Here is a 72,089-nt window from a genome sequence, read left to right on the forward strand (position 1 = left end):
ACATTACTGGAGTTGCGTCACTTTTGTGACGCACTCCAGCAATGCGTTACTTGGAATGTCATAAGGAGTGCGCACAGAAAAGTGACGCATCGCACCAGTACTGTAAAAAAATGTGCCTCGTTGCGTTATATTTAAAAAGTGAGGTATCTAGGTAGATGGGTCACTTTTTAAAATCAAGCGCCACATTATATCTGCGTGAGGTATAATGCATGCAGAGGGGGTGTTCCCCCACTAAAAGCTTTGTAATAGCGATGCAGTGAAATGTTTGAGATTTCACTGCGTCACTTTTAGGATGCTGTTGCATCCTTTAAATATAGTGCAACGAGGCACATTTTATTACACTGCTGGTGTGATGCGTCACTTTTCTGTCCACAGTCCTTATGACATTCCAGATGTGTCATATTTAATGTATGACGAATCATGTTGCAAGGAGTTACAGATACGTCAGTATTTCTGACATATCTGTAAACATAAAAGTGATGCGAGGCCGGCGCAAGATTTTGACGCAACAGCATCCTAAAAGTGACGCAGAGAAATCTCATAGATTTCAGTACGTCGTTATTACCAAGCTTTTTGCGAGGGATTGCCCCCTCTGCATACATTATACCTGATGCAGATACAATATGGCGCAGAGTTTTAAAAAGTGACCCATGTACCTAGATGCGTCACTTTTTAAAAAATAGTGTCAGGTATAATGCATGCAGAGGGGGTGTTCCTTGCAAAAAGCTTGGTAATAATGACGCAGTGCGTCACTTTTAGGATGCAGTTGCGCCAAAATCTTGCGCCTGCTTCACAGCAAACCTTTCACATGGTGCTTTTTCCATGTGAAAGGACACATTACTGGAGTTGCGTCACTTTTGTGACGCACTCCTGCAATGCGTTACTTTTGTGTTTACAGATATGTCAGAAATACTGACATATCTGTAACTCCTTGCGAATTGATTAGTCATATATTAAATATGACATATCTGGAATGTCATAAGGAGTGCGTCCAGAAAAGTGACGCATCGCTGTTTTCACGTAGCGATGCGTCACTTTTCAGAAATGAGGCCTCCAGTTTATTCACTGTGTCATAACTTTCTTTTCTAACACTCACCTTCTTTCATTCCTCCTACTTCACTTCCTTTCACCTCTCATACCTTTCTGTTCTTTCTTACTCATTCTCCTTTCAATTATCAATGCACTATATTTCACTTACTCTTCATTTTTTAAGATTATAGCTCTTTGATGAGAATTGGAGGTAGTTCTGAAAAGAACTTTTGGTTTTCTTCTTTTAACTGAACAGGAACAAAAACAGGGAATAGAAACTGCTCAACAGGAGCAAAAAGAAAAGAAAAAAATTAGGGGTGGGAAGGGCAGTGATGGTTCTCCAATGCCCGAACCATGAGCAGGACACTTTGCTCCCCATAGGTGAGGAGTTGATTGCAGTATCTGCATCTGACGACCCCATGGTTAAATGCAGGTTGAATGTTTGCTACCTGCCCCTGTGATTGTTCTCTTCCAGAAGAAGTTGCTCCTCCTGTTGATGTAGAGGCCCCATCTCTGGGAACCTCTTGTGCCAGAGCCCTGACACTTTCCCGGGCAAAATTCTGGGGGTGCCTCCTCTCCACATGGCGAATCATGGTGAAGTTGCCAAAAGAGTATTTTTTTGGGGGGTTACCCCGTGACAGGACCTGTTTGCAGATCCTGCACTCTACTTTTGGTGCATTCACCTTCTTCTGGTCTGCTGGAAACTTAAAAAATTTCCAGATGAAATGTTCTTTGACCTTCGGCTGAGGAGGCTCTTCATCAATGAAATCATTGGAGTCATCTTCACTGCTGGATGGTCTGGCAGCCATGATGAATCCAGGAATATGGAGCAGCAAAAAAGGCAGGTCTTTCAGTCACAAAAGTGAAAGAAGAAGTGAAGGAAATGGGTGGGGATTTCATTCATTGTAAAAAAAAACTGTTAGCAACCAATGAAAAGTGTTATTTTAGGGTCACATGACCCGACGCGTTTACGCTGCGCGCTCCGGAGCACTTCCGGTGCGTTTACGCAGCGCGATCGTAGGCGCTTCCGGGGCTCAAACGTGGCGCGATCGTAGGCGCTTTTGCGTGCGTTTAGGCGCCGCGCACGTAGGCGCTTCCGAGGGCACTTACGTTGCGCGCCGAAGTGACGTCATCAATCTTTTATAGAAATGCATAATCATTTTCCATATTAAAAAAAACAAATTTTATTCGTATGGTACGAAATGTTTTGCATTATTATTAACTTTTCATTCATATTTTTTTTTCACGAACGACAGTTGCGGTCTGGGTGCGCTTTCAGATGAGCTCTCGGAGAAGCTTACAGGAGAGCTTAGCTGAAAGCTTCCCGGAGCGCGCACCCAGAGCGCAAAAGAAAAAAATTATATAAAAAAAATGAATACTTAAAAAAAAACAGCAAATTGTAAAAAAAAAAAAAGGTTAGAAACTCGATATACAAAGGAATTAGCATTTAAAAAACCTATGAAATTCACTGAAAAAAACATAGGTTTCACACCAGTTATAGTTAGGAATTAGCATTTAAAAAACCTATGAAATTCACTGAAAAAACCATAGGTTTCACACCAGTTATAGTTAGGAATTAGCATTTAAAAAACCTATTAAATTCACTGAAAAAACCATAGGTTTCACACCAGTTATAGTTAGCTGGAAATTTTACTGATATAAAACCATTGAAATTCCCACGTTATAGTTAGATGGACTCACTATAACTTGCGCGTGCAATGCACTGCTGATGATGTCTTATTAAGCCAGTTAACCAATCAATTTTTAAAAACCATCCATTTAGACACTTATTTAAACATTTATTCTTCCATCAACTTTTACATATACATATATAAAATATATTTATTTTTCAGAAAGACACACATTCACTGGATGGTGTCATCAGTGATGTCATGAGTGATGTCACTCACCATGTCATGAGTGATGTAATATGTGATGTCATCAGCAGTGCATTGCACGCGCAAGTTATAGTGAGTCCATCTAACTATAACGTGGGAATTTCAATGGTTTTATATCAGTAAAATTTCCAGCTAATTATAACTGGTGTGAAACCTATGGTTTTTTCAGTGAATTTAATAGGTTTTTTAAATGCTAATTCCTAACTATAACTGGTGTGAAACCTATGGTTTTTTCAGTGAATATATATATATATATATATATATATATATATATATATATATATATATATATATATATATATATATATATATATATATATATATATATATATATATATATATATGCAAAAAAGAAGGAGAGAACTCTGGGTAGTTCTCAAGTTTAGGTGGAAAGCAGCCCCTGTTAGAGCACTCTCAACACCAGTGACACTCTAGATCTGCTCACCTCAAATGTCTGTTTTTCTATCAAAGTTTTTAAGCATAGGATTAGCACAGTGCTAACCACGCCGAGATAGAAAATGACAAAGTCTTTTGCAATTTATACAGCAAAGTCTTTAAGCATAGGACTATTACAGTGCGGTCCTTGCCGAGCTGCAAAATTACAAAAGCCATTTATCACTCCAGGCACAATATTTCAGCTTTCAATTAGTGAAATACCAACTCAAGCCAACCTGAAATGAGTAAAAGCAACCCCTGACACAGTGTTTCGCTCTAATTAGAGCTCTTCAGAGAGGTATAGCTTTCATCATTTGGAAAAAAAACCTGTTCTGAACCAATGAAAAGTGTTATTTTCAGGTCACATGACCCGGCGCGCTTACGTAGCGCGATCGTATGCGCTCGGGTGCTTCCGGGTGCGCCTACGACGTGCGTATCACGCGGACCCGGCTACGCGATACGTCACAATGATGTTTTCGTTCGCGGCAATAGCGCAAACGGGACGCTCACCGGTACGCGCACCGGGGCGTGCCGCAAGACTGCGCTTTTTGGTGCGCACACCGGTACGCGCACTGGGAGCTCTCCAGGGCAAAAAAAAAATGAATATACATAAAAAAATAGTATTACATAAATATACAATATAGGATTCATTATAAAAAATATTATATTTGATAGCAATAGAAATTTGCTATTAAAAAACCATTGAAATTCACTGCAAAAAAAACATAGGTTTGAGGCCCTATATATAGTTAGGAATTAGCATTTACAAAACCTATGGAATTCACAGAAAAAAAACAGTTATAGTTAGGAATCAGCATTTAAAAAACCTATTAAATTCACTGAAAAAACCATAGGTTTGACACCAGTTATTGTTAGCTGGAAATTTTACTGACATAAAACCATTGAAATTCCCACGTTATACCTAGAGTTCTCTCCTTCTTTTTTGCATAATCATTTTACAGTGTTTTTAATAAAACTTATCGTGACTGTATGAATTCTCCTCTTTAAATATTCGTGCTATCCCCTGCTCCTGCACTTTTAATAGGAGCGCTCAGGCTCACCTTTATTTACTTTTTCTCCACACTGCACCAGGGTCACGGGGGACAGGCACCGGCCGATTGGGAGCTGGTGGCACTGCGGGGCTCGGTGGGACTGACTTTGGTGGCCATCTTTGGAGGAGCAGGTTGCTGCTCTAGTGGCTGCAGGCAGCATCGGACACGACACGCGAAAGCGATTAAAAAGAGACTGTCCTTCTACGCGTACGCGGTAGCAGACGTGCCTTTCCGCTCCAAAGGAGCGCCTAAGGAAAGCCCGTCTGTGCCCGTCCATGCCAGGCTGGGCTAGGACAGGGCTGGGGGGCTTTAGCGATGGGATCAGCGTTTAAGGATCAGATAAGCTACAGCAGGAAACGGTTGTGGGAGCTTAGAGGAAGCACTCTCATTGGCTGCCCTACTACGAGGCTGTTAGAGGAGGTAAGGATTCCTTGCTCTATCTGTAAAGATATAGGGCCAGGTCCTAGTAAAATAAAATTGTACTCTTTTTTCCTGTTAAACTGCCGCTCTCTGCCTAGGCACGGGGCTGAAATCCGCCTCCTTTTGGAGGAGCAACATCAATATGTTCTATTCCTGACTGAGACTTGGCTCACAGAGACATCTGGGCCTGATATTGTTCAGGCTCTTCCGCTTAGCTACTCCATCTGCAGGCAGGACCGACAAATAGGAGGAGTGGCTATTATTTTCAAAAACTCCTTTGTCTGTCGTACATCTGAGAGCACTCTCGTAGATTGCGAGAGTTTAGGCTTCTCCATTTCCTTCCCTCCTACCTGTACCTTCTCTGGTATTCTTGTCTATAGGCCTCCGGGCGACCATTACGGTTTCTGTAATAACCTTTTGGATAAGATCACTCTCTCCATTAGTAGTGCCTCCAACTTTTCCATCTTAGGCGACCTCAATATTCACCTTGATGAAGTCGAGGCACCTGCAACTCAGTGCCTGCTAGATACCTTGGGGGTAGTACAACTTCAGCAAATTGTTTCTGGCTCGACACATATAGGAGGTCATTTATTAGATCATTTTTTTACTAATCTTGATAGTATCATCTGCAACGCGCCCACTTTTGTCCCTTGGTCTGACCATGCACTGCTCTCATTTGTCTGGTCACCACTGGATGATACTCACACAGTGAGCCTCTCAAAAAAACGTACTCGAACCTGGTCTAAGCTATCAGTGGAGGAGTGGGAGGTGGCCTTGAGGAGGTCTTTCCCACCTCTTCTGGATGATCCCATCCTTGCTAATGAGGCGTTAAATAATTGGTTGGAGTCTACATTAGACTGTATCTTTCCCAAGAAAGAGGTCCGTCATCGGACGGGCCCTAATAAAAAACCTTGGTATTCATGGGAAATTAAGCAAGTGAAACAACAATGTAAACAGGCAGAGAGGAAATGGAGGAAAGACTTTTCTCCCCTCGCCAAAGAGGAATATAAATGCGTGCTCAGACGGTATAAAAACCAATTGAAAAACGCTCAATCTGCATACTTCCAAGATAAAATCTCGGAAGCATCCAATAGGCCTAGGGAAATTTTTAAAATATTTCAAGAATTGACTACCCCTCCCCAGGTTATTGTGACTGGACCTGATCCCCTGAAACGTTGAGAAGACCTGGCAGACTTTTTTGCCGCTAAGGTAACTAACATCTATGCTGGCTTTGCACCATCTGTTCAGCTCCCCAGTAGCAAGGAGGACGAGCTGACGTCCGAGGAGCCTACTCCTGGGGCTGCAGGCTGTCTTGATGCGTTCCCGCTGCTGGACCTGGCTACTGCTGAACGACTCCTTAGCAATTTAAAATCAGGATCCCCTTTGGATATTGCGCCGCCTTCTGCCCTCAAACAGGTGTCTGGGATGGTCTGTCCTGCCATAATGCATGTCATCAATGCATCTTTGGAGTCGGGAGTAGTGCCCCCCACCTGGAAGTTGGCGAAAGTTAAGGCCCTTTTGAAAAAATCTAATTTGGACCCTGAAGACCTGGCCAACTACAGGCCGATTTCACTGCTACCTGGAATCAGTAAAATTGCTGAAAAGCATGTTAATCATGTACTCTCCTCGTTTATAGAAACTACAGGAGCCCTTCATCCATCCCAGGCGGGATTTAGAGCCAATCAGGGGACCGAGACTGCATTGGTGGCAGTGGTGGAGGCGACCAGGAGTATTGTGGATGCCGGAGGCTGCGCGGCGGTCGTCCTTTTGGACCTCAGCGCAGCCTTCGACACGGTTAATCATCCCCTCCTGCTCCATCATCTCCGCCTTGCTGGAGTTTCTGGAAGGGCCCTTAAATGGATCCAGTCTTTCTTGTCAGAGAGATTTTACTCCGTTTTTGAGGAGGAGGCGTCATCTAGCCAGCTCCAACTGTATCCCGGCATTCCCCAGGGATCCTCTCTCAGTCCTACCATGTTTAACATCTACATGAGACCACTGCCTGAGGTGGTACTTCCCTGGGGAATTCAGCTTGTCACTTACGCTGATGATACTCAGTTGGTCGTGTCCCTAGTAAGGGACGACGCCATAGGCTGAGAGATCAGCTATCTGACCCCTTGCCTTACTAAAGTGCTGGAGTGGATGACCTCCTCCTTCTTAAAATTAAATGGGTCCAAAACATACATTATGCTTCTGGGTTATAAAGCTCCCATTAACATAGACCCTTGGTGGCCGAACTGTCTGGGTCCTCCACCCCCCCCTCCCCCCCCCAAGAACCAGATAAAGAGTCTGGAGGTATGGCTTGACTCCTCCTTGGGATTTGAAGTACAAGCAAAGAAGGTGGCGGCAACCTGTTACGGATTGATTAGGGTCCTCAGGAAGGTCCTTATTCTTCTTCCATTTGAGGCCAGACGTATGCTAGTTCAGTCGCTGATTCTCTCGCGGCTGGACTATGCAAATGCTGTCTATTTTGGGGCCCCAGTAGCATCCATTCATACATTGCAAGTGGTGCAGAACTGTGCAGCTCGGCTGCTTATGAATGTACCCAGACGCAGCTCGGCGAGGGATGCATTGCGACAATTGCATTGGCTGCCGATTCATGAAAGAATCACGTTTAAAATCCTGGGCATGGCACTCAAGACAATCTGGAACGACGGCCCCAAGATTCTTCTTCCCCTGTTCCGTTCACATCGATCTCTCAGATCCCTTAGGTCCAATCAGCGTAATCTGCTGGTTGTACCTAGGGTGAAGTGAGCCCGAATGGGTGGTCGCCAGCTCTCTTTCTTGGCAGCCAAATGCTGGAACAACCTCCCTGACAACATCAGGCTTGAAAGTAACCATCTCACCTTCAGGAAGCGATTAAAGACACTTCTGTTTCAGTGAATGTCTTGTTCAGTCTTGTGGTCTAACAGCGCTGGGATGCCCTAGGGTAGCCATGCGCTATAGAAATGAGTATTCACTCATTCATTCATTCATAATTTATGCGTCACTCTATGCCTGAAAGGGTTTTGTTTTGACTTAATACTGGGTGATCCCTTATGTCTGGACAAAACTATACCTCTCTGAAGAGCTCTAATTAGAGCAAAACACTGTGTCAGGGGTTGCTTTTACTCATTTCAGGTTGGCTTGAGTTGGTATTTCTCTAATTCAAAGCTGTAATATTGTGCCTGTAGTGATAAATGGCTTTTGTAATTTTGCAGCTCGGCAAGGACAGCACTGTACTAGTCCTATGCTTTAAGACTTTGCTGTATAAATTGCAAAAGACTTTGGGCCAGATGTAGGAGCCCTAATACCAGTCGGTAACGGGCGAATTCAGCCGTTACCTACCGGTATTAGGGTTTCCAGATGTAGGGGGCCTATATTTTACCGATTCTGTAAAGTTACCGAATCGGTAAATTTACAGAATCGGTAAAATACCGAATCGGTATATTTACCGAATCGGAAAAACCACATGTAGGTGGCAATCCTAAGAGTGCCACAGGCCCTTAAAAATCGGTATTTTACCACCCAATCCTATTGGGTGGTAAAATACCGAATTCAGGTGTGCATGCACATATGTGCATGCACACCTGTGCAATGTGACACACAGACATGCCCCTAGTGCATGTCTGTGTTGCCACATTGCACACAAGTCCAGAATTGGGGTGCTAGAGGGTGTCAAAGTGACACCCCCTGCACCCTTGCAGGATTCGGTATTTACCGATTCTGTAAATACCGAATCTGTATTTCACATTGATTCCTATGGGCTTCAAGGCCCATAGGAATCAATGGGAAATACAGATTCGGTATTTACAGAATCGGTAAATACCGACTCTTACAGATTCTGTAACTTTTTTACCTCCATCTGCCTCCTTCCAATTTACCGACTTTTAAATACCGAATCGGTATGACTCGGTATTTAAAAGTCGGTAAATCGGATTTACCTACATCTGGCCCTTTGTCATTTTCTATCTCGGCGTAGATAGCACTGTGCTAATCCTATGCTTAAAAACTTTGATAGAAAAGCAGACATTTGAGGTGAGCAGATCTCGAGTGTCGCTGGTGTTGAGAGTGCTCTAACAGGGGCTGCTTTCCACCTAAACTTGAGAACTACCCGGAGTTCTCTCCTTCTTTTTTGCATAATGTATGCGTCACTCTATGCCTGAAAGGGTTTTGTTTTGACTTAATACTGGGTGCTCCCTTATGTCTGGACATAGCTATACCTCTCTGAAGAGCTCTAATTTTATAGCAAAACACTGTGTCAGGGGTTGCTCTTACTCATTTCAGGTTGGCTTGAGTTGGTATTTCACTAATTCAAAGCTGTAATATTGTGCCTGGAGTGATAAATGGCTTTTGTAATTTTGCAGCTCGGCAAGGACAGCACTGTACTAGTCCTATGCTTAAAGACTTTGCTGTATAAATTGCAAAAGACTTTGTCATTTTCTATCTCTGCGTGGATAGCACTGTGTTTAATCCTATGCTTAAAAACTTAGATAGAAAAACAGACATTTGAGGTGAGCAGATCTAGAGTGTCGCTGGTGTTGAGAGTGCTCTTACAGGGGTGGCTTTCCACCTAAACTTGAGAACTACCCAGAGTTCTCTCCTTCTTTTTTGCATAATTTATGCGTCACTCTATGCCTGAAAGGGTTTTGTTTTGACTTAATACTGGGTGCTCCCTTATGTCTGGACAAAGCTATACCTCTCTGAAGAGCTCTAATTAGAGCGAAACACTGTGTCAGGGGTTGCTTTTACTCATTTCAGGTTGGCTTGAGTTGGTATTTCACTAATTCAAAGCTGTAATATTGTGCCTGGAGTGATAAATGGCTTTTGTAATTTTGCAGCTCGGCAAGGACAGCACTGTACTAGTCCTATGCTTAAAGACTTTGCTGTTTAAATTGCAAAAGACTTTGTCATTTTCTATCTCGGCGTGGATAGCATTGTGCTAATCCTATACTTAAAAACTTTGATAGAAAAACAGACATTTGAGGTGAGCAGATCTAGAGTGCCGCTGGTGTTGAGAGTGCTCTAACAGGGGCTGCTTTCCACCTAAACTTGAGAACTACCCAGAGTTCTCTCCTTCTTTTTTGCATAATGTATGCGTCACTCTATGCCTGAAAGGGTTTTGTTTTGACTTAATACTGGGTGCTCCCTTATGTCTGGACAAAGCTATACCTCTCTGAAGAGCTCTAATTACAGCAAAACACTGTGTTAGGGGTTGATTTTACTCATTTCAGGTAGGCTTGAGTTGGTATTTCACTAATTCAAAGCTGTAATATTGTGCCTGGAGTGATAAATGGCTTTTGTAATTTTGCAGCTTGGCAAGGACAGCACTGTACTAGTCCTATGCTTAAAGACTTTGCTGTATAAATTGCAAAAGACTTTGTCATTTTCTATCTCGGCGTGGATAGGACTGTGTTTAATCCTATGCTTAAAAACTTTGATAGAAAAACAGACATTTGAGGTGAGCAGATCTAGAGTGTTGCTGGTGTTGAGAGTGCTCTTACAGTGGCTGCTTTCCACCTAAACTTGAGAACTACCCAGAGTTCTCTCCTTCTTTTTTGCATAATTTATGCGTCACTCTATGCCTGAAAGGGTTTTGTTTTGACTTAATACTGGGTGCTCCCTTATGTCTGGACAAAGCTATACCTCTCTGAAGAGATCTAATTAGAGCGAAACACTGTGTCAGGGGTTGCTTTTACTCATTTCAGGTTGGCTTGAGTTGGTATTTCACTAATTCAAAGCTGTAATATTGTGCCTGGAGTGATAAATGGCTTTTGTAATTTTGCAGCTCGGCAAGGACAGCACTGTACTAGTCCTATGCTTAAAGACTTTGCTGTATAAATTGCAAAAGACTTTGTCATTTTCTATCTCGGCGTGGATAGCACTGTGCTAATCCTATGCTTAAAAACTTTGATAGAAAAACACACATTTGAGGTGAGCAGATCTAGAGTGTAGCTGGTGTTGAGAGTGCTCTAACAGGGGCTGCTTTCCACCTAAACTTGAGAACTACCCAGAGTTATCTCCTTCTTTTTTGCATAATTTATGCGTCACTATATGCCTGAAAGGGTTTTGTTTTGACTTAATACTGGGTGCTCCCTTATGTCTGGACAAAGCTATACCTCTCTGAAGAGCTCTAATTAGAGCGAAACACTGTGTCAGGGGTTGCTTTTACTCATTTCAGGTTGGCTTGAGTTGGTATTTCACTAATTCAAAGCTGTAATATTGTGCCTGGAGTGATAAATGGCTATTGTAATTTTGCAGCTCGGCAAGGACAGCACTGTAGTCCTATGCTTAAAGACTTTGCTGTATAAATTGCAAAAGACTTTGTCATTTTCTATCTCTGCGTGGATAGCACTGTGCTAATCCTATGCTTAAAAACTTTCATAGAAAAACAGACATTTGAGGTGAGCAGATCTAGAGTGTCACTGGTGTTGAGAGTGCTCTAACAGGGTCTGTTTTCCACCTAAACTTGAGAACTACCCAGAGTTCTCTCCTTTTTTTCCATAATTTATGCGTCACTCTATGTCTGAAAGTTTTTTTTTGTTGAGATTTTATATATATATATATATATATATATATTCACAGAAAAAACCATAGGTTATAGTGGATATATAGTTAGGAATTTGCATTTACAAAACCTTGAAAATTCAATGAAAAAACCATAGGTTATAGGCCATATATAGTTAGGAATTAGCATTTACAAAACCTTATTTTACTCGCATAAAACCATTGAAATTCCATATATAGTTAGCTAACTATAAGCGCTAACTATATATCGCGCACCCGCAATCCACTGCTGATGATGTCACATATTACATCATTCATGACATGGTCAGTGACATCACTGATGACATCACTGATCACAACATCCAATGATTGTATGTGTCTGTAAAGTTTAAATATGTTTCACATATTGAAGAATGAGTGGATGTATAAGTGTCTGGATGAAGAATTTAGTAGGTGCATGACTGACTGTATGAGTGAGTGATTAAATGTGTCTCACTGAGTACATGGGTTAGTGACTAAACTGTCTTAATTCGTGCATCAGTATGTTTGATGTTGTGTAAGCTGCTGCATGTGTTGATCAGTAGCTATAAGAGTGGCCATATGGGTTATTGATTGGTTGCCCAAATATTTGAATGGGAGGCTGAGTGTGTGTGTGGGTGGCTGGGAGGTGCGTGACTCTGTGCATAGATGTATAAGCAGTTGATTCACTAGGAGTATGAGTTCAAGAGTGCATGTGGAAACAGCTATATGGGCGGTTGACTGTGCATGGGTGTGTTGGTGAGTGAATGGATTTCTCATTGCTACATGTGCAAGTAAGTACGTATGTAAAACACAATACATGTGAGAGTTGAGATATATAAATAACTGAACATAAGAGCCAGTGAATGTGTGAGTGGCTGTATCGATCACTGTGAGCTTGTATCAGGGATTATATAAGAGAGTAAATATGTGTTATTATATGTTTGAATAAGTAAGATGTGTATAACTGTATAGTTGAGGAAATGGAGGTGTGATTGATTCTTTGCATGACTGACTAGGTGTGTGAGTAACTCCATGGATGAGTGACAGTCTGTGAGTGTCTGTTTATACTGAGTGTATGTAAGGTTATATTAGAGTCTGAAGAGGTTCATTGTATTATCACATGAGTGATGTGATCAGTGATGACAAATGAGATGTCATCAGTGATGTCATTTGAGTTGTCATCAGTGATGTCATTTGAGATGTCATCATTGATATCATTTGAGTTGTCATCAGTGATGTCATTTGAGATGTCATCAGTGATGTCATCAGTGATGTCACTGACCATGTCATGAATGATGTAATATGTGACATCATCAGCAGTGGATTGCGGGTGCGCGATATATAGTTAGCGCTTATAGTTAGCTAACTATATATGGAATTTCAATGCTTTTATGCGAGTAAAATAAGGTTTTGTAAATGCTAATTCCTAACTATATATGGCCTATAACCTATGGTTTTTTCATTGAATTTTCAAGGTTTTGTAAATGCAAATTCCTAACTATATATCCACTATAACCTATGGTTTTTTCTGTGAATTTCATTGGTTTTTTAATAGCAAATATGAAAAGCTTTAAAATGTCAAGTACGTGATAGATAAAAACATTTTCGTATTTATGCACGCTGATGTGCTTTGAACGCTGCCCCCCCCCTCCCCTCCGTTGTAATCCGTCGTACCTCCTTGTCTCTCCATTTGATTGATTGTTGTCCAAGCATTTACTGTTTTAGAATTGGTTCTCTTTGGATCATTCTCTATTTACAAACAAGCACAAAGTCGCAATACTCTGTTTAGTCTTTGCAGATAGTGAAAAATCGTGTAAAAAAAATAAAAGTAATCGAGCAAAATCAGTAGGCCACTAATTGGATCTCTTTTTGACCTCGCTAAAATAGAAATATTAGGAACAACCCTTCTTGAGAAATACGAAAATAGTGACATGAACTGAGCTCCACACCATGAGGGCTGCAAGACAGCTCGGCTCCATCACCCATCCCGCACAAAATAATGACAAACCCTATGCAAATATTAAAAATATAGACAACACACCAGCAAAGAAACAGGGTAAAACATTTTATTAAAAAACTATTTACATAACGTTGATTTATAAGATGATGTCAGTAGTGGACCGATGTGTGAATAGATCGAAAACAGCACAAGGCTCCAAGATCCGGATAGCAAGCTCCTGGATGTTGGGTGCCATAGTTTAGAGTTCTGAATTTCAGCCTTTTTCAATGCCTGTGCTTTGTTGAATCAAAATGGCGGCTTGACACAAAGCTGACTCAAGCGTTGCTACTGATGCTATGCAGACCAAAACTGGTTTTCAGTTTGTACATTTTTCTAGATTTTTCAATCCAAGTTTGGTTGACTTTGTAGAACGATGGCTTCAGATTTTCAACATACGGTGTGGTGGCGCTGACTGGGAGGGGGCGCTTCGCTCCTGCCCCCTCCCCAAGTAAGATTTTCATACGTGAAAGTACGTTAATGGTTTTGGTCCCTGAGATGCTTCGATGTCACTACCATTCTCAAATAGCATAAGTTCTAGATGTTGGGTGCCATAGTTAAGAGTTCTGAGCAGCGCTTGTAACACTGTCTGAAGCTTATTTCCACCTACTGCAGCTTCACTATTCTCAAAGTAAGTGAGTGTCGTTTGTGGACCTGACTGCATTAGAAAACAATGTGATATAGTACCTCCCTAAACAGCTTGACGGAGGCCCCTGAGGGACGCTGTGATGGCCATGGACTCGGAGAAGACGCTTGGCTCCGACACCCTCCCCAAGTCTTATAGCACTGGTGTAGCCTGAGATCGCCCCCGACATAGGCGGCCGGCTCCCGGCGGTACTTTTTGCCTTTTGATGACTCTTCAATTCTGGACCTTGTCCCACAATCCGTTTGACCTGAAGACAAGCTGTAGTGGGGCGCCCCTTTATCGTTTTAGTTGCCATTCCGCCCGCTTTTGCTACACTGTGCCTCTTCCGCCATTCAGCTGTTTTCCGCCCGCTCTTGCGACTACAGCGTCTCGCTCACCATGTAGTTGAGATGCGCCCGCTCTTGCGGTGCAGCGATAGGCGGCTGCCACAGGACTCTCAAAATGGCGGCCGGCTCTTCGGTTTTGGGCCTGGTCCACTAAAATGGCCCTGGGACACCTTGGAACTCGGACGCTTGTCTGCTAGGGCTTGGGTCCCATTCTCGAAAAGCGTCCCCTCAGCCGTGAAGATTCTACAAAAGTCTTGGGGGCCTCCGACTCCCGCAGGCTTCTGGTGGGGAGCGGCTGCCATGATTGCTCGTGGAATGGCCACGACGGAGCTACGAGATGGTAGTGGTCTCATGCTGACGCCAGCTTTAGTGTGAAACATCCAGAAACACTGTAGACTACCAATTCGATCAGTTCCGGTAGCGCCCCAACATGACCCGGAAGAGAAGAACTTGCCCTCCCCTCTTTGACTGATGGTTCTTGTTGCCTGTCCCCTCTGTTGTCATTTAACAGAACTTTTTGGACTGCTGAAAGGGGTTGTGTTCTGAACGCTGGTTGGTGGAGACATTTAGACTATATTCTTGACCTACGTTGTCGCGTAATGCGTTTTATGACACGCCGCGTTAGCGCACCCGGAAGTGATCCGAGGCGCGGCGCGCAGCGCGTAACGTAAGCATAACAGGTCATGTGACTTGTTAATAAAACTTTTCATTGGTTCATTTTACTTTTGTTAATTTAATGATGAAAAGCTTGGTCTTATGACCTAAAAATTACGCTTTTTATTATTTTCGAACAATATTTTTTTTTCAAACATATGTTATAATATTCCAGGCTAATGTACTTTCCCGGAAAATTTACAACTGTCTTGCAAGTAAAATATATTCCTTTTTCGAGAAAAAGGGCGTTTCTTCCTTCCATGACGGAGCCGTTGAGTAAAAGAGATTCGGCCTGCTGTCTTAGTCGCCGATACGCCTGATTATCAGATTCTTATCGATCACTTTATGTTGCAGACATGAAAAACACAACTGCCCTTGACCATTTATCTTTACTGCGTTCCTACATATTATACCTTTTATCCGTCATGTAATTGGACTGCTTTATTTCACTTGCCTTTTACTGATTCGAAAACAGTCACTAAAAGTAAAAACTTTACAAATGAAAATACTACTACCGTGTTTTGTTTTAAAAACCTTTATTGTGAAAATGTCAGTATACAAATACGGGCCTATAACCACGTGGGCCGGCCACGGAGCAAACTCAAATCGTATATGATGAGGAGACATTTACACTGTAGAAGAACGTAACGAGCGGGCCATTAGGTGACAAGAACAAAGGTGTCTAACAGTTGCGGAATCGGTGGACGTACATTTTGTAATTAAAATACGACAGGGCCACTTACAATAACATTTTCTAGATATACATTTGCGGGCAAAGAGTTACGAGTCCCATTTATACCGGCGCCATTTTGGGCGAGGCCGGGCAGGTCCAAGATATAGTCAAAATGTCTCCACCAACCATCGGCCAGACCAGAACCCCTTTCGGCCCTTTATGTTACAAGATGGTGTCTTCTATTCAGAAAATATTGGTGGCAGCATTTTGAAAGGAAACAGAAACAGCCGTTCTCCTAGTGAGTTTCACATTGTTACATTTAGGAAGAATGTTGAAGAGTAGTATGTGGAAAATCTGAAGCCATTTTTCTACAAACTCTCAATCAGACTTAGATGGAAAAAAAAACCTGAAGAATGTACAAACTGAAAACCAATTTTTGTCTGTATAGCACCAACAGTAACGCTTGAGTCAGCTTTGTGTCAAGCCGCCATTTTCATTCAATCAATAGCGTCCCCCTGCACACATTCAGGGACCTGGTCGTGTCTTTAGATGAAACGCATTGTAGGAAAAGAAGCAGAAAGGAAAAGGAAAAAATTTCCGCCGGACCTAGTGAAGCTGCAGCAGGTGCAAATAAGCTTCAGACAGTCTTACAAGCACTGCTCAGAACTCTCAACTGAGGCACTCAACATCCAGGACTTGCCATTCGGATCTTAGCGCCTTGTATTTTTGTTTTGTTCTTGATGGAGGGGAAACAACAAAAAACAGGCATTGAAAACGGCTCAACTGGAGCAAAAAAAAAATTACTTCTTGGGTGCATTAGGGCATTTATGATTTTCGAATGCCGTATTCATCAGGTTGATGCTCATGTTGCCATAGGACAGCATAGCACCACAGTGTATACAAGTTAACTTCATATGTTCAGATGAGGCAGGTGGCATATTTAGCATTCACCTTCTTTGATCCAGGAGGGATGGAGAAAAACTGCCAGATGAAACTTGAAACTTGGCCATCCAGATCTCGGCGCGTTCGACTCACTGTACCGCAACAGTGACCGCAACTCTGCTGGACACGCCGTCTTTCGGCGCAGCATTGTAGGATGGCCACACCAGTGCGGCAATTTGCTAGACACCACCTCGGTGCCATCCGGATCTCGGCGCGTTCGAGTCACTGTACCGCAACAGTGACCGCAATTCAGCTGGACACGCCGTCTTTCGGCGCAGCATTGTAGGATGGCCACACCAGTGCGGCAATTTGCTGGACACCACCTCGGTGCCATCCAGATCTCGGCGCGTTCATTCATTCAATAGCGTCCCCCTGCACACATTCAGGGACCTGGTCGTGTCTTCAGAAGAAACGCATTGTAGGAAAAGAAGCACAAAGGAAAAGGCAACAAGTTCCGCCGGACCTAGTGAAGCTGCAGCAGGTGCAAATAAGCTTCAGACAGTTCTACAAGCACTTCTCAGAAATCTCAACTGAGGCACTCAACATCCAGGACTTGCCATTCGGATCTTGGCGCCTTGTGCTGGTTCCGACCTATTGACACATCAGTCCACTACTGACATCACCTCATAAGCCAACGGGGCACCCCACGCCGACTTCCGGCGCAGCATTGTAGGATGGCCACACCAGTGCAGCCACTTGCTGGACACCACCTCGGTGCCATCCGGATCTCAGCGCGTTCGAGTCACTGTGCCAGAAGAGTAACCGGAACTCAGCTGAACACGCCGTCTTTCGGCGCAGCATTGTAGGATGGCCACACCAGTACGGCAATTTGCTGGACACCACCTCGGCGCCATCCGGATCTCGGCGCGTTCGAGTCACTGTACCGCAACAGTGACCGCAATTCAGCTGGACACGCCGTCTTTCGGCGCAGCATTGTAGGATGGCCACACCAGTGCGGCAATTTGCTGGACACCACCTCGGTGCCATCCGGATCTCGGCGCGTTGTGCTGCCTTCGGCCTATTCGCACATCGGTCCGCTACTGACGCCGCCTCACGTGCCAACGGATTTTCTACGCTTTTTGTAGCCCTATGTCGCATAACAGGTCATGTGACTTGTTTATAAAACTTTTCATTGGTTCATTTTACTTTTGGTTTCCTAAAGATGGAAGGCTTGGTCATATGACCTAAAAATAACACTTTTCATTGGTTTAGAACATTTTTTTTTCCCAAACGATGAAAGCCCCACCTTGTTTCTGGATCATTCAGACTGAAGCTGGCGTCAGCATGAGAGCACCACCATCTCGTGGCTCCGTCGTGGTCATTCCGCGAGCAATCATGGCAGCCGCTCCCCACCGGAAGCCTGCGGGAGTCGGGGGCCCCCAAGACTTTTATACAATCTTCACGGCTGAGGGGACGCTTTTCGAGAATGGAGCCCAAGCCCTAGCAGGCAAGCGTCCGACTTCCAAGGTGTCCCAGGGCCATTTCAGTGGACCAGGCCCAAAACCGAAGAGCCGTCCGCCATTTTGACAGCCATGTGGCAGCCGCCTATCGCTGCACTGCAAGAGTGGGAGCAACTCCACAACATGGTGAGCGAGACGCTGTGGCCGCAAGAGCGAGCGCAACTCAGCTAGATGGCCGCCACCTGGGGAGACCCGTTCACGCCGCCTCCCCCCCCCCCCCCCCCGGGCCGCCGCACGCCAATTTTCGGAGCAGCATTGTAGGATACCAAAACCAGTGCGGCAGTTTACTGGACATCACCTGGGTGCCTGTCGTACATGTTGTGTCAGCCATGTGACACTGGACACAGACCGCTACTGACGAGGCCTCCCCCCGCACCACCCGGGACGCCCCACGCTGTTTTTCTGTGCTGCATTGTAGGATCCCTAAACCAGTGCGGCACCCAGGCGACATCACCTGGGTGCCGTCCAGAACTCTGCACGTTGTGCTGCCTTGGGACTATTCGCACAACAGACCGCTACTGACGAGGCCTCCCCCCGCCCCACCCGGGACGCCCCACGCCAATTTTCGGAGCAGCATTGTAGGATCCCTAAACCAGTGCGGCACCCAGGCGACATCACCTGGGTGCCGTCCAGAACTCTGCACGTTGTGCTGCCTTGGGACTATTCGCACAAAAGACAGCTTCTAACCATTGTTGCTTTTTGTGTTAATAAATGTTTAAATGTTTTTAGTTTTTGTTCTGTTCATTATCGTTAAAAGTTAATAAAGTTTTATAACCTTAATTTGTTGGAGTGTTATCTATTTTTTGAAAAACGGGTGAATGGGGCCTTGAATCGGGTTATTGTCATGTGTGGGCTTTGGAAGTGTGCTGCTGCAGGATCGGACATTTCAAACTCAAATGCACGTTCTTTTTCTTACCTTTCCGAAGCATGGAGCGCAATAGCAAGCAGAGAAAGGGTGATGCACGTGTTGAACACTACCTGACCTGGCAAGTTGCTGGCAGTGCCCCCCCGCCCGCTCCTGAAAGAGGGCACACACACACCGCCGCCCCGAGTACTTCAGAAATCTTTAAAAGACCATGCGCTTGTTCATGAGGCTTAAATGGTTTATCACCTCTTCTAGAACCCCTACATCGACCCTCTGACGTTTCATGGAAAAATTACCATGTAACACAATACCAAGCCCTATCAGCTGAAACCCCCAAGGAATCGTGGGGCATATTAGCAAGGGGGTTTATCTCCCCTTTTTTGGCTTTAAAAACCATGAAAGCGGAGATAAAATTATTTCCCTATTATCAAGCTGTCGCTAACACCAGTTAGTGACACCTAAAAGGAGATAGCGACCATCTTGGGCCCGGCTTTGCATGTCAGTGATACTTATCACTAATGACATGCAAAGTGGCGTGCCAAGATGTTAGCGACTGGAAACAGTCCCTAACATCGCTACCTTCTATTACCAACTTTTGGAGATATTCGCACTAAGCGCGAATATCTCCAAAAGCTAACACCTGCCCTGAGCAGGTTTTAGCCATGTTATCCAATGGGAGGTGGATAACATGGCTAAGAGCATTAGGTCGATAATACATGAATATCGCTGACTTTTCTGCGATAATAGCAAGGTTTATCTGCGATAAAAATCGCCGATGTGCGGCGATAATTTTTGTCTCTAAACAAGTTATAGACAAAAATTATCGCTAGTTGTTAGTAATATGCCCCCGGGTTTTTGCTTGCAGAAATCGGGAGGCGGGAGACTAGCACTGAAATCAGTACTCACACGCCTGAATCAGGAGGATTGGCATGTCTGAATTCTCTACAGCTGGGGCCATAAACTACATCCGCAGGGGTAGGTGATAGCCTGGGACCAGCCTGGCATCTAAAATGGCTGCCGTGCACGACAAAATTGTGGCATTCGAAAAAAGGCAAGATGGCGCAGCCGCTGGAAGAGATGTATCAACATATATCAGCCTCCTCAGCCACCCTCAGGAAACATAGGGGATTAGGATACGTCTCCCGCACCCCCTTATACCTAGTAATTTAATTTACGAAGCACAAAATGGCGAATTCCCGTTTCGCTACCAGTTTGCGGCCCAGTTCGCGGCCCGTGAAGCGCTTCTACCGTGAAAAATCATTTTTTTTTTATTTTCCCCACGGGACCCTTTAATAACCCCAACAACATTCCTAGGGGGTCAAGAGGGGGATACCTTGCCCCCTTTCATTAAATTCCCCCTTAGTTTTTCACCTTTTCTTCTCTCTCGATCCTACCGAGAGACAAGATGGCGGCCGCTCCGGACTGTCACGCAGCAAAAAAAAAAAAAAAGCTCACGCACAGCCGCTGGAAGAGATGTATCAACATATATCAGCCTCCTCACCCACCCTCAGGAAACATAGGGGATTAGGATACGTCTCCCGTACCCACTTATAACTAGTAATTTAATTTACGAAGCACAAAATGGCGAATTCCCGTTTCGCTACCAGTTTGCGGCCCAGTTCGCGGCCCGTGAAGCGCTTCTACCGTGAAAAATCATTTTTTTTTTCTTTTCCCCACGGGTCCCTTTAATAACCCCAACAACATTCCTAGGGGGTCAAGAGGGGGATACCTTGCCCCCTTTCATTAAATTCACCCTTCGTTTTTCACCTCTTCTTCTCTCTCGATCCTACCGAGAGACAAGATGGCGGCCGCTCCGGACTGTCACGCAGCAAAAAAAAAAAAAAAGCTCACGCACAGCCGCTGGAAGAGATGTATCAACATATATCAGCCTCCTCACCCACCCTCAGGAAACATAGGGGATTAGGATACGTCTCCCGTACCCACTTATAACTAGTAATTTAATTTACGAAGCACAAAATGGCGAATTCCCGTTTCGCTACCAGTTTGCGGCCCAGTTCGCGGCCCGTGAAGCGCTTCTACCGTGAAAAATCATTTTTTTTATCTTTTCCCCACGGGTCCCTTTAATAACCCCAACAGCATTCCTAGGGGGTCAAAAGGGGGATACCTTGCCCCCTTTCATTAAATTCACCCTTCGTTTTTCACCTCTTCTTCTCTCTCGATCCTACCGAGAGACAAGATGGCGGCCGCTCCGGACTGTTTAGAATGTTGACAGACACCGGAGAGCCAATCAGCTTTCTGCGCGCAAAGTTCCGATAAGCGAAAAGTAAGCGGACCGGATCGCTGCCCAGAGCGCTGTTACAGATATATATCTTGATTTAAACGTTAATTTCTCAAAAACTACTGGAGCACATATATTGAGACCTAGCAAAGGCACATCGGGCTAACAGTCCCTACAATTTTGCCAAGTTTCGTGCAAATCCATTCAGCCGTTCGAGCTAAAAGTGAGTCCAACCGCCCTATGGAAATTAACATGGGAAAAACGCGTTTTGGGACCCCCTTTTTTCTCAGCCCCCCCTTGACGAAACCCCACCAAATTTTCAGGAGCTGCTCAGAAACAAAATGTGCCATTTTCCTGAAAATTTCAGCCGATTCCATCCACAAACGCCAAAGTTATTAGACATAGAATTTTCAAAAGTCCCATAGGGAATTAATCCTAACTATATATACCTACTGGCGATAGCCAGTAGGTAATATATATATATATATATATATATATATATATATATATATATATATATATATATATATATATATATATATATATATATTCACTGAAAAAACCATAGGTTATAGACCATATATAGTTAGGAATTTGCATTTACAAAACCTTGAAAATTCACTGAAAAAACCATAGGTTATAGACCATATATAGTTAGGAATTAGCATTTACAAAACCTTATTTTACTCACACAAAACCATTGAAATTTCATATATAGTTAGTTGCACTAACTATATATCGCGCACCCGCAATCCACTGCTGATCATGTCACATATTACATCATTCATGACATGGTCAGTGACATCACTGATGACATCACTGATGACAACATCCAGTGACTGTATGTTTCTGTAAAATTAAAATATGTCTTACATATTGAAGAATGAGTGGATGTATAAGTCTCTGGATGAAGGATTTAGTTGGTGCATGACTGACTGTATGAGTGAGTGATTAAATGTGTCTCACTGAGTGCATCGGTTAGTGACTAAACTGTCTTAATTTGTGCATCATTATATCTGTTGTTCTGTAAACTGCTGCATATGTTGATCAGTAGCTTTATGATTAAGTATATTGGTTAATGATAGGTTGTCCAAGTATTTGTATGAGAGAGTGAGTGTGTGTGTGGGTGGCTGTGAGGTGTGTGACTATGTGCATAGATGTGTGAGCAGTTGATTCACTAGATGGATGGGTTCAAAAGTGCATGTGGAAACATCTGTATGGGCAGTTGACTGTGTGCATGAGTGTATTGGTGAGTGAATGGATATCTCAGTGCTACATGTTAAAGTAAGTACATATGTAAAAGACAGTACATGTGAGAGTTGACATATATAAATAACTGTGCATAAGAGCCAGTGAATGTGTGAGTGGCTGTATGGATCATTGAGAACTTGTATCAGGGATTGTATAAGAGAGTAAATATGTGTTAGTATATGTTTGAATTAGTAAGGTGTGTATAACTGTATAGTTGAGGGAATGGAGGTGTAATTGATTCTTTGCATGACTGACTAGGTGTGTGAGTAACTCCATGGATGAGTGACAGTCTGTGAGCGTCTATTTACTCTGAGTGTATCTAAGATTATATTAGAGTCTGAAGAGGTTCACCGTATTATCACATGAATGATTTCATCAGTGATGTGATCAGTAATGGCAAATGAGATGTCATTAGTGATGTCATCAGTGATGTCATTTGAGATGTCATCAGTGATGTCATCAGTGATGTCACTGACCATGTCATGAATGATGTAATATGTGACATGATCAGCAGTGGATTGCGGGTGTGCAACTAACTATATATGAAATTTCAATGGTTTTGTGTGAGTAAAATAAGGTTTTGTAAATGCTAATTCCTAACTATATATGGTCTATAAACTATGGTTTTTTCAGTGAATTTTCAAGGTTTTGTAAATGCAAATTCCTAACTATATATGGTCTATAACCTATGGTTTTTTCAGTGAATTTCATTAGGTTTTTAAAAGCTAATATCTGTAGCTGTAAAATGTATTTTTCTTTAAATCCCAAAATATATTTTATATGTTTATGATTAATTTTTTTTTTATATATTTTTTTTTTCGCTCCCGGTTCGCGAACCGGGAAGCTTTCCGTTAGCTCAATTTGATGCCGCGACCCGGTCCGCTAACCGGTAAACATTCCGTTTGGGCAACTGCCGTGTTAGAAATCCACATCGTGACGCGTCGGGAAGCTTGACATATCACGTTGCCGTATAATGCGTCTTATGACGCGCCGCGTTAGCGCACCAGGAAGTGCTCCGGACCACGAACAGAGGCGCGAAACGCAGCTTCCCGGAAGCGATCCGGAGCGCGGCGCGCAGCGCGTAACGTAAGCGGAACAGGTCATGTGACTTGTTAATAAAACTTTTCATTGGTTCATTTCACTTTTGGTTTCCTAATGATGTAAGACTAGGTCAGGTGACCTTACAATAACACTTTTCATTGGTTTAGAACTATTTTTTTTCCCAAATGATGAAAGCCCCCACCTTTTTTCTCACTCTGACTTTCAACTTTGTGAAAGGAAGACCTATTTTGCACAGTGGAAAATGGCTTCACTAGTAGCTTCAGCTGGTGGACCCCCACCACCACCACCACCACCTCCTCATAGGAAGAGAGGACCACCTCCACAGTTCCTTGCAAACCCAGAGGAGGAAGAGGATCAAGAAGAGGAAGAGGAAGAACAGGCACCACAATTTTTAGAAGAGTTGCCCCGGGTATCTCATTATAAAAATAGTTTTATTTGGCAGTTTTTTTCATTTCCTGCAGGAGAAAAAAAAGTTAATGCTCGCTATGTGACGTGCCTAATATGCAAGCAGAACTTATCTAGAGGCACGGATAAAAAGTATAGTTATGGCAACTATACTATGCACCGTCACATGCAGAGGTGGCATCCTCTAAATTATAGCCGGGCAGAGATGCGTGACCTGCAAGACAGCCCTCCAACTTCTGTGGCCAGGACATCAGCAGAGATATCTCTGTCAGGGCCAGAGGCACGGGAAACAGTGCCAAACATCCAGGAAAACTTTGTGCACATGAAGATTGTTTGTTTATATTGTGGTACCTTACTTTCATGTGCCAATATGAGCATTAACTTAGTAAATAGAGCATTTGAAAGTCACAAGTGCTCTAAACGCCCCAAAAAATATTTTTTTTTGCTCCTGTTGAGCCCTTTTCAATGCCTGTTCTTTGTTCTTTTCCTTCCAAAAAAACAAAAAAAACATAAAATTGTTCAAAAAATACAAAAAAAACAAATAATGTTCAGAAAAGTAAAAAAATATATAAAACAACAAAAACATTAAAAAAAGAGTTCTTTTCAGAACTACCTCCCCTTTATACAAAAATGTGCTAGAATGTTTAGCACTCTGGCAAGCTCTATTTCTTTTAGTTCGCTTTCCGGTTCGCTCGCCGGTACGCGAACCGGGAGCTAACCCCCAAATTTTTTTTTAAAAAAAAGGAGTAAGTACAAGGGAAGTAAACAGAGAGTAATGTTAAAAGAAAAGACAGCTATAGGGACTAAACCATAGATGCTGTTTAATAGATTTATTTACCGAAGAAAAGATGGAAGAAGATATAATTGTGAAAAACAAAATAGATAAGGAAGTGAAAGAATCAAGCATTGAAAATGCAATAGGTCTCGCAATAGAAGAGTTTGACCTTTTGGTTTTGCAAATGGATGAGTGGCGTTGCGTGGATGAGTGGCGTTGCGTGGATGAGTGGCGTTGCGTGGATGAGTTGCGTGTGTGAATGGCGTTGTGTGTGTGAGTGGCGTTGTGTGTGTGAGTGGCGTTGCGTGTGTGAGTGGCGTTGCGTGTGTGAGTGGCGTTGCTGTGGGGAGGGGGGGGTGGGAGGAGAAATGCACACGGCGGGCAGGGGAGGGGACGGAGCGGGGAGAGTGGAATGAGGGTGTGAAGCAGCCGGGGCCTTTGAAGTGAAGCTAAGCTTCACTTCAAAGGTGTGGGAGGAGTGCGGCTGAGGGAACAGACGGCGATTTGGTAATGTGCACACGCATTTAATGTGCACAGCTCCAAATTGCCCCATTTAGTTAAACTTTGTTTAAAGCCCTATAGTCTGAAGCCCTATGGAAGCTGTGGAACTAATAGTAGGTGAATGTGATAGAAATGTAACGAAAAGAGTACAAAAAATTTACCTTATAATTCTCGTTAACTTATTCACTTTTTATTTTCATAGTTTCAATCTGTGAAAGAGAGAGCAAACATTTGAAAAATATTAAAACATGTATTTAAAAATTAGAAAAGACACGGGAAAAGGTTGAAGGACAAACTGTTTTTCAACAACTTTGACACTTACAGAAGCCTCTGCTTCTCCAGGCCCCCTACACAGTCCTAAAGATATATATTTTAAACTAACAGTATCTTGATGCAGATGAAGTGAGGCCTATTTTGGAACATGGTGCATCTTTTGCACTGCTGCTGTCTCACAACAGTGATGCAATGGCAGCGCAAAAGAGGTGTAAAGCCATCATAAAATTGTCCCTAATATTTTAAATGATTGTTTCAGGATGCAAATAAGATGTGTCCTATCCAGAGGTTTGTTTGAGGTGAGGCCTATTCAGGTTTCCAAATAAAACAGTACCCAGAATGCAGCACTGTATGCAACAACTTTGACACTTACAGAAGCCTCAGCTTCTCCATGTCTACTACACATTTCTAAATGTATATCATAAGTACAAAAAGTAGAGAATTAATTATACATGTTAAATGGTTTATTTTTGCTGTTCTCAGAATGTATCAAATTTCCCTAAAATCAGTGACTTGAAGGTATTCATCATGTAACAGCGGGGAAAAAAACACAATCAAAATGATTGTGTTTAAAAAACCCATACAACATAAGAAATCAGAATTCAAAACTCCTTAAAATTAACTTACTTTCCATGACGTCGAAGGATGTCCTATGAACAGCTTACACTCTGTTGTGCTGTTAATATTTTCAGTCCGCCACTTTCTGAAAGAAAACCTCCATCGTTTTGAAAAATATGTTACATACGATAAAAGACTTCTCGCTTTCTACCACATGTTTCCACAAGGCCAAATCATGTAAGAGCCATTTACAACTCTTGGAATTCTTGTAAGCAAATCCCGTCATTTTCTATTTTCGCAACTTTCAGAAAGAAAACGTTTAAGATTACTTTCACAATCCTGGACTACTAATATCTTACCCTTGTTGCTCACTCATGTTCTACATTTCCTATGACACTGATACTGCTTACTATGAAGCAGACTTACTTGCATCAGGTTTATATTTTTGAATTTTTAAAATGACATTATAATCAAAAGTTTGGACAAATAATCTAGACAGCATTGCAGACTTACATTCCCTCTACTCCATGAACCTCTTGAAATTCCTCAGAACAAATTCCGAGATTCTTTCCCTAAAATTTTGGTTTTAAAAACACCAGGTAAGAATTTTTAAGGTCAAAAGGCAATTTCTTTTTGAAAGTTAAAACAGAATCGTTGCAGAATGACCAGCCGTTTCTGGACTTTAAATAAGTTGTGTAATGTCCTGATGTTGTTGTAGGACCGTCATGATATATAATTGCTGCAGTTACAAAAGTCCTTCCAGATATTGACAACTGCGAAGCAACAAAATTTTTAATTAAAGTTGTCAATTTTGTTCCATCAAACCTACATCGTTGGAACATTAAAATGACATACAGGCCATATCTTCGTATAAATAATGTTGACATCATTTCAGATTTACATTGGCTACACTCCATGTTGTGATCAGCTGCTTTTACTAGCTTATTAAAGGACACTGATTTACTGTCTGGCAAAGTTAAATATATAAATCTTTCTGAGTCTACACTAGTAGTACTTGATACCCTACAATTCTCGCAGTCATGCTGCCATTGATAAGAAAGCCCAAACAGGTGATCTACATCTACACCTTCAGCATGCAATACATCAAGCATATACATTAAAAACTCCTCACAATCTTGCTGAATATTTTGAGAGAATTGTGTTTGACCTGAACATCTGTCTAACAGATTTCGAATTTCAGACACACTTTGTATTTTTGTTCTATCAGTGCTACATTTCTCTAACACAGAGTTTAACAAACTGCAAAATCTTTGATCCGAATTGACCACAATCTCTTCTTTTACATTTACTAGAGATAACAAAACATTAACCACTACATTAGCATAGCAGTTGACACCAGAACTGTTTTCAAATTTAAAACCAACAACATCTTCAACAGAATCCATTTTCTTTCTGCTTATAATTTCAGGTTCATCGACTTTTCGTTTTTTTGCTATAACCTCCCTACTATTGGTCACATTTCTTCGTTTCGGGCCTACCACACGTTTCTCAAACAAAGGATATTGAGGCAAATGTGGCGCATACTCTCTTCTTAACCTATTGTATTCCTTAACACAATCTAGATCCGCACAAATGTTTGTGACATCGCACTCAATCAAGTACAAACCCGATAAAGTTCTAACTCGTGACAATGCCACATATGCCATACCCTCCTTGAACACAGAACTGCCAATATTCACCAAAGAACTGTCTACACTTAAACCTTGCGATTTATGGATTGTCACCGCATATGCCAAGCAAACAGGAAACTGCTTACGGCGCACATATAAGTCTTTTACAAGCAAAAATCTTGCAGAACAACGACCAATTAGCTGTAGTTCCTCAATGCCATCAAATTAAATTTTTCAAAAATTCATTTCCATCTCTATTTCTGTATTTCAGAAAATCAACAACATTACCCATTGATCCATTTACCAGACCTCTTTCAACATGTAAATTCCTTCTTAAAATTATACGGCAATTTAAGCACACATTCAGAGTCTTTTCAAAATCTGCAGTTTTAGATATAGTCTTCTCTAATGAATCCAATTTTGATTTCAAATTCTCAGACAAAATAATTGTGGATCCCATATGCTCTACTCTGTCAATAGCTTCTAGTTTCACAATCTCTTGGTTTTCTAAATGCAACATTTTGTTGTTGAAGATGGCACATTCTGCAAGAGTTGGCATCAAACATATTCCAGATTTCTTCTCAGTAATTTTCTTAAAAATATTCTCAGGCACAACGTCTTGTTCTGGATATAAATTTGACAGTAATCGTGCATGTAAAGCTTCTTTCGCATGCTCGGTCACTTTTCCAATTCTAACATCTTGTAGAATATTCTTGTAATCTTCATCCTTCGCCTGACGCATATTTTCATGCAGTTCAGCATAATTGAAGTTTAACCATATATTTATGTTGCCAATGCTCCCTAGGCACTTCCTGGTATCTTCATGCGTGAGTATTTTGAACACAGGTTGTCCTTTCACTGGTGTCAGCTGCAGAAGATCTCCGAAAACAATGATGTGTTTGCCACCAAATATCACATCATACTCTGTTTTAAGAACTTCTTGCATTCTCAAATGCACAAAGGCAAGCATGAGATTGGAAACCATGCTTACTTCGTCAATGATAAGAAGTTTCATTTTCCTCAAGACTCTTGAAACTTCACAACAAGCATCTCCAGATAACTTATGGTATTGTAATTTGTTGTCATGCTCCACTGGCAGCATCAGTAGACAATGCAAAGTAATTCCTTTAATGTTATGTGCTGCCAGTCCAGTTGGAGCGGTGACAACACAAGACAGCGATGACTCAGTCCTTTCCTGCAAATAACATGAAATTGCTTTAATGAGGAAACTTTTTCCAGTTCCCGCTTCTCCACTCACGTACAATCGGACAGGCTTCAACGACGTACATGAGCACTCTTTCTTCTCATGACTTAATCCATGCTCAATTTGCTTGGTAACTTCGTCATATATTTTCCTCTGCTCAACGTTGAGTTGTCTTTCCAAGTCTTCCAAGTTAACCGCATCCTCCTGAGCATGTGCCATGGCTCTTTCTACTTCATTCATAGCAGTGGCAGCTTCATTTTCGATAACTGGTCCTCCTAGTGGATCCTGACTCAATGAAACAGAACTCTGACTGTCCTGAGAACTGTCTCTAGCAATCTCGGCTGCAATCGTTGCTTCCTGCTCAATTTCCAAAGTCAACATTTCTAGATATTTGGGAAAAGCAGAACATTCTATGGTCTCCTTGGCGGCATTGAAAGAGTCTTCGTAACAGAGAAAATCTCCAAGCAGTTCCTCTTCTGCACGCCAAGGCTTAAAAAGTTGCAAGAGTGCTAAATAGAAAATCTCCTTTTTTTCTGGAGATTCGCCACTCAATTTTCGATGGTTTACCAAGTGGCATTTTCTTTGCTTGACCAGACATCCCTCACTTCCAATTACAGCATACACTCCTTTCTCAATATCTTCTTTGATGTTCCTCTTGAATATGTAATTTTGTAGAACCTCATATAGACAAACATTCTCGAAGTGACTGCTTCGATTTGGATAATATGTATCCAACATGTTGGTCTTCAAAATGTCGGTACTGTTTGGCTCCTTTTCCGCCAAATACTCAATTTCCCGGACAGGTTTTAGAACTCGATTTCGCGTTGCAGCAAGACCAAGACTCGCCCAAACGATACTCCTGGATTTGGCATAGAGACTTGCTGAAGACAACCGGTCAGAACATTCGTAAGCTCCGATTTCTCGATGCGACAACATCTTCAAACTGAAACTGTACAACTTCTTGCTGAGGCTTTTTTCATGGGAAATATCCTCCCACATATCCTTCAATTCTGTCTTTTCTTTTTTGGTGATGTAAGATGTCACATACCGAGCCAGAGCCATACAGTTGTCAGCCACAAACTGTATATCCATGTTAGCATTCCACATGGACAAAATCACTGGGTTGTAGTCGTTGATGTACTTGGACTCTTTGTTTCTTTTCAAATTGTATGTGTTTTTGGGTGATTTCCTCATCACATTATGTCGCAGCGAAGACTTAAAACTGTTTACTCTTCCTTTAGAAATCACCGGTCGTGGAAAGTTAAAACGACATTTGGTGTAGAACTTGTCCTTGTTTCTGAATTTACGACGACAGTACTTTCCACAACGATGGCTTTGGAAACGTAGAACTTGCTCTCTTAGGCTTTTCTTCTCCTTTGCGTTTGGAACAGCACACGTAGAATACTGTTCTATGAAACTCATCACTAAGTCATCCGGATCTGTTCCAAATTTGGGTGCATCCTGATCCACAGCAGCATATGTATATGAGGAGCACCTCTTGCTTGGTACTCCTTTCTCCAGAAGAAATCCAACACCTCTCCAAGAGGTGGATTATTCTTATTCATGATGAAAGACATCATAGCTTCAAATCTATGATGGAAGTACCTGCATACATTCACTGAATCCAAAGAGCACAGTTCTCCGGGTGTCTTGAATTCAATATTTTCAATGTTTCCATTTGCCTCTCGTAGAAATTCAAGTAAGTCTTCCCAGCTATACCCGGCACACCTCAGAGTGAGGAACCATGTCGGAGTTCCAAAGTTCCTCAGCATACATTTTAAATCGCCATGACGACGGTACCAGTACTCATTAGTACCACGCTGACACGCCATGAGATTAATTAGGTGAGATTCCAAAATAGTGTCTTGGACATTGACTTTATCCATAAAGTCCCTTGCCGAGATGTTTCGCATCTGTATACCACTTTTCAAGATGTGGTTCACTGCATATGACAGTCCTGACAGATCGCTTTCAAACAGGAGATGAAACAAATAGGGAATGCATTGTCGAAACCTAGCATCTTCTGCATACAATCGTAAAGTCCGGTATTCAGAAGCAGGAATTTGATGATGTCACTCATCATATCTTCCTCCTTGACCTATTGGAAATAGCTGTGGGAAACACCGAGCTTCCAAACTTTCCTCCCAAAAACTTATGGGACCTCCTTTGGCTTGTTTCATTTGAAACAACTCAATAGCATTCCCCATGACTTCCTTGGAATGCAAAGGATGAACACTATAATGTTCATATATTTCTTCATTTTTAGAGGCTTCTACTTTCTCAATTTGGCCAGCACACAAATCGCTATCCTCTTCCTCACTTACTTCCTCTTCTGCAACATATACATTCTTATAGTACTTATTATTTTTTTTCAAATACAATGTTGCCTTTTTGACTTTCCTAACATCCACTAAATCTTGCCATATTTTCTTATTCTTTGTCGGAACCCCATTAACTAAGATAACCAGAGGTTCCTCTTCCACTTTTTCTACTCCAATTGTGTTAATGTTTTTGTTCAAATCTAGAGGCAAATAAACAACTCTTCCCTTTAATCCTCTCTGTAAATCTGATGGAGGCAATTTCCCTGTCTTTGGCTCCATTCTTACAATAGCCTGAAAGGGATGGATACTTTGAATCAAAATAGATTCATAAGTATTTAAATCCTTCAATTCAGAAGGAATCTCAACCAATTCCAGATTATTATGAACCGCTCTAGCAGGCATCTGGTTTTGGTTTAATTTGTTACAACAATAAGTACACACACGTTGATCCGATCCCACATCAAAACAATTTTCTACCATCAAGTATGTTGCGAAATCCTTCCATTCACTATTATTTTCCCTTTCACTTTTTGCATATAAATCCACTAACTTAGTCTGATTCTTATAATAAGTGCGTCGACAACACACACAAGTGAAATTTGGCCTCTCACTTGATTTTACCTGAAACGTGGCAATTTCCTTCTGAAAATTATCTGTACTGGAAACCTGTACATTATCTTCCACATTACCATCTTTTTCTGGGTCAATTTCAACATTCTCCTCTTTACTTCCAAAGTAACAAAACTCAATTTCTTCACAAATATTCTTCACATCTATTTCAGAACCATGGAAAAGAGCAGCACATAATTGTTTAAGCATAATTGCTGGACTCTTAGCATAATACAACATTCTAACTAATTTCCTCACTTTATTATGATGCACTGCTAGCATCCTGAAATGATGAAAAACACTCTGGCATACTCTCCTGGAAAGACAAGCCAGTGAATGACCATGCAAACCTGTCACTTCTCTCACTCTGCAAGGATCTAATTCTTGCAACAACTTCATTTTCTGCTTCAAACTTTTCTTATTAAATGTCCGTACAAAATCACAAAGCAAATCGATTGAATCCTGTCGCACACTGCAAATACTACTACACTTCCAGGTGTACACAGGACCCTTAGGATGGCTTCCTAAAACCTCATTACCTAACACCTCTTCTGTCTCTGTTGTTACAAGTTTTTCTCTTTCAACTGGACATCCATCTTTCACTTCATAAGCTCGACCACTGGTGTCAACTGCATGCACCAAATCATTATCCTGGAAATAACTCTCCTCATTAAAAAATGCCTCAGAACTTGAACTATGCATCCAGTCTCCTGAGAAAACATCACAAAAATTACTACGATTAATTATTCTCTTCCATCTACTATTTGTTTTGAAATCATAAATTACCGTGTTTACCTTCCTAATTCTGTTGATTATCAAAATAAATAACTTTTGTTTAATTTCAAATGCCTGATCAATAACTTTCTCAACTTTTTTTTTCTCTTATAAAAAACAACTTTCTGTTGACCTTTCTTAATATTTTTTAACAAATTGCCAATTATCCTGTTGCGGAACATTCGTTTACGAATGTCCCTAAACTGTTCTTTCCTTCTGCTATCATGCACAGAGTTATCTCTTGCTCTAGCAGTAACATTTTTGATTGGCCTTTCCTTTCCGTTTAAATTGCTTCTCTTTTTCTGGACTGAAACATTTTCTGTAGTAATACTTTTTTTACTACAAATTTTTCTTATGATTGATTTTGTGGTCTTACCCGGTGCTTTCTTGGTGACTTGACAAGTTTTTTTTGTAGAGGACTGCTGCAGTAATTAATGGACCTGCTGTCTTTGACGTCTTGTAGCCTTTCTAATTCGATTATTAGTTGGCATTTTCAAATTGTGAAATAATCTGCAGTTGAATCTGTGCTAAAATATAATAAAAAATGTTATTAACCACTATTACAAAAAAGTAAATCAATAACAGTCATCAAAAACTTACACCCTACTTGTTATTTTAACATAGAATAATTTTTAGTGCATTGGCAAATTTAGAAATCACAAATAGTAGCAAAGAAATTAAATGCTTCTACATATTACCTGTGTTGTTTTATATGTGAATCTGAACTAATTTTACGAGCATATTTGATTATTTTAATAAAGACACTACACACAAACTATTTTTGAACTTTTGTTTAATTTTAAATGAAACGGTTTACATTTTTACTACATAGGCTCAAGCAGATCAGCTTCCCACCCTAAGTCATACAAGTCTGACAAATCGGCATTCTCATCATATTCTTCATCATCCTCAAGATTTAAATGATCTAAGGGATCTACTTCCACTGACGTTTCAATGACAAGTTCAACGATAAGATCGAGATCAACCGATTGCTCATCATCACTCATGCTTGATGTTGTCGTTATCTTTAAAAAAAGAGAACAACAATGAGATGTTGCAGACTAAGACACAAATCTCAGAGACTATAATAGTAAAATTGTTTAACAAGAGTATCATTTTGCAGCTATTATTTAGCCATGTCCAGCGATGCTGAAGAGGTGAGGCCTATGTCTAAGTCTTCAGTAAACAGGACTCATCTCTTCTTAACCTAGGATAAGCCTCACCGACTCTGTGTCCCCTGGACATACTTAAATGTATAGGGACAGATTTATGTTAACTGGCACATCCCCAGGGATGCACCAGTTAACGTGCACCATTGCTCTGCTACCCATGGTGTGCCACATTTACAATGTGGAGCACCATTGAATAAAAACAGCACAGATGCGTCACGCATCGGTACCGCAACAGCAACACATTGCACAAGTCACGTCGTAAACACAACATGTCTACTGCAATGCACAGGAGGAAGCCACACATTGCATGGTGCTTCACTCCTTATGCCTGTTTCAAACAGCCATAAGGATTTGATTCAGGAATGCTATAAAGCTGACTCAGTGAAATCTTCTAAATTTCACTGTGTTAGTTTTACAGGGCTTTCATGCAAATGAATGCCCACCCTGCAACAAAACACCTATATGAAACCTGACGCAGGTTTCATGTGGCACGGGACTTTACAGCATGACACATCTGTCTAGATGCATCAAGTTGTAAATATTTCGCCACATAGCAAATCTTTTGCACCGCCGCTGCAGAGTACAGAGGAGATAATACATGTGAAGGCCTACCAATGAAGTAAGTCATGTCCACTTCACTCTTGAACAAAGGCCAGACCTCTTTTGTGTCCGCGGACAGACCTAAACTTCATCTGCACAATGTTATTCATAAACTTAGGAAACACAGGTGATGTAATTGAAAAATGTGGCGTTTCTTTTCCTCATTGCACAATCACATCACCTGTGTTTCCTCAGTGACTTAAAATGCCCTAAGACACATGAAAGTGTTTTTTTAAAGCCTTTGCACCATTTTTGGATCACTTTTAACATGGCTATGTAAGTCAAATAATCAAAATCTAAATTTGCCAAGCACAGATGGAAGCATATTTACAAGGAACGTGCACCACGGGGAAAGGTCTTAAATTAAAATGGGAAAAATAACATCAGAGACACTTAAATGCCTTATAAATATGCCCCAAACAACCTATGAAGCTCTAGCTGTACAAATCCAGAAATGTAATTGATTTGAAAAAAACGTTTTTAAACACAACATATAAATCAATTGTATACCTACATTCAAGAGGAAATGACTTAAAATGTCCTTAAGACACATGAAAGGGGTTTTTGATTGCCCTTGCACCATTTTTTGGGTCACTTTTAACATGGCTATGTAACTCAAAGAATCAAAATCTAAATTTGCCAAGCACAGGTGGGAGCATATTTACAAGGAACAAGCCCCACGGCGAAAGCTCTTAAATTAAAATGGGAAAAATAACATCAGAGATACTCAAATGCCTTATAAAGAAACAGACACCATTATTTCTTTGTGATAACTTTTAAAAGCATTCCTTTTCCTCAAAAACGATTTTCAAGTAATAATTTGAAAACACTGCACAGCTCCTATGTACAAAAACACCCTGTCAGTACTAATACTTCACATTATCTCCAATTACAATTTCTCAAAGAAACAAAATCTATTTGTAAAACACTTTAGACAAAGCAACATTTTAAAAACACAGCTTTCTTCATAATTTTCTCCTTAAAGCATACTATTGTCTATCTAAATTAAATAAATCTTTTCTCACCTTAGCAAATACTTTATGAGTTTCAAAACAGTCTCAGAAATACACCAAATTGTCTTCAGCAGAACAAAGAGTATGCACTCCAGAGGCTGCAGCTATAGAAAGCACAGGAATGCTGACATTCATCACACATATCTCTCATGTTAGCCAATCAAAACTCTTCCCTCACTTTTTTCAAATCAAAACCCTTCCCCCCTCTGCCCTCTCTGCCTTTTTTGCATAGCAACCACCTCCTGAAAGACCTCTGATGTTTGCAAGTTCACACAACAATGTTTCAATTGAACTCTGAACTCTCAGTGCACCTGCGTATCCAGTGCAATCTTTCATTAAATGATTTTTTCTTGACCATTCAAATTACATCTTTCAAAGAACACATCCATGCACCCTAACTTTCTGTTTTCAGAAATGGAAATCCACCAATCACTGCTAGTGAATCATTAGCACTGAAACTCCACAGTTTGTTTTCTTTACAAACTCCTACTGTTTCATCTGCCATTTCATTACCACACTTCATCTGACTGCAGCAGAAACTTCTCTCACCATGTTTACTGTCTGGATTGTTGGACATAGTTACATCTACTGGGCTCAAAGGTATGCTGAGAACAGAAATTTACATAACCTCAATTTAAAAGATGTGGAAATTAAGTGGTTTGGCCACAGAGGATTAAAATGTCACCAATTGATACCATTGGTGAAAACCTTTATGCATTTGCCAAAACCTGACCTGTTAATTATGCACTGTGGAGGTAATGATTTGGGCACTTTGACTGGGGTAGGTCTGGAAATGCTTTTAAAGGACACCTTTGAGCATTTAATGGCACTTTTTCCTCAAACTGCCTTGGTATATTCAAATATATGCCAAAGACAGAAATGGAGGTGGTCGAACCAATTTTGTCCACAAATTGAGAAGTCGAGGAAGCATGTAAACAAATCTGTTTCAGCTTATATGAGAGACCATGGAATGGGCTCCATGTACAACAATAACTTGCGTTTTTGCATGCAAGATATCTACAGAGGAGATGGAGTTCACTTCTCAGATGAGGGTAACAGAATTTTCATTTTGAATTTAAGACTGTGCATTGGTACCTACTTATAAGTACATAAATGTACCATAAACCCAAAAGCTCTTCTCAGAGCTACCCTACATCTAATCACTCACAATTATTATTTTTCACTAACTTTTTCCACTAATTTTCAACAAACTACGCTCCCCGGAGCGCTACCCGGTACGCGAACCGGAAGCTAACCGCGCAAAATTTCTTAAATTTATTTTTTTTTTCCCGCACATATGGGCCTCCTCAACCACCCTCAGAAAACCTAGGGGGTCAAGATACGTCTACCGTGCCCCCTTCTACCCATTCTGAACACTATTTGCCCTCCGTCTTGTATCTTAATTCGACTGAAACACAAAATGGTGGACTCCCGTAATGCTGCTGGTTACATACAATATTTAAAAAGACTATCATTCTTTTTTCCTCATAGTACGCTCCCCGGGCCGCTTCTCGGTTCGCGAACCGGAAGCTTCCCACGCCAAAAAAAAAAAATGATTTTTTTTTGCCCCACGGGGCCCTTATAAAGCCTCCACATCAAACCTAGGGGGTCAGGGAGGATCTACTATGCCCCCTTATGGTCATTTCCCCCTTTGTTTTGGCCTCCTCTTGTCTCTCGATCCTACCGAGAGACAAGATGGCGGCCGCTCCGGACTGTTTAGAATGTTGACAGACACCGGAGAACCAATCAGCTTCGCTCCGCAAAGTTCCGTAACGGGAAAAGTACGCGAACCGGAGCGCTGCCCGGAGCGCTGTCACAGATATATATCTTTTTTTGAACGTTAATATATATATATACATTTTTTAAAACGTTAATTTCTCAAAATCCACTGGAGCACATATATTGAGACCTAGCAAAGGCACATCGGGCCAACAGTCCCTACAATTTTGCCAAGTTTCGTGCAAATCCATTCAGCCGTTCGGGCTAAAAGTGAGGCCAACCGCCCTATGGAAATTAACATGGGAAAAATGCGTTTTGGGACCCCCCTTTTTTCTCGGCCCCCCCTTGACGACCCCCCCAAATTTTCAGGGGCTGCTCAGAAACAAAATGTGCCATTTTCCTGAAAATTTCAGCCAATTCCGTCCACAAACACCAGAGTTATTAGACATAGAATTTTCAAAAATCCCATAGAGAAAAAATCCTAACTATATATACCTACTGGCGACCGCCAGTAGGTAATATATATCGTCAGGGGGGGGGGGCGAGAAAAAAAGGGGGTCCCAAAATGCGTTTTTCCCATGTTAATTTCCATAGGGCATTTGGCTGAATGGATTTGCACGAAACTTGGCAAAATTGTAGGGACTGTTAGCCCGATGTGCCTTTGCTGGGTCTCAATATATGTGCTCCAGTGGATTTTGAGAAATTAACGTTTTAAAAAATGTATATATCTGTGACAGCGTCCCAGATAGCGCTCCAGATCGGGTACTTTTCGCGTCACGGAGCTTTGCGAAGCGATGCTGATTGGCTCTCCGGTGTCTGTCAACATTCTAAACAGTCCGGAGCGGCCGCCATCTTGTCTCTCGTGGGATCGAGAGACAAGAAGAGGTGAAAAACGAAGGGGGAATTTAATGAAAGGGGGCAAGGTAGACCCCTCTTGATCCCCTAGGAATGATGTTGGGGTTATTAAAGGGTCCCGTGGGGAAAATTAAAAAAATTTGATTTTTCATGGTTGAAGCGTTTCTCGGTTCGCAAATTAACGGCTGAATGGATTTGCACGAAACTTGGCAAAATTATAGGGACTGCTAGCCCGATGTGCCTTTGCTGGGTCTCAATATATATGCTCCAGTGGATTTTGAGAAATTAACGTTTAAAAAAGAGGTATATCTGTGACAGCGTCCCAGATCGCGTACTTTTCGCGTAACGGAGCTTTGCGTAGCGAAGCTGATTGGCTCTCCGGTGTCTGTCAACATTCTAAACAGTCCGGTGCGGCCGCCATCTTGTCTGTCGGTAGGATCGAGAGACAAGAGGAGGAGAAAAACGAAGGGGGAATTTAATGAAAGGGGGCTAGGTAGACCTCTCTTGACCCCCTAGGAATGATGTTGGGGTTATTAAAGGGTCCCGTGGGGCAAATAATAAAAATTTGATTTTTCGAGGTAGAAGCGCTTCTCGGTTCGTAAACTGGTAGCGAAACGTGAATTCGCCATTTTGTGTTTCGATTTCATTAAATTACTAGGTATAAGGGGGTACGGGAGACGTATCCTGACCCCTTTTCTTTTCTGAGGGTGGCTGAGGAGGCTCATATATGTCTTCCAGCGGCTGTGCGTGAGCATTTTTTTTTTGTTGCGTGACGTCTGTTAACGTTCGATTCGATGGAAATCAGGAAGTGTTGACCGCCATTTTGTCACTGCGAGTAAATATTTTGTTTTAAATAATTGTTATAAATTAATCCTTATTGATAAACATTGTCTGCGCCATCTTGTCTTTTTTGCAATGCCACACTTTTGTTGAGCACGGCAGCCATTTTAGATGCCTTGACCAGACCCACTCTCTGCACGCCGCCGATCCTCAGCATGGCTCCTCACCCTCGCAAGCATCTCCCCCACGCACTGGTCACCCCCGCTCTCTCTCTCATGCATGGGCCAGAAACCTCCTCCCATGTGCGCTGCTCTTCCCTGAGAATCACACCCTGTGCCCGCCCGACACCACCCTTTCACCCTATTCACTACCGCACCCTCTGACACTCTTCTTCCTCTGTGTCCGATTGTTCAGGCCGGTCCCAGGCTATCACCTAGCCCTGCAGATGTAGTTTATGGCCCCAGCTGTAGAGAATCACCCCTCTTCAAAGGAGTTACAGTAGATCTGTCACACCACACGCGTTCCTGCTATCTGATAACCATCCAGTATTGTGCTTGGGGAGGGGATTCTCACTGTGAGGGTGTGTGGGACCGAGCCTGAAGCGGAAGATTCCAGGGATGCCTCTTTGTACATCAAAGTTTTTACAATTATGTGTCACAATATAAATATATAGTACTCCATTAAGTAGGATTATAACACTTTAATAACTTTTAAATATATAGAACGCAACAAAAACAGTAAATACAATTAAACATTTTTTTGAAAAAAGAAGCAACAATGGTCAGTAGCTGTGTTTTTTGCGAATAGTCCCAAGGCAGCACAACGTGCTGAGTTCGGAAGGGCACCCAGGTGATGTTACCTGGGTGCCGCACTGGTTTTTGGTATCCTACAATGCAGCTCAGAAAAACGGCGTGGGGCGTCTCGGGGGTTGCGCGGGGAGGCCTCGTCAGTAGCGGTCTGTTGTGCGAATAGTCCCAAGGCAGCAGAACGCGCTGAGATGTGGATGGCACCCAGTTGATGTCCAGTAAGTTGTCACACTGGTGTTGGCATCCTACAATGCTGCTCTGAAAAACGGCGTGGGGCGCCCCGGGGGGGGGGGGGCGGCGTGAACGGGTCTCCCCAGGTGGAGGCTCGTCGGCTGTAGTGGGGCGTCCCTTTACTGTTTCAGTTGCCATTCCGCCCGCTTTTGCTACACTGTGCCTCATCCGCCATTCAGCTGTTTATTGCCCGCTCTTGCGGCTACAGCGTCTCGCTCACCATGTAGTTGAGTTGTGCCCACTCTTGCGGTGCAGCGATAGGCGGCTGCCACAGGACTCTTAAAATGGCGGACGGCTCTTCGGATTTGGGCTGGTCCACTAACATGGCCCTGGGACACCTTGGAACTCGGACGTCCCCTGAGCCTTGAAGATTTTACAAAAGTCTTGGGGGCTCCCGACTCCTGCAGGCTTCCGGTGGGGAGCGGCTGCCATGATTGGTCGCGAAATGACCACGACGGAGCCACGAGATGGTGGTGCTCTCAGGCTGACGCCAGCTTTAGTCTGAAACATCTAGAAACAAGGTGGGGCTTTCATCGTTTGGGAAAAAAAAATGTTTTAATCCAATGAAAAGTGATATTTTTAGGTCATATGATCAAGCCTTCCATCATTAGGAAACCAAAAGTAAAATGAACCAATGAAAAGTTTTATAAAGAAGTCACATGACCTGTTATGCTTACGTTACGCGCTGCTATAAAAAGCGTAGAAAATCCGTTGGCACGTGAGGCGGCGTCAGTAGCGGACCGATGTGCGAATAGGCCGAAGGCAGCACAACGCACCGAGATCCGGATGGCACCGAGGTGGTGTCCAGCAGTTGCACTGGTGTGGCCATCCTACAATGCTGCGCCGAAAGTCGGCGTGGGGTGCCTGGGGGGGGGGGGAGGTGGCGCAAACTGGCCTCTCTTGCCTCCCCAGGTGGAGGCACCTGATGTGCAGTGCGGCGCCCCTTATTTTTTCACTCGCCGTCCAGCAGAGTTGCGCCCACACTTGCTGCTACAGTAGGCCGAAGGCAGCACAATGCGCCAAGATCCGGATGGCACCGAGGTGGTGTCCAGCAAATTGCCGCACTGGTGTGGCCATCCTACAATGCTGCGCCGAAATTCGGCGTGGGGCGCCCCGTTGGCCTGTGAGTTCGCGTCAGTCAGTGGGGGCTGTTTGAGAAAGCAATGTGATGCTGTGCGTCGCCCCCAAGATGGAGGCTCCTCGGCTGCAGTGGGGCGCCCCTTGGTGTTTCACTCGCTATCCAGCTGAGTTGCGTCCGCACTTGCGGCTACAGTAGGCCGAAGGAAGCACAACGCGCCGAGATCTGGATGGCACCGAGGTGGTGTCTAGCAAGTTGCCGCACTGGTGTGGCCATCCTACAATGCTGCGCCGAAAGTTCCATGGTCCGGCGGAACTTTTTACCTTTTCCTTTCTGCATCTTGTCCCACAATCCGTTTAACCTTTAGACACGACCAGGTCCCTGAATGTGTGCAGGGGGACGCTATTGATTGAATCAAAATACCGGCTTCACACAAAGCTGACTCAAGCGTTACTGGTGATGCTATAAAGACAAAAAATGGTTTTCAGTTTGTACATTCTTCAGGATTTTTCCATCCAAGTCTGCTTGAGAGTTTGTAGAACAATGGCTTTAGATCTTGCCCTCCCCTCTTTTGACTGTTGGTCTTGTTGCCTATATCTTCTGTTGTCATTTAACTGAACCTTTTTTGACTGCCGAAAGGGGTTCTGGTCCGACCGCTGGTTGGTGGAGATATTTTGACTATATCCTGGACCTGCCCGGCCTCGCCCAAAATGGCGCTGGTATAAATGGGACTCGTACCTCCTTGTTGTGTACTGGTTGCACAACCTTGATATCACGAGATACGTATGCAGTTTTGAAGCACATGGCGGGCGGGAATGAGAATTGATTGAATATTTCGACATCCCTATTGATATTAAGTTCTGATGTGTTATTGATTACTGTACTATTGAAAGTTCGAATTAACGTCACCCATGGTACTTGCCCGCAAATGTATATCTAGATAATTTTATTGTAAGTGGCCCTGTCGTATTTTAATTACAAAATGTACGTCCACCGATTCCGCAACTGTTAGACACCTTAGTTCTTGCAACCTAATGGCCCGCTCGTTGTGTTCCTCTACAGTGTAAATGTCTCCTCATCATATACGATTCCAGTTTGCTCCGTGGCCGGCCCACGTGGTTATAGGCCCGTATTTGTATACTGACATTTTCACAATAAAGGTTTTTAAAACAAAACATGGTAGTAGTATTTACATTGGTAAAGTTTTTAATTTTAGTCACTGTTTTCGAATCAGTAAAAGGCAAGTGAAATAAAGCAGTCCAATTACATGACGGATAAAAGGTATAATACGCAGGAACGCAGTAAAGATAAATGGTTAAGGGCTGTTGTGTTTTTTACTCATGCAACATAAAGTGATTGATAAGAATCTGATATTCGGGCGTATCGGCAACTAAGACAGCAGGCCGAGCATCTTTTGCTCAACGGCTCCGTCATGGGACGAAGAAACGCCCTTTTGCTAGAAAAAGGAATATATTTTACTTGCAGGACAGTTGTAAATTTTCCGGGAAAATACATTAGCCTGGAACATTATAACATATATGTTTAAGAAAAAATAATATTCGAAAGCAATAAAAAGCGTAATTTTTAGGTCATATGACCAAGCCTTTCATCATTAGTATAACAAAAGTAAAATGAACCAATGAAAAGTTTTATTAACAAGTCACATGACCTGTTATGCTTACGTTACGTGCTTCGCTCACTGGAGTACTTCCGGGTGCGCTAACGCGGCGTGTCATATAACGCATTACGTGACAACGTAGGTCCAGAATATAGTCAAAATGTCTCCACCAACCAGCGGTCGGAACACAACCCCTTTCAGCAGTCTAAAAAGTTCTGTTAAATGACAACAGAAGGGACAGGCAACAAGAACCATCAGTCAAAGAGGGGAGGGCAAGTTCTTCCCTACCGGGTCACGTTGGGGCGCTACCGGAACTGATCGAATTGGTAGTCTACAGTGTTTCTGGATGTTTCAGACTGAAGCTGGCGTTAGCATGAGAGCGCCACCATCTCGTATCTCAGTCGTGGCCATTCCACGAGCAATCATGGCAGCCGCTCCCCACCAGAAGCCTGCGGGAGTCGGGGGCCCCCAAGACTTTTGTAGAATCTTCAAGGCTCAGTGGACGCTTTCGAGAATGGGGCCCAAGCCCTAGCAGACAAGCGTCCGAGTTCCAAGGTGTCCCATGGCCATTTTAGTGGACCACGCCCAAATCTGAAGAGGCGTTTTGAGAGTCCTGTGGCAGCCGCCTATAGTTGCATCGCAAGAGCGGGAGCAACTCAACTACATGGTGAGCGAGACGCTGTAGTCGCAAGAGCGGGCAGTAAACAGCTGAATGGCGGAAGAGGCACAGTGTAGCAAAAGCGGGCGGAATGGCAACTGAAACGGTAAAGGGGCGCCCCACTACAGCGTGTCTTCAGGTCAAACGGATTGTGGGATAAGGTCCAGAATGGAAGAGTCATCAAAAGGCAAAAAGTTCCGCCGGACCCCGGGAGCCGGCCGCCTATGTCGGGGGCGCTCTTAGGCCACGCCAGGGCAACACGACTTGGGGAGGGGGCAGAAGTCAAGCGCACCCTCCCAGTCCGCGCCACCACACCGTATGTTGAAAATCTGAAGCCATCGTTCTACAAACTCTCAACCAGCCTTGGATGAAAAATCTTGAAGAATGCACAAACTGAAAACCAGTTTTTGTTTGCATAGCATCAGCAGCAACGCTTGCTATCAGAATGCATGAGTTTCATGCTCGATCGATTGAGCTAGCCGGATCAGGCAACAAAAAGTATAAAATAGTTATGTAAATAGTTATTTAATAAAATGTTTTACCCTGTTACTTTGCTGGTGTGTTGTATATATTTATAATATTTGCATATGGTTTATCGTTATTTTGGGCGGGGTGGGTGGCAGAGCCGAGCTGTCTTGCAGCCATCATTGTGTGGAGCTCAGTTCATCTCACTAGTTTCGTATTTCTCATGAAGGGTTGTTCCTAATGTTTCTATTTTAGCGAGGTCAAAAAGAGATCCCATTAGTGGCCTACTGATTTTGCTCGATTATTTTTTTTTTTAACACGATTTTTCACTATCTGCAAAGACTAAACAGAGTATTGCGGCTTTGTGCTTGTTAGTAAATAGAGAATGAACCAAGGAGAATAAATTCTAAAATAGTAAATGCTTGGATAACAATCAATCAAATGGAGAGACAAGCAGTCACGATGGATTACAACGGGGGCAAAGGCCTGCGTTAACTACCCTTCACTATCTGCAAAGAGAGAGTACTTCTAAGAGAAAAGAGGGGGGGGGGCAGCGTTTAAAGCACATCAGCGTGCATAAACACGAAAATGTTTTTTCCTATCACGTACTTGACATTTGACAGCTTTTGATATTTGTTATTAAAAAACCATTGAAATTCAATGAAAAAACCATAGGTTTTAGCCCATATATAGTTAGGGATTAGCATTTTCAAAACCTTATTTTACTTGCATAAAACCATTGAAATTCGCATATATAGTTAGATGCGCTAACTATATATCGCGCACCCGCAATCCACTGCTGATGATGTCACATATTACATCATTCATGACATGCTCAGTGACATCACTGATGACATCACTGATGACATCTCAAATGACATCACTGATGACATCACTGATGACAACATCCAGTGACTGTATGTTTCTGTAAAGTTAAAATATGTCTTACATATTGAAGAATGAGTGGATGTATAAGTGGTAGTGTGTGTATAGCTGTATATGCAAATAAAAGGATGTTCAATAGTTTATTTGCATGTGTGATTATGTGTGTGAGTAACTTTTGGATGACTGTTGGTGTGTAACAGGATGTATAGGTGTTTCACTACATATGATCAGTGAATATATGTATGAGTGACTATATAGAACAGTTAGTGAATGAGTGGATGTGTATATAGATGGTGGTATTACTGAATTGGTTGTTGTAACTGGTAAGGGTATCTCTATTTTTTTGAAAATTTTAGTTTCTATTTTTGAAAATGTGTTTCAAGGGTTACATTACACTGAAAGGAGGTCTGTCACTCTGTCACAAGGATGGTGTCATCAGTGATGTCACTGACCATGTCATGAGTGATGTAATATGTGACATCATCAGTAGTGCATTTCAGGCGCGCAAGTTATAGTGAGTCCAACTAACTATAACGTGGGAATTTCAATGGTTTTATGTCAGTAAAATTTCCAGCTAACTATAACTGGTGTCAAACCTATGTTTTTTTCTGTGAATTTAATAGGTTTCTTAAATGCTAATTCCTAACTATAACTGGTGTGAAACCTATGGTTTTTCTGTGAATTTCATAGGTTTTGTAAATGCTTATTCCGAACTATATATAGGGCCTCAAACCTATGTTTTTTTCAGTGAATTTCAAAGGTTTTTTAATAGCAAATATCTATTGCTATCAAATATAATATTTTTTATAATGAATCCTATATTATATATTTATGTAATACTATTTTTTTTATGTATATTCTTTTTTTATTTTATTTTTTTGCCCTGGAGCGCTCTTGGTGCGCGTACCGGTGTGCGCACCGGAAAGCACAGTCTTGCGGCGCGCCCCGGTGCGCGTACTGGTGAGCGTCCCGTTTGCGCTATTGCCGCGAACGAAAACATCATCGTGACGTATCGCATAGCTGCGTCCGTGTGATACGCACGGCGTAAGCGCATCCGGAAGCACCCGAGCGCATATGATCGCGCTACGTAAGCACGTCGGGTCATGTGACCTGAAAATAACACTTTTCATTGGTTCAGAACAGTTTTTTTTTCCAAATGATGAAAGCCCCCACTTTTTTTCCTCATTCTCACTTTGTACTTTGACTGAGGAAGACCTGTTTGCAGACCTATTTGTACTGAGAAATGGCTACAGTAGCAGCAGCAGCAGGAGCATCTCAACCACCACGACAATTAAAAATTACCACCACAACACCACAGTGGTGGATAAGAAGTAGCAGCAGCAGCAGGAGCATCTCAACCACCACGACAATTAAAAATTACCACCACAACACCACAGTGGTGGATAAGAAGAAGAGGAGGAGGAGGAGGAGGAGAGGCGGTTCCTGCCTGAAGATAATACCCCCTATAAACCAAAGGAGCACATTGTCTGGGAGTTTTTCAAAATCCCAAGGGGCCTAAAGAAAGTTAATGCTCCAAAAGTTACATGTCTGATCTGTGGCACTGTACTTTCCAGGGGGAACCCTGCCAAAAAGTATTCTTTTGGCAACAATACTATGATTGGCCACATGCAACGCCGGCACCTAAACAACTATGCTGCGGCAGAGGTCAGAGAACTGACCAGAAACCCTCCCCAATCTTCTCTCAGCACCTCCCAAAGTAAACAACCCACTCCATCGGGTCCAGAGACAAGGGAGATGGTCCCAAATATCCAACCCCAGTTTGGAGATTTTAAAATAGTTTGTAAATTTTGCGGGACTACAATTTGCTATGGAGAGCAAAGTATTAAACTGATTAACCGTGCTGGAGACAACCACAAGTGCAAAAACAAACCTTAATTTTTTCCTGTTTTTTTTGCTCCAGTTGAGCCGTTTAATTCCCTGTTTTTGTTTGTTCCCATAAAAATTACAAAAAAAAATAAAATTGTTCATAAAAGCCAAAAAAAGTGAAAAATGTTCTAAAAAACAATACAAAAAATATAAAACAACAAAGAATAAAAAAAACTGTTCTTTTTAGAACTACCTCCAATTCATAAAAAAAATGCTACATTTTTTTAAAACTGTCTTTCTTTTTTCCCAATGGTATGCTCCCCGGTACGCTCCGCGGTGCGCGTACCGGGTGCTCCCCCCGCGCAAACCGAAAAAACCTAGGGGGTCAGGGGGGTCTACCCTGCCCCCTTTTGGCAATTTCCCCCTTTGTTTTTGCCACCTCTTGTGATCCTACCGAGACACAAGATGTTGGCCGCTCCGGACTGTTTGGAATGTTGACAGTCAATCTGCTTTCCGCTCGCGAACTCGGGTAGCGTGCTGGAGCGTGCCCCGGTGCGCGTACCGGGGCGCGCTTATAGATATATATTTTTTTAACCTAAATTACTCAAAATCCACTGGAGTACATATCTTGAGACATAACAAAGGCACATCGGGCTACCAGTCCCTACAATTTTGCCAAGTTTTGTGAAAATCCATTCAGCCGTTCGGGCTAAAAGTGAGTCCAACCGCCCTATGGAAATTAACATAGGGAAAACATGTTTTGGGACCCCCCTTTTATCTCGGCCCCCGCTTGATGAATCCCCCCCAAACTTTCAGGGAAGGAGCAGAGCGCAGCGAGGCAAATTTAAGGAAAATTACAGGCAGATTCCTCAACCAGCGCAAACGTTATTCCCAATAGAATGTTGCAGATTTCCTATGGAAAACAATCTTAACTATAACTACCTACTGGCGACCGCCAGTAGGTAATATATATATATATTTTTTTTTTGACATGATATTCTGACCGCACAATATTTTTGGTTCTGATAATCTGTTAGTGATGCCTGCATGCCTGCTCAGAAGCACAGAGACAGCACCAAACAAAAAAACACAACAATGCAGCAACAAACCACACTGTATCCACAGAATTGTCCAATACCAATGGCACACAAGCAAAACTCATCAATAAAACCACACAACTGAGCAACATCATATCAGCCCGAATCAATTTTACAGTAATACACCAACAAACGACTACATTGCCACAGTAGAACTGTATACTAGTGTGTGATTGTGAAGTTGTGTTATTCAGGTAGATTGCCTTGTGTTTCTGGGTCATATATTTTTTCATTGTGCTCTGTTGTTCTAGTGGTTTGTATTGCTGTAATGTATATTGTTTTGCTGGTGTTGTTTTGTAGTGACAAGTCCTACTTTCTATGGTTATTCAGTTATGTTTTATTCTGATTTATGGGATTTTCCTGTTTTGTGTTGCATGTCTGTTTTGTTTTTGTGTTGCATTTTTCTTTCACATTTTTCTGTGTATCGCCAAACCAGAATAGGATATATTCTAGTATTCGGGTGTGGTGCTGTTATGTAAAAGTTTATTGCATTTTGCGCCTTGTTTGCAGTTTGTTGTGTCATTTCTGTGCTGGTCTGTCACTTTTTGTTGTAATATTGTGTTGAAGTACCCTGATGGTCGTATTTATGAGAGGCTTTTGCCGCAAGAGCGCCACTTTTTCTGACAATCCGGCGGCACAAACCTTTCAACCATATCTGTAAGACCATGCAAAGCCACTTTGAGTGGCTTTGCATGGCCTCATACACATGTAGTAAGGTAAAGCAGCACAAGTCGCTACATTGCGCTCCTCTACGCAAGGGAGTTGCAGTGGTTTTTTCCACGCAACACCCATGGGTTTTGATGCTGCCCCAGATTTATTTAATCATGTAAACCTGTGGCAGTGCTAAAACCTTATGCTTACCCAGAGCAGGCGTTATAAGGAGACATATTTTTATTTCTTATCCTCTTTCCGTGTGTGATGCATTCTTCAACACACATAAAAGAGGAAAATGTCTCCCTGGATTGTTTTTTGTGCAGGAAGGTGCCCCTTCCTGCACAAAAAAAATCCTGGATGCAGCTCAGACGCCCTTGCACCATTGTGCAAGGGTGCCTGCATTGGCACTAGGCAGCAAATTGTGCACCAGCACAGGGGGAAAGGACAGTAATGCACTATAATGAACCGTATTTCACAAATATGGTGCAATCCTGCCCTTTCACATTGGCCTAGGGCAGCATAGCAGGAAGTCATGTGGCGCAGCCCTATGCCAATTCCGCATAAGTGTGGCCCATTGGGGCATATTTATGAGAGCCTTGCATACCTTTTGCACCATGTAAAGTGGTACATATGAGACACATGACTCTCATTAAGTTTTATGAATCCACGCAAAGCCACCCTGCATGGCTTTCAGTGGCCTCATAAAGCATGGGTAAGGTGACGAAGCGCAAATCGATGTATCACCTTACTCTGCACTTGTGAGGATTTCCATGGGTGTAAAGAGAAAAAACATGTTATTTCTCCTACTTCTTCCTCTTTCCATGTGTGCTGCAGAATAGAAAGAGGAATGACAAGATTATTTTTGTACAGGAACGTACCCTTTCTTGCACAAATCCAATCCTGCCAGCAACAGAGGCACCCTTGTACCATGGTGCAAGGGTGCCTTTATTGGCCCTAGGAATGCATCGTATTGTTCAAATATGGGGCATTCCTGCCCTTTCACTGGAGTACCCCATGTAGGGTAGCGCAGCGCTTGCCAGTGCCAAAATGCCATGAATTAGTCCCATTGTTTTTTAAAGTGTTGTACTGTGACTCTATAATCTTTATGTTGTTATACTGCATTCTGTTTTTGTTCTTTTGTATTTTCTTATTGTGTTGCCTTGTGTTCTTCAAGTACTTGTCATTCAACAGCAACAAATTACAAGCAGGAATGAAAAGTAAACTGGACAATGAGAAAGAGCCATGTTGCATACTGTCATTTCTATTCCATGTCCTTCGTTTGGCCACAGTGCAACAAATAGAAGGCTGTTGAGAATCTGGGTTCTAGGTAATCAAATAATGTTATTGGAATGAACTGGTGCTTGCTCTCACTCCACCACTCATGGTAGTTGATAAATTAAGGTATGGGTAGTACCAATAGATGACAGGTTAACATCATTCAGGCGAAGATAGCACACTATAGGGCTCATTACGATTATGGACAGACTTCCGTCCGTCCGCCATTGTTTTGGATTTGGGACCGGCCACCCATGAGCCGTCCTCCCCACAATCCGAATTACGATGCGACTGCCACCGCTGTGGTCGCATCACCTATATTTTGCATTGTGGCGGAAATGCATTCAGCAGGCCCTACCGCAATGCAAAAATAAAAGGCACTTGCAGATCCCTGCAATACGTGGCAGACACCATGCAGTGCCTGCCACATGGTGCAGGAATATGTAGCGGGTACCATAGGTGCCCCCCAGTGCCCTAGACCCAGCCCGAGGGATTAAGGGGGGCCCGCTACAGGCCCCCAAATCCGTTTCCGCTATTCGTTTTGCTGCGGTTTGTCTGCCACAAAACGAACGGAGGAAAGGAATATCAAAATTCCTACGTTGGTGCCTGCAAGGTACTGCCGCAATGTTGAGCTATGTTTCTGTTCCGACAGGCGGTCAGAAAAGGACCGCCCATCAGAACCGTGGCAGGCGGTCTTTACGACCTCTACGCTTACCCAACGATACCCCCACCATCATAATATGGCGGAGAGAAAACAGCAGTACGATGGCGGAAGGACCGCCACCGACCGGCTGTTGGTGGCGGCCCTTCCCCCATCGTAATGAGTCCCTATGGTTTCTTTGTTAGAAAGCTGTTGAGTCCATGCTTGTGAAACACACCAGAAAGATTGGAGGTGCTTGATTATTTGGATACATATTTATTCAGTTAAATATATGGAGAACAAGTTGTAAGGTCCTGAAATAAAACATTTTTATTGGTTCTCGGCACCCATCATGTCATTCAGTTTGGTATTTGCAGTACTTACCCATCAAAGTCTAGCAGTAGTGACACTTTTTATGTCCACTTTATTTTTAAAAAAAAGAAATTTGCAGAAGCAAAACCTCTGAAAACTGCATTTCCCAACTTGAGATGGGATTAACTGGGAAAGTCTTTGTGTTCAGGAAAGCAGGTGCCCGTGCCAAGACAGTCATCTGGATTATATAGTTGCATAGCACTCCAGGTACTATTTTTTTTTACTTTGTCAGCTCCTCAATTTACAAAGATTGCAAAGTTTAAATACAAAAGGACAAGAGAAGGTTAGTGTTAGCAGCCACACATGACAGTAAAGAAAGCTCATGCTGCCACTCCTGTATATGTGTTACAAAGTGTACAACACACCTTTATGCAAGTCCTAAACTAAAATTCACTGCCATATCAGATTAAATGTGCTTGTCAATTGCCTAGGTTCAGGTTATCAAAAGGAAACTGGGCTGTTCCTGGGGATTCTGAGTGTAAGAGGTCACTGGTGTGTTTAGAGGTGGGCTTGTGCGAGACCTACCAATGGGTATCCAATGTGTTGGATATAATGGCCTCACACACCCTTGCAGGTGTCATGCTTCATCATAGGCAATGCTCCTCGTTGGGTAGGGGTTGCAATCACCAACGGGCAACACCTCATAGAGGGGCACTTTAGCGAAGATCTTTTTTCCAACTGCCTATGGGTGAAGTGCGGGTTTGGGGCCAAGGAAGTGTAGACAGTGTGGTGAATTAAAATGGAGCAATAGGTACCGGAAAACAACTTTATTCTGGTGGCCCTTTGCTACAAAATAAAAACAGGAACTAGTCTGTACTAGCTAGGACTATAGGTGTCCACGTGTAAGACAGGACTAGAATGTGAATGGTGTGGTCGACATGTTTCTTGCTAATAGTACAGTCACATGCGATTCTTCAGGACCTTAGTTGTGTTTACACTACTGTCAACAAAAACATGATCTAGATAAGTATCAGTTTACCATAATCCATTTTATAAAGGGAAAAGGATACCTGTTTGATACTATTTCTTGCCTAAAGGTCAGGAATTAAATGTGTAAACAGTGCCCAGCGGGTCGTCCATCAGGGAAGAAGCCTCTGTATCTAAGGTTCTCGCTCCTGTGGTCGTGTGAGTGCGCCTACCCCTCTCCGCTGGGACCGGATAGCCAATGAAATGCCTGTACATGGGCACATAAGACGCCCATTTAACATTTATTATTTCAACTGAAAAAATATGTTTTTTACAGGGAAGTTTGGTGTTAAGGGGCAAGATGGGGGTCGCTATGCCATCCTGAGGGAGTAATAAAATGTGAGAAAGAAAACTGACCAGCTAGTAATAAATTGTGTTGACTGCTCAGTGAACAAATATGTGTAAATCTGTTTGTTTAGAGGGGGTGTGGGAAGGATGGCACTTGGCTCTGTGCATGCCTTGACTTGGCTAAGATTTGTTCAACCTGGAGGCGTGAATCATTGCAGTGATGCCACGCTTTTGGGTGCAGAGTGTGTGTTACTGTGGAGAACAGAATTTTGCTTTGGTCATTATTCACATGGCCCAGGGAGGGTTGAAAGTCCTCCATTAACCTCAATAGCTGAGGGCAGAGCAGGCCATATGAGACAATGTTGATGTGGGTGTGTCAGTGACCTCTTCCTCTTCTAAGACCAAGCAACTCTTGTTTATTTTACAATGGTAGGTGGGAGGGGTCTGATGGAGGAGTCCAACTCCAACAACTTCCTTCCAGGTTTGTGCTACTGTAGTCCAGTCATAAGGAGCCCAGGAAGAACATTCCGTAGGTGAGTAGGTTAAAGAGGCTTTGTCTGAGATTGTTAAAATCAAGAGAGATGGTTTTTACCACGACCGAGCACTCTCCAAGGCCTTTTATTCTCCAGCTGCCCTGGAGTTCTAGCTCTGCCCTCAGACGTATTTTAGTACTAGGTCAGTGGGGGCAGATCAGACTACAGAACAGGCTAATACAAAAATGATTAATTATGTTATTTCACCTAATGTTAAAATATTGTGCACATTTTAACACGTTTGTTTTTGTTGCTATGAGTTTTCTTTTGAGCTTTTTGGACAGAGTTTATGAAAGTCAAATGTAATGATTATTTCATTATGCTTTGGGAAGAAGCCATTATCAAAACCCGTTTAAAAAAATTAAAAGCTTAAGTAAAGAACAAACGCATCTTTAACTTTGCCCCCGATTACATATATGAACTCATGGAGACCGGATGCAGACAAGAGTATGAAAGCCGAAGCCCAGGGAGAGGGTTTTGCATGAGAGGAAGAGGGGCAAGCACGGGGGAAGAGGAGCTTGCACAAGGGGCAACAGGGTGAGCTGAGCTGGTCACTTAGCACAGCTGGTCTGTAGCCCGGCGTGGTTCTCTCCAAGGAGTGACAGTGGGTATTCCATTTCTAACAGAGACAGATGCCCAGTTTGTCATGTGGACACTGGCAAAGGGCGCAACTGGGCACTGTCAGCACAGAGTGGGCTGATGACGGAGTGGGATTCTGACTGGTAGGCCACTGGTATGGCATTGAAACGCATTTTGAGGTCCAGGTATGACTTGTGCTTCACATGTATGATGCCACCGTCTACCCTTCAAACATGTTAGGATAAAACAGAGCTGATTTTGACTGGAGGCAGTGGCAACCCCTGGTCCCCATCATTCTGGCCCCCCTCTCTTGGCCCTTCTCCCATTCCCTCTCATTCAGTTAAGACCCTTGGTATCACTCTCAATCATCATTTGACACTCCACACCCACATTAGCTCTGTTGTTTCTTCTTGTTTCTTTACCCTGCGCATTATTAGGAAAGTATCCCGATTTTTCTCCCCCTCTGCACTCAAACTGATTGTAATGGCCATGGTCTTATCCAAGATCGATTATGGGAACATTATCTATAATGGTGCCCCCGCCTATGCACTTTAACGCCTTCAGCTGGTGCAGAACCAGGCAGCCCGCCTGGTGCACGGCCTATCTAAATATCATCACTCCTCACCCCTTCTCAAGGCCCTTCACTGGCTCCACATTAAACAACGAGCCCTTTTCAAACTCGGCTCCCTCACCCTTCAGGCCCGGGCGGGCACTGCTCCTGCTTTCATTAATTCTGCCATCACCAATTACAGCCCTCCTAGAGACCTACGTTCCTCCTCTAAATCCTTATTAGTTATCCCTCGCTTCAAGAAAAAACGATCGGGAGGACAGAAATTCTCGGTCCTTGCGCCCACCTTCTGGAACACTCTTCCGCCCCCGTCAGATCCTCCCTCTCCTACATGGAGTTCCACAAAGCCCTTAAGACTTTCTTGTTTCAGCAAGCTTTTAGCTTATAGTCCCCGGTGCCCTCCCCAGTTCAGAAGTCCGTCAGCGCCAAGAAACTGCATAGTGAACGTGCACTCTATAAATTGCTAAAAATTCAAAAAATTCAATTCAAATTAGAGGGAGGTGAGCAATGCCCATGCAGTTCAGCATCAGTGAAGAGCTGAGATGTCTTCAATGAGCTGACTTCACAGCAAGTGGGCACTTCCTATTGGAGGCTTTTCATCAAACTGAGTCTTCATGCTTTGCAGTTGCGTCTCACCACATGTTGTCACATAGGGCTATATTTCAATAATATAATAAAGTCAATAAAAGGAGCAAAAAATGCTCGATTTTGTGCCAGAATGAATGCTTAATTGAATATGTATATGAAAATGCACCTTGAGTTTCCAATATTGTGGTGTAAAAGCCAGAGCTGCCGACTTCAGGGCTGGGGGAGCCGGGTTTGAGTCTAGGCATTGTATCAGCTCAACATCCTTGACCCTGCGCCCAATGGGAACAGTCCAGCCCGAACTACCAGGCCAGGTCCTCCCTGGACTGGAAACAAACATCCTAGGACCAGTTTCGGGCTTTCAGCCCTCATCAGCCAGGATAGCTTGACTCCAGTGGCATGGAGAGCACAGGACCCACATCTGGGCATACCCATCCCACACGGGGTGACAAATGCAAAAAGAACAATTGATGGACAGAATGCAGAGCAATGTCGTGCATTCACCCCAGTACAGAGATCTGTGTCTAAATGCATATTTTGTTGCTCACCATGCCATTCCAGTTTGGACTCAGCCATATGCAAATCAGTCTTGACCCAGCGCCCAATGGGAACAGTCCAGCCCGAACTGCCAGGCCCTCCCTGGACCTGAAACTAAGTGCCCTAAGTGGGATGGGTATGCCTAGACATGGGTCCCTTGCTAACTGTGCCCTGGATTCAAGCTAGCCTTGCTGATGAAGGGTAAATCCCGGAAGCCGGTCCCCGGATGCTTGTTTCTGGTCCAGGGAGGACCTGGCTTGGCAGTTTCGTCTAGATGTTCCCATGCGGCACAGGGCCAAGACTGATTTGCATATGGCTGGGTCTAAACTGGGGTGGCAGGGTGAGAAAAAGAACGATGGATGTAACCCAAATCTCTTGACTGGGTGTGAGTGTATGATTTATTCAGCAGTCTGTCCATCATTTGTTTGCGTAGTACTTTTCACCCTAAGTGGGATGGGTATGCCCAGACGTGGGTTCCTTGCTCACTGTGTCACTGGATTCAAGCTAGCCTGGCTGATGAAGGGTAATACCCAGAAACCGGTCCCAGGATGCTTGTTTCCGGTCCAGGGAGGACCTGGCTTGGCAGTTTGGTCTGGACTGTTCTCATGAGGCACAGGGTCAAGACTGATTTTCATACGGCTGGGTCTAGACTGGGGTGGCATGGTGAGCAGATGAATGATGGATTTAGCACAGATCTCTCAACTGGGGGTGAATGGATGATTTATTCAGCATTCCGTCCATCATTTGGTTGCATAGCACTTTTCACCCTAAGTGGGATTGTTGTATGGCGTTTTAGATTCCGAATGGATTTTCCCGATTTGTGCCCTTATATAAGTACAATTCACGTTGCCCTTATATAGGCATAGACATCAAGCCCATATTTAGGCATAGTCTATGCAATCCAAATACAGGCATGGCTACTTCCATCCATTCACCAAACGTCACAACGATTTCTTGGAAAACCAGCTTAAGCTGTTAGAGACTTCCCCTTGCTTGAATATTGATTTCTCAAAGAACTTAGTTAGTTTTACAATGAACAGCTATTCCTTAAGGGTTCATTCATGACGTTCATATGCCCGACTTTACGTCAAACATGGAATTCCTAAACACCTTCAAGGTATAAATATACCTTCACTTGCTATAGCAAAGCACCGTAGTTCAGAGCAGTTCGACGACCTACTTTCCCGACGCAGCTCGCTACAGCAAGTGCCGAAGGAAGCCGACTCTCCAGTTGACACACTGATCAGGTAGCTGCCCTCTCCTGCAGAGACTCCAGCTCCAGCAGTGTTTCTGACTCCCCTTCCCCTCGAGTCACGAGACAGAGATACCAGACCTCCTTCAATCTAAGGTATGGAGCTGATAAGAACCTAGAGAAACCTTTAGTTAGATTTTTGGCAGAAACTAAACCTATGCTAAAGACCAAACTTACTTCTTCCCTTGTACTAGACCCAGGTTAGGTAAATTGGGGTAGGCGTATTTTAGAAGCACCAGTTGAGTATTTTAGCCTGTGTTATTTATATATGTATTTTCATATGGCTTAGAAACCATACAATGCTATTACAGTATTATTTCATAATATTATTCTCTCTGTACGCATTATACTTTGCATTCTGTCCAACGATTGTAGCAGTTCACCTCTCTTGCAGGCGAAAGAAGACTGTTCAATAAACCTTTTATTGAAAACGCCCCTCTCTATTTCTCTGTAACTCTGCAGAAACGAAGCATGCACAATTGACTGAGTGAAATACTTATCTATTGTTTCTACGACTATGAAGATATTTTCCAGTCCTAAGGAAACAAAGTCGTCATGTTTATGCGGTTGTTAGAAACTAATCCCTTCTCGTGAATTCGAGAAAGTTTCTAGTGACCTCTGAGCTAGCTGGCACTCACAATTAAGTTTAGTATATTCGATAGGGACCTACTGACCTAAGTCGTACGTCATATCTATAGGATATATTATTCCAATGCGCAGAGCCTATTGGGAATATAGGAACTACACTACAGGATGGGTATGCCCAGACGTGGGTCCCTTGCTCACTGTGCCACTGGATTCAAGCTAGCCTGGCTGATGAAGCGTAATACCCAGAAACCGGTCCCAGGATGCTTTTTTCTGGTCCAGGGATGACCTGGCTTGGCATTTTGGTCTGGACTGTTCCCATAAGGCACAGGGACAAGACTGATTTTCATATGGTTGTGTCTAAACTTGGGTGGCATGGTGAGCAAAAGAATGATGGATTTAACCCAGATCTCTTGACTGGGGGTGAATGTATGATTTCTTCAGCATTCCTTCCATCATTTGTTTGCCCATCATTTGTTTGCATAGCACATATGTACAGGAATGTACATAAACAAACCATGGCATTTTGCATTTTCCATGTGTGCTAAAGAAATATGTTTCTTCTTGCTTCATGTGTGCTGAAGAAATATGTTTGTTCTTGCTTGATTTGCCATGAGTGCTTCACTAATGCACAGCTGATTTTCCACTCCTAATATTTGCCAAACAGGCTAATATGTAAAAACTCCAGGTGTAAGTATCATCTACGCATGTCACAATATAAACATGTAAATACTTTCAGAAGTGGAATTTGTATTCACTGTGCTCTTCTTGTTCACAGTGCTTGCCATCACCCTAGCCTCGGTGTTCGTGAAATTGAGGTCTAGCAAAGATGAGAAGACAGATGAGGGAGTAAATATGACCACTGGAGATGTGCAGGTAGAGAAAGATGGCAAATGGGTAGAAGAGTTAAAGAGGGCAGAAGAGTGGCAGACCATGGAAGAGGTGCACTATTTTGGAGAAGCCCAGAGGGCAGAAGAGGAGCATAAGGCAAGTGTGGGAAGAGGAGACACATAATGCAATGGTGACGCAGAGGGCAGAAGTAGCACAGAGTGTAGAAGAAGCACGGAGAGCAAAGGAGGTACATATAGAAGACTATACGTTGAGGGCAGAAGAGGCACTGAGAGTAGAAGAGGCACGGAGACCAGAGGAGGCACGAAAGGCAGATAAGGTACGGCGGGCAGAAGAGGCATAAAGAGCAGAGGAGCAACAGAGGGCAGAAGTGGCACAGACAGCAGAGGAGGCATGTAATGCAGAATAGGCATGCAGGGCTAAAGAGGCACAGAAAGCCAAAGATCGGAAGGCAGAAGAGGCATGGAGAGCAGAGGAGGGGCAGATGACAGGAGAGGCAAAGAGAGCAGAGGAGGAATGGAGGGTGAAAGAGGCTCGGAGAGATGAAGAGCACAGAGACCAGAGGAGGCACATAAGGCAGAAGAGTAACAGTGTGTTGAACAGGTATGGAGATCAGAGGAGGCAAGTGGGGTGGAAGAGGCACAGAGAGCAGAGGAGGCACGTAATGCACAATAGGCACTCAGGGCTAAAGAGGCACAGAAATCTAAAGAGCGGAAGGCAGAAGAATTGCAGAGGGCAGAAGAGGCATGGAGAGATGACTTTATCAACCAACACAGGAAAGAGGCAGAGATGTGTTACAGGTAGCAAACCCTTAGAGGGCCTATTTCCATTGGTTGGGTGTGCTAGGCTCAGGGGTCATTTTGCAAGCAGACCAGTTTGAGGAATGCACACATTTTTTATTTTTTTCTAATGTTTCTTCATGTTTTTGCTTTAAAATGCTCTGTTTAGATCCCCTTTTTTCAACAATTTACAGTAAAAATGGGGTGTAAAAAACACTATTTGAATCCATTTTTTTCAATAACTTTCTTGCTGTCGAGAATCCCCCTGCACCCTCCTTTTGCACTTCAGGCTTGCTCACTTCATTCGCTCGCTCATTATACTCAGGTACATCTTTTTGCCCCACTGCTTTAAAAATACACCAGCTACCACTGGTTATGTACAATTTCTTATATTCCCATCCGACTATCTTCTGGCACCTAAATTTGTACTGTCTTGAATAGTTCTGTGATTTCTCTTGGGAATTTCAACAAGTGGCATTCCTCATCGTACTGCAAGATTGTTCAAACTGAAATCGACAACAATCATGTCACATCCTATTTTGTGTGAGTACTTTTCCTCCCAGGCAGGTCAGAGCAGTGAAATCTGGACTTCAGCATCGCAAAACAGCATTTGATGATCCCTGTTGACTATCAGTAGGGTGAAGTGAAGCATTCTTCAGCAGGTGTTTTGGGATTCGTAAAGTCATCAGTCAAGTTCTTATGGCATTCACCTGGTCACCTGGGGCCTCATTTATTAGGCTGTGCGTGACTTTTACGCCGCCGGTGCATCTCTTTTTGTGACGCACCAGCAGCGTAAAAAATGTGCCTTGTTGCACCATAATTACAAAGTGACGCATCTAGGTAAATGCGTCACTTTGTAAACCCCTGCGCCACATTATAACTGCCCCAGGTATAATGTATGGAAGGGGGGACGCTTTGACACAAGAAAGGGTCATGGAAGTGACGCAGTGAAATCTATAAGATTTCACTGCGCCATTTCTTGGCCGCTAATGCATCAAAATCTTACGCCTGCTTCATGGCAGGCGTAAGACTGACGCAGGCACTAACAACATGGGACTTGCCCATGTGAAAGTACACATTGCTGGAGTTGCGTCACTTTTGTGACACACTCCAGCAATGCATCACTTTTGCGCCATATAGATACATCAGAAATACTGACGTATCTGTAACTCCTTGCGCCATGATGCATCATACTGTAAATATGACGCATCATTGGTGTCGCAAGTAGAGCGCAGTGAAAAGTGGCGCATCGCTGTTTTCACGCAGCAATGCGTCACTTTTCATAAATGAGGCCCCTGGTACGGGGTGTGGGGCTTACACTCATGATGCAAGTATTAGAGAAATAAATATCAAAATTAATTTAACACACGTCATTAACTACACATTAGAAATAAACGAGTGAATGACAGATCATTATATGAACCGCAACCAAGATAAAAACCTAAACGTTGACTGTCAGCCATACTATTCTAGTTCTCTGTTGCCTAACAAACCCCTCCTCACCCCCCTTCCACCGTCCTGGAATCCACTCCTCCGGCTGCTCAAACAGTGAAGAACATTGGCACAACTATGCTTTAATCCCACAAATGAACCAACGGTTTCAGAAGTGCCACAACTTCTGTGGCGACTAAGAATTAACCAAAGAATAATGTTTACATCAGTTTACATTTGCCAAAATAAAAAAACATTGTACCAGTGTTCCTTCATAGAAAGGAGAGAAGATGCCAACCTACCCTGCATTATAGTTCCTCCACCGAGTTTGCATATACTGCAATTATGGCTGCCTGCGCTGACACCAATTGCTAGATTAGCAAAAAAAGTGTTCTTATGTATCAATGCATTTCCAAAAAGACACAGAATATACAAGAACCCCTCTACTACACCACACTCTTGATTTTCTGCCAAACATTTTGGGACGAAGCAATGTATTGTCGATCAGGAAACAAGAAGATTTTAAAAACAGGTAATGCTACTTGTGAACATTGCTCAAATGCTCTTACTATTTTGGGATATTATTGTGAATGATTCAAGAACGTTCATTTTGCAAATACCCCGGTGCCATGTCCAAGTTATTGCTGATAACTTAAAGAACTGGTATTTTCATGCTACAAGCGAAAGGCCTGATTATGCAGCTAGCGTTTAACTGTCTACTTTTATGCCCTATTCTTAATCGAACAACTCCGTTGGGTTTATGTGACCATAACAAATGTATTTACTTTAGGAGTCTCCAATGGGTAGCTCGGGAGCTACTAGTAGCTCTCAAGTACCCTGGAAGTAGCTCCCTACAGTGCAGCCCAGCAAAGCACTTAATTCAGAGTTTCTACTCTAGAGATATAAAAGAAGGTGACTTTACAAGAAAAACTGGATTTTCTTTGAATGTGTTAACTCTAAAATGCAAACTACTTATTTGATAGAAAACTATGTATTCAGAATTACTGATATGCTGAAGTTTGTAAACAGAAAGCTTGAAAATCCAAAACAATATGTAAACTTCTACTAGAATGATAGTTTATACTAAGTTGTGTAGATTTATAGCTTTTAGTGTTTCCTTTGTGCCAGTTTGCACTTACTTATGTGACTGTTATATTATTAGTTATGTGAAGGAATTTTATTACGATAAAGCTTCTCCTGACACTGCTCCTAGCAACCACATTGTGTGCGTCGGATGGGTGGTGTTCACCTACGGTATTGAATTCTAAATATCATTTATTCAAAATATTGTATGCAGTATGTAGACTATCACAATATAACGTATATGAAGGTAAGTATAGTTCTATTGATTATGGCTGAGATACCCGCCACCCCCTCTCGACACAATCCCCAAGGATGGGAAACCGGAAACAGTTCTGAACTTTTGGAAGACGGGAGGGAGTGACCCTCCCGGCCGTATTTATTAAAATATGAAACAAAATTAAAACATTAAAATAACAGTTTTATATTATGTACAATTTCATTACCACATTGCGATGTTTGGCTAACCTTAACATATTCTCTAATACAAAGGTTCTCCTAGCCGAACTAACATCCTACAAAACATTTAACTTGAAATTTTGAAATTGTACATCCTAACGTTTAAGGGCCAACGGCAAGGTCGTAACCGGTGTCAAGATCCCTAAACCAGAAACATCCCCCTCACTTGTGAGGGGCGACCGCACAGAGGTGTACCTCAAGTGCAACTACCAATTTCCCTTGACTTGACGGGGGCCCCAATAAACTCGACGCCACTTAAAGGTCGTCCGAGGACTCGTGTGAGGTATCTAGAAGGTAGCGTAGACCCCCTCCCCAAACCCCACACAACTTACCGCATCTGCCGTCGCAGATGTCCTGGCCCCGGGAAATTCTCCAGGAGGGGGCTGTAGCCCCTCCTACCCAGGAAGGGGCCTTGACCGCCTTTCCTTTCCTTTCGGCGGCCCATCCTTAGAAGGGACCGCCTCCCCGTTGAGGGGCCAATGGCCACCTCCCTCGAGCGCTCCCATCCGTAATGGGTGACGCCCACTCATAGGGATCTTCCAATTAGTGCTCACCGATCATGACCTTACCGCCCGACCAAAATAAATACGACAATTCTAAACTAAATGACTAAATAACTTAACAGACAGTAACAACAATAACTTTATTAAAAGCATGCTTACTGATCAACACTAGAGCAGGATTACTTTATTTGCAAAACATACCACAAATTGACCATTCTTTATTGCATATTCAAAGTTATCACGATAATAATCCGAACCTGTAAACAAAATTAGAGTTAACACATCAAACTTTATTCCAAACCACTTGCTGTCCTCAGGGGCTGGTGGGTGGGTCAAAATTGGCTCTTCGTTCCGTCTCGAGCTCACGTGCAGCGAGGTGGTGCAGCTTCAGAGCACAGGAACAAGAGGATGCTTCCTTGGCTTGTTGCTCCTTTTATCCGTCTTCAGGGCGGGCGTAAACCCGCCCCTGCCTGCCCCAAGGGCGTGGCCGACCGCGTCAGTGTCTAGGCCAGCCCACTCCAGGGCGGGAAAAAGGCGCGCCCCGGCTACGCCGCTTCGGGCATACCAGCCGAGACTCGCCTCCCGCCCAAGATGGCTTCCCGGGTGGATCGTGGTACTCCGCCATACGTTCGGGGGGACCGAATGGTCGCCCCTTTCCATATGGCTGAGATACCCGCCACCCCCTCTCGACACAATCCCCAAGGATGGGAAACCGGAAACAGTTCTGAACTTTTGGAAGACGGGAGGGAGTGACCCTCCCGGCCGTATTTATTAAAATATGAAACAAAATTAAAACATTAAAATAACAGTTTCATATTATGTACAATTTCATTACCACATTGCGATGTTTGGCTAACCTTAACATATTCTCTAATACAAAGGTTCTCCTAGCCGAACTAACATCCTACAAAACATTTAACTTGAAATTTTGAAATTGTACATCCTAACGTTTAAGGGCCAACGGCAAGGTCGTAACCGGTGTCAAGATCCCTAAACCAGAAACATCCCCCTCACTTGTGAGGGGCGACCGCACAGAGGTGTACCTCAAGTGCAACTACCAATTTCCCTTGACTTGACGGGGGCCCCAATAAACTCGACGCCACTTAAAGGTCGTCCGAGGACTCGTGTGAGGTATCTAGAAGGTAGCGTAGACCCCCTCCCCAAACCCCACACAACTTACCGCATCTGCCGTCGCAGATGTCCTGGCCCCGGGAAATTCTCCAGGAGGGGGCTGTAGCCCCTCCTACCCAGGAAGGGGCCTTGACCGCCTTTCCTTTCCTTTCGGCGGCCCATCCTTAGAAGGGACCGCCTCCCCGTTGAGGGGCCAATGGCCACCTCCCTCGAGCGCTCCCATCCGTAATGGGTGACGCCCACTCATAGGGATCTTCCAATTAGTGCTCACCGATCATGACCTTACCGCCACAGGCCGGATAGTTGACCGGCTATCCGGACCCCCCACAACACTCCTACCTAAAGGTCATGTCTTAAAGTCTTTAGCCAAGCTATGAAGTCTCCTATGAGTAACTCGTTCCCCACCCGGGACAAATGAACACCATCCCCCAAATACATACTGTCACCAGTAACACAACCATGCGAAATAGAATGCAGTGTTTTGGAACGGAACAATCTACTCACTTTGTTATTAATTTTTCTTACTGAATGATTCAGAGCAGAAACAGAAATAGCCCCCCGCCATACTTTTCGTGGGATAATATGGGACCATGCAATTGTGCACCCTGGAACTCTCCTCGCTAACCAACTTACAGTGGAAAGCATCGCCTCAAGAAGAAGTCGTCTACCAGTGGTGACCAAATCATTGCCCCCAAGATGTACTATGACTATAGACGGCGGTGACCTCGTCCGCCCTAGCAAACCCTCGAAAAATGATTGAAACTGGTCAATACAGAGTCCGCCCCTTCCGTAGAAGGACACACTGTACCCGTATTCCCCAGCCACGTGAATCATGTCACCTGCTTTGAATACGTCCGCGGCACGCCTCACGTATGAGTGGCCCACGACCCACACCTCCTTTTTCACAGCCGGTGAAGTCTGACCGCTGGCCCGGTGTTGGGTCGACTGCATAGTCCGCCCCGCCTCGTAGGCTTGCGCAACTGAAACCAAACAAAAACAAGAAGCGTGAGTACATCATTACAGCTTCACAACATGTGCAACCGCACATACCTCTTATAACAATTGGAGGACCAACGCCCCACACGTTTAACTTGTTCAACATTCAGACCCCTGGCTGTAGCCTCTGTAGCAGCCCCTATCCGAAAGGAATGGGTCCCAAACTCGCCCGGGTTCAAGCCCGCAGCCGTAATCGACATCGCAAGCACCCGCTGAAACTGAAACCTCGTCAGTGGGGTGGCGTCAGCGTGTCTCAACAAGGTCCCCCCCCATGATGCCACCCTTTGTGCTAAATATTCCTCTACACAACTCACCGGGCACATGGAGGACCCGGGGATCCTTTGTATGATTATGCAATCACCCATCGCGCCCTGATCGGTCTTGGACCCGACGAACGAGACAGTCATTGTCTCCCCTCTGATCTGAACGTGCTCTTGGCACAGTCCCCCCATCACATCCTGCTTGTTCCTCGCCACTAGTTCGCTTACCCGCATAGCCCCATGGAATGCCAGCGTAAAAGCGGCTCGGAATAACACTGTTTCATACTGGGATTAACATGTTGCAGGGAGTCTAGATAATAACAGGGCCAACCTATCCAAACCTATCGGGCGCCTTTCATCTACTCTGCGACCCTCAAGGCGTTGCCACCCACGTAGCGCTTTTTGTACAACGAAAGACGCTGTCGGGTCCTGGATCCCATGAGCCCTAGCCACAAAGGAAATGGCGGCCCGATGCCTCTGGGCCGTAGCCACTGATTTGCCTGCCTGACGTAAAGACAGCAGGAATTTCACTACCAACTCCTCCTGGCCCCAAAGCTCCCCTCTAGCCGCCCCCAAAAAGGCCCAATAGGAACGGAACGCCCCTTCATATGCCTTCCTCGTCCTGGGTGCTAAACTCTCTCCCACGAGGTTCTGTAGTTCGGGGCACCGAGAGACCAGAGAGCTTCGGGAAAGGGTGCTGCCACCGGGTCCGCTGTGGGCAGAAAACCCCAGAAGGCCTGCATACGAAAACGAGAAAGCGCATCAGCCGCCTGGTTCATCACCCCCGGGACATGTCTTGCCTTAAATAGGACATTCAATTGCATACACAATAACACAATCTCCTTGAGCAATCTCAGAATCCATTTGCATCGTGCTGCCTGGCTATTGATACACTCAACAACGGTCATGTTATCAGACCAGAATACCACAGAGTGATCTCTGAACCCCTCGGGCCAAGTTCTCAGGGCCACCAGAATGGGAAAAAGTTCCAAGAAAGCAATGTTACTTGTCAGACCACTATCATGCCACCATGACGGCCATTTTTGTGCCGACCATTGAGTGCCGAATATGGCACCAAAACCAATGCTCCCTGCCGAATCTGTCCACAGCCCCAGCTCCTCAGAGGACACGGCCGGTTTGTTCCAGACAATTCGACCATTGAAATCCGCCAGAAATGCCAACCAAATGCGCATGTCCTGGTGAACCTCTGCCGAGAGCCTTGTGCGATGATGACCCTCCTTCAGGCCGACCATGGCTTGAGCGATCGAGCGGGAAAAGGGGCGGGCCATCGGTATAACTCTTAGGGCAAAATTCAACTGTCCCACCAATTGCTGTAATTGATGTAGCTTAACCTTAGACTCACTTATACACATTTGCAGGGATGCCCTGAATTTTAACACTTTGTCACCTGGTAAACGAAAACAACCTTCTTTGGAGTCGAGCTCGATCCCCAGAAACTCGAGGCAAGTCGAGGGACCCACAGTCTTACCTGGTGCCAATGGCACGCCAAACTGATTCATCAAGACACAAAATGCAGTCAAAGCCTGTCCACATTCCGGATCCCCGGCTGCCCCCAGAAACAAAAAGTCATCGAGATAATGCATAACATGTTGAAACCCCGTCTTCCTTGTGAAGACCCATTGCAGGAAACAACTGAACTTTTCGAAATAGGCACAAGATATAGAGCACCCCATCGGCATACACCTATCCATGTAATAGTGACCCTGAAACATGAAACCAAGGAGACGCTGATCGTCTGGGTGTACCGGGAGCAACCGGAACGCTGACTCGATATCGGATTTTGCCATCAGCGCACCGGGCCCCAGGCGATTCAATATGGCTACGGCCTCATCGAAGGATGCGTACCGCACCGAACACACTTCCGGGTCTATCGCATCGTTTACGGAAAGACCACGTGGGGCTGATAAATTATGTATCAGCCGAAACTCACCCGGGTCCTTCTTGGGGACCACCCCTAAAGGGGAACAAACAAAGTTAGCAACTGGTGGCACATTAAATGGACCGGCGACTCGACCTCGAGCCACCTCCTTCCCGATCTTTTCCTGTACCACAGTCGTATGCTGTAAGACTGATATCTGGTTTTTACATTTTGCTATACCCTGAAACTCCCCCACTGGGATGCGGAAACCATATGAAAATCCGTTCCGCAACACCCCAGCGGAAGCGCGATCCGGGTATTCGCTGAGCCAAGGAATCATTGCCATGGTATCAATCGGAGTAGGTAAAGGCGCCCCTCGGACTATGTCAGACCTGTTTGGCGCCTCCTCTACCCCCGTTATCACCCGTTTTGGCTCTGCACATGGACTCAGGATGGGATGATTGCCCACACCCCCCACATTCGTGCCTAAATTTGCATGACCCCTGGGGCCTCGTACATTTCCCCCTGTTAAAGTTCCAACAAACCCCCCTTTTACCTGCGTTGCCGATTGGCCTCGCGTGATTGTCGTTACTCGTACTTGATCGAAAGGGCGTCCCCGCATATTGGCGGGAAGTTTGACCAATGTTACTCCCTACCAAAGGCACCTGCAACATACCAGAATCCTCCATTTTTGACCAGGACACAGAATCATAACAATCCCAAGTTAAGTTTTTATCATGCTCTTTCGCTTTTCTGAAAATATTGTCGTAACAAAACCAATGATTGCCCTCGTGAGATACCGAATACCCCATGATCCGTGACTGATAAATCGGCAATTCGGGCAGCAGTTCGGGCCTACGTTCACCCAAGATGGATGTAAAAACCCCCCATGCTTTGCCCCAATTACCAATGTTTTCGTTTACCTTAAAGGCGGCCATCTTTGCGCGCCAAACACTCGGATGCATGAGCTCCTTCTGGCTCTTAACATGCTCCATCTCATAATGATCAGTAAGCAACGAGAAGATGTTTATATACTCCCCTGCCCATATCTTCTCTTTGATAGCCAGAGGGACGTGTTGACCCAACTTTTCCCTTCGAGAGGGTGCCGACTCATCCCTCGCAATCGGCAATGGCCGCTTACCTGAACCGGAAGCTGTATCTGCGACTGGACCTGAGCCAGGTGGTTTCTCTACTGCCGCAGCCGGCGATGGTGCCTTCGTCGCTTCCCTTGTTTCCCGCAGCTGCTTCGTCAACACCTGCGCGTCGTCAGCCGTGGCGCCCTCGCTACCTTTACCCAACCACGCTGCTAATTGTGCTGCCAGCTCGGGCGGCATATCCTCCCCGGACACGGGGGTGACCACCACGGGAATCGGATTCCCTTCCTCCGGCACCGGAGTGGGTGCTTCGAGTGGGGTACAGGGAACTGGGACGTCTCCCCCAGCTGCTCCCCTTCTGGGCCTCTTGTCTTTTCCTCCTGGAGCTGCTCCTGCCAGAGGACGTTTTGGCCCCCCTCCCTCGTCTTTCTCCGCCATTCGCTTCTTTAGGTCGGTCACCTCCTTCATGAGAACACGCAGCATCTGGTCGGTAGTCATTCGTTTTCCCGCCTTCTTAGGCATTCTCCGACAGAGTATCTGTAAAATAAACAAGAAAGATTACAACGCTCAAAATTGGCTCTTCGTTCCGTCTCGAGCTCACGTGCAGCGAGGTGGTGCAGCTTCAGAGCACAGGAACAAGAGGATGCTTCCTTGGCTTGTTGCTCCTTTTATCCGTCTTCAGGGCGGGCGTAAACCCGCCCCTGCCTGCCCCAAGGGCGTGGCCGGCCGCGTCAGTGTCTAGGCCAGCCCACTCCAGGGCGGGAAAAAGGCGCGCCCCGGCTACGCCGCTTCGGGCATACCAGCCGAGACTCGCCTCCCGCCCAAGATGGCTTCCCGGGGGGATCGTGGTACTCCGCCATACGTTCGGGGGGACCGAATGGTCGCCCCTTTCCAATATTTTGGTTCTTAATTCCACATCTATTTATATTGAAGATATACATCGTTGAGGTATGTCTACTTACCTTTATATTTACATTCCTGATATTATATTAGTGAATATTCTGGATATTTTGGTAACACTCAATATTGTGACATATATCTGGGTGACCACCACTTAATAATTCTGCCCAGTGTGGACACTTTTGTGATCATCTCTGATGTGGTCACTGCTGTAACAATTGTCAAAGTCATTAGTAGCTCTGGACTATTTTCAAGGATCAGAAGTAGCTCTCATTATAGAAAAGGTTTGAGACACCTGATTTACTCACTAACCTACCAGATTACTGAACAATGAGAATATAAAGCTTGTTGCACAGATATGAAGATGTGCAGGTAGATCCCACAGGCACAGCCAGCAACCTAGGGAACAAATGCAGAGCACTTCACTTGCGGGGCTAACTGGCTTGGTAGGAATCAGAGAATACAAAGCATAATAGTGCCCGAAAGGTGTATATCCACACCTGGCGGACTTCTGTTCGAAGACCATCTACACATCCATACCAAACCTGGAGCAAGAAAAGTAGTCTCTTCACCCCAAACTGCCAACAAACGTTCATGCGAAGTATTTAGCACCAAGCAGGCACACCTTCGATATTTAATATAGATGGATATAAACTGACTTACAACAGATGCAGCTGGTATTCAAAGGTCACGATGAAGAAACCTGTTCCAGTGTACATTTCACAGCATTCAACAAAACAATTTCAACTGAAGACTGCACACACATACTACACAGATAAATACAACATGCAGTTGGCTAGCAGTGACCTCACAAGAGCTCCAACTACTGATATAAACAGGAATGTCTGTGACATCACACACATGCTTTTTAAGCCAAACCTCATACGGATTTTTCAAATGAAACGTATACGTAATTAAGTATTCCAGCTTTACACACAAAAGCACGCAACACAAATTGTATACTTGCACTACTATCCTCACCAAGACTACTGATTTCAGGGAGTCAAACAATAGACAAACTGTGTCATACTCAACTAAACTGCGGTGTGGGGCTATTGAGACCCGACAGGGCTGCATTTCTTTATAATGGCAATAAAGCGCTACAGAAATCTAAATTAACATGACACGACATAAGATTAGACTTTTCAAATATGTTTATAATATTTTCAATTGATATGTGTGCTTTACTTCTCCACTACTAGTCCCTGTCCATGCATGCCACTTTCAAAATGTTATTGAGGCGGTGATGGAATGTAAAGGTGTTGTGGGTGGTCCCAGTGTAATTGGCTACTAAAAGTAATATTTTTTGCATCATAGAAGGCCTGCACATTTTTGCAGTGTGTGTACTTTGCCGTTCCTGTATACATGTAAGAGCTCAGAGAGTGGGGTCAGTGTAGTATAAGAGCAAGCTATTGCACCCAGGGAGGGAGGGGAATATTTACTATTCCATTGGAATCTGCCTTTACTTCTTACTGATTGGGTTCTGGTATTATGAATATTAGGTGCCGTTGTAAAAGGGAAATGATTGCCTTTAGGACATATAGTAATGAACCCCCAATCACTTCACTACATTTGCTCTAGAATGAGCCAGAAGTGACTAGATGCTGTCCTAAAAATAACTTGAGATATTTCACTTGTGACCTAGCAGTAGTGGACTCAAGGGAATGAGCAACAACACAAAATAGGGGGGTATTGGCCAGATTATTTTATTTTACTATTCATAGATTGTGATGTGGGGCAGCACCTTGCTCATGAGTGGATGACGTTGCTGTAAATGTCAGTTACGCTTGTTTCAATAACTATGCTCTCTATTCTTGTGTTTGCCCAGCCCAGGAGTATTTAGTTCTCACAGTTTTCTGACTGGATCAATTTTATTTTTCAGCTGGTGGTGGGCTTTCACTCGGGGAATTACTATTTTCTTTTCGAATTTAAGCATTCTTTGGGAGTGTAAGTACTTTCTTGTTCTCTATTGTGTATGCTGCTTCCCCTTCACCTCCCATGCAAATTCAGCCTATGTGTTGCTCTTCCATCTTTTAACTGTTCTGTTGCTTACCTTCCACATTCCCCTTCTTTTTTTAATATCCCTCTGTCCCTGCTCCTCTGTTGCTCCCCCACGTCTTTCCCTCACTGCAGAGATATCCACTCACCTCTGCAGTCTCTCACCATATCCCACTAAGCTCTCCTCGGGGTCACACCCCTCCCTGCTCTCTGTGGTGTGAGTCCCCCATCCTCCAATCTTTTTAACCCGCCCTCCTCCTGCCATTCATTTAAAAATATATATATAACACCCTAACCCTGCCATCATTCTCTTTAACCTATACAACTTAACCCAAATGTGTTTTTCTGCTTTGGAAGTCAGCTAAAAGTAGACGTACATACAAAAGCAGGGAACAATGGCAGATGCAGCAAGCCATTGCCCCATAATGAATGCTTAATTTTTGTCTCTAACTTGTTTAGAGACAAAAATTATCGCCGCACATCGGCGATTTTTATCGCAGATAAACCTTGCTATTAACAAGGTTTATCGCAAATGCGATAAAAAACGGCCGAAATGCATGAATATCGCTGAAAAGTCAGCGATATTCATGCATTATCGAGCAAATGCTCTTAGCCATGTTATCCACCTCCCATTGGATAACATGGCTAAGAACTGCTCAGGGCAGGTGTTAGCTTTTGGAGATATTCCCGCTTAGCGCGAATATCTCCAAAAGTTGGTAATAGGAGATAGCGATGTTAGCGACTGTTTTCAGTCTCTAACATCTTGGCACGCCCACTTTGCATCTCATTAGTGATAAATATCACTGACATGCAAAGTGGGGCCCAAGATGGTCGCTATCTCCTACTAGCTGTCGCTAACTGGTGTTAGCGACAGCTTGGTAATAGGGAGATAATTTTATCTCCGCTTTCTTGCCTTTTAAAGCCAAAAAAGCGGAGATAAACCCCCTTGATAATATGCCCCGTAGTTTGAAGCGTGGCTGTCAAGTTTTACCATCTGAAGGTGAAAAGTAACGAAACAGGTGATATTGGATTCTGGAATGTTCCTTTTGTGGATTTTAATTGATCATTACACTTTAGCTTTAGTCAGATTCCCTTTGGACTCAGAGGGGTACAGACCTCTTTGCTTTTTCTGTTGTGTGGCTTATTGGTATGCAAAACTACTGATTTCGGATTTTCAGAAGTATATGTTATGCTGACACCTACCTGCTTTACTGGATCTAACTAGAGTTTCTCCAATCAGTGCTACACAGAGTAGGCTCAGTTTAAGTAACTTGGATTTACTCATGCCTAGGCAAGTGTAAACCAAAAACTATTCTGATCATTAGATTCTGTTTCATATTTACTGCATTGCCATTACTGAGTTTCCCGTGCGTTTCCTGTTGCTGAGACTTAACTTTGTTAAATAATTTGGTCTGCCAGTAGCGATTCTGTATTTCTATAATGTATTTATTGGCTTTACCATTGCTTGTTTTTAGTAGGTGCTATATAGGTCCGTATGGTAGGCTCTCCTCATTTACTTTTTCCCGAGGTAGTTGTTTTTCTCTTCTGCTGGCTTTGATAGTTGCTCGGTGTTTGACCCTGCTTTCACTCTACATGTTTCCAGACAGGATGGTGCATGCACTCTTTCACAAAACCGTCCTAGGCTTGAGCAGATAGTGGTTTGCATTGATTACCATGGGTTTGCACAGTTACTACGCTGAGATACCTATTTCAAGTACATTGCTGGTCATGTACGAAGGGCTTTTGACACTGCTAGTATCTCAATTGCTGGCACAATAAATATTTTGCGTAAGAAAATTCATCAGCACAGACTTGCTTCTGAGTGCAAAAAATGCCAGGAGCCTCATTTATGAGCCTGTGCGTCACTTTTACGCCGCTGATGCGTCACTTTTTGTGACGCACCAGTGGCGTAAAAAATGCGCCTTGTTGCATATTTACAAAGAGACTCATCCAGGTAGATGCGTCACTTTGTAAACCCCTACGCCACATTATACCTGCGTCTGGTATAATGTATGCAAGGGGGGCGCATTGACGCACGGAAGGGTCGTAGAAGTGACGCAGTGAAATCTATGAGATTTCACTGTGTCACTTTTAGGATGCCGTTGCGTCAAAATCTTGCGCCTGCCTCACAGCAGGCGTAAGACTGGCGCAGGCCCTTTCACATGGGGCTTGCCCCTTGTGAAAGGACGCATTGCTGGAGTTGCGTCACCTTTGTGACACACTCCAGCAATGCGTCACTTTTGCGCTTACAGATACGTCAGAAATACTGACGTATCTGTAACTCATCGCGACATGATGCGTCATACATTAAATATGACGCATCAGGAATGTCGCAAGGAGTGCGCAATGAGAAGTGACGCATTGTTGCTTTCACGCAGCGATGCTTCATTTCTCATAAATGAGGTCCCAGGTGACTAATCCAAACGTTAAGAGGAAATTAATGGAGGATTATCGTACCAACATTTTGATATCATACATGAACACTTAAGCATTCCACATGTTTGTCAGTACGTCAAAGTTAAATGTAACTTCTGTTGCGGAGGGCTGAAAACAAACCACTTGCTGTCACTTTTCCAGAATTGTCTTACG

At 43.6% G+C, this 72,089-nt stretch overlaps 1 pseudogene; it reads left to right on the plus strand.

Annotated features, from left to right (window-relative positions):
- Positions 1 to 4,729: 4,729 nt before the first annotated feature.
- LOC147723086 (uncharacterized) lies at positions 4,730 to 57,794 on the plus strand (annotated as a pseudogene).
- The last annotated feature ends 14,295 nt before the right edge of the window (positions 57,795 to 72,089 follow it).

Source organism: Lissotriton vulgaris, chromosome 4_1 (assembly GCF_964263255.1).
Source record: "Lissotriton vulgaris chromosome 4_1, aLisVul1.2, whole genome shotgun sequence".
NCBI classification, from domain to species: Eukaryota; Metazoa; Chordata; class Amphibia; order Caudata; family Salamandridae; genus Lissotriton; species Lissotriton vulgaris.